The following is a 68,379-nucleotide window of genomic DNA, read 5'->3' as shown; positions in this document are numbered from 1 at the left end:
ACTGACTAAGCCGCCTTTGAATATCAAGCTATTACTTGAACCAGTGCTTGGAATGTCTTGCAATGTGAGAAGAGTGACCACACACAAAATAGCACTTTCTTCTAGGAGTGCCAAAGAACTCATCTGAACTATAATGTGATTGGTGTGGTGGGAAAGGTGATCCTTGGAAAGGAACATAATTATAAAACGCATTTGTGTAATATGGATCAACAAAATTTTGTTGATAATGACCATAGTAGTTGTTATCACAGAAGTTGTATGACTGAGGATTTCTAAATTGATTGGTTGTTTGAGAAAATGATCGTTTATTTGGTGGAACATATTTACACGAAGTACTTGCTTTTTCATTTTCAAAAACTTTACTTTCACTTGAATTATCCTCAGTCTCACAACTTGATGATGAACAACTTGATATGTTCACCTCAATAGGCCTACTTTCATTGACACATTTTTCAACAAAAGTTTCATCACAAACGGTTTCATAATCGCAACTCGTGTCCGTTTCCACCGACCCACTTTCTTCTACACAACTAGCTTCAAAAGATACATTGATTTTAGATATATCAGATGATGGGACTGGAGCAGCAGTTTGAGAAACTAGAGGGACAAATTTCATAGGTTTTGGTATTCTACCACTCCCATATGACATTTCTTCCCCAGCCCCGCTTTCAGCTTAGTACTTCTCTGGGCTCCAATGATATCATCCAACTTCTCAGATGATGTTTCAAATCTTTCGACTATCTTTTCGTGTTTCTTTTTCTCAGAAGCATCAAGTTTCAAACTTTCTATTTCAGCTTTTAATTCATAAACTATGTTTTAATAAATTACTTCATGCTCCTTTTTAAAAATTTTAAGTTTCAGATTTGCCACATCATCACGATGAGTCTCAATTTTCTTAACGTAAATCTTGTCAGCTTTTACATATTTAGCATTTAACTGTCGAAGTTTTGCATTTTCTTTTAAGACTTCATTTTGATGATATCTATAACATGTAACCTTGTCAATGCAAGCCTGCGTGCATAAGTTGTGGTTTACCTCATCGCAAGGTGATGTGTCAGGAATGATAGGACATGCATGACTGCTTTCACATGCAGCACTTATCCCAACTTTATTTTCTTTGGACTGATTGTTATATCAAAAGACTTTATGGTAGAAGCCAACTCTGAGAGTGTTATGGTATACAGGTTTGTGGTTCTCTTTATGGTAACAACATTGACGCAGATGAGTAAGGCAATGAATTCAATAACTTCATATTGATCTCATACAAACCATTGATGATACCGACACTTCGCATTTTAGAAATGAGTAACTCAAATCTGTTGATGAGAGAGGCAACCGATTCTCCTTTAATATGTATAAACATGTCGAATTCTCCTTTTAGTATTTTCTTTCGGCTTTCTCCCATATCCAGATTTCCTCCAAGCTCAGGTTCGTAAGACATATGTATATATATATATTAACTCGGTTAGTTATTTTTTTTTAAATAGAAAAAAAATTTAAGGTTTTTTTTTTGCTACAGTGCCGAGTCGCTACAGTGTTTCGCATGAGTTGCTACAATACCCGATGTGAAGTGATTGCTACAGTACTCGTGCAAAGCGAAACGATTGCTACAGTACCCATGCGAAGCGAAACGATTTGCTACAGTACCCATGCGAAGCGATTTCTATAGTACCCCGATGCGATTGCTACATTACCTCGGAAGCAACTGCTACAGTACCCGAAGCGAATTATTTTTTTTATTTTTTATTTTTGAGAATATTACACCCAAACTTCCAAAAAGTCAAAAAGACTTTAGTCTAAAAATCAATAAGTCGGCCTAGATCTGAGTTTTAAACCGAATCTGAGCTCAGACACAAAAACTTAAAATCCTAAAAACTTAGATTTGGTGATTCTCGTGTATTTCTAAGGTGTAAGGGACTCCAAAAGTGGTGAGTAACACGAAATCAACCTCAAGTCTAACAAAAAAACTAAGATCAAAACCCGAAAAGTTTGACCCGAAAACCACAAAAAGTCGAGCCGAAAGCTCTTATACCACCTGTAGGTCCTCTAAATGGATCTCACAACTTGACTCGGATCAATCCGTGTTGTTGGTTAGCGGAAATCACCAACGACACTCGGATCTCGGATCTTAGTTTGTTATTACAAAAGAAAGAAGATGAGAGGAGAGAGTGAAAGAAACTTTATTTCCTTCAAGTTGTGTGAATGAGTTATGATTAGTTGTGGAGAAATGGGTTAAGTGGTCTTTATATAGGGTCCCAATTTCTCCAAAGTTTACATAATAAACCTACAAAATAAACGTACCGAGTACGTAATACACCGACTAAAAGCAAACTAGAACGACATATAAAATCTTAAAAATAATATATAATATTGACCCTACAGTTCCCCGCCTTCGTTAACTTATTTCAATTAAAAATGTTTTTTTTCATGGATAATGCTATTAGACTTAACGATGCGGTGCGAGACTCCATTGCATGACCCAATCTTCGTCTGTCATGACTCCTCCCTTGTTCTCGTGTAAACTCAAGTCCTGGATCGCTAATCAAACACAAATTAAACGACTAACTCCCGTCATATTAATATGAAAATATAACTCAAAAAATTGATTACAAACTCTCAAACCCTAACTCAGTTTGACTTTTGATGAACCCTAACTTGGTTGCGTCAACTTTATAACAATCCCTAACTTGATTGTCCCTATTTATAATGTTAACGTAACTTAGCTAACAAGAAACCTAATAACCATAATTTGATCATCCAGCAACCCATTAATAGTTCCTTTTAATTCTTGGCCTGTGCTCTACACTCGAGCAAAACAATTGAGCCAACAGAAACCTCTTATGCACGATTATTGAATTTAACAGTTTCCTTGAATTCTAATTCGGTTTGGTACGACTACTATTGGCACAAGAAATATCAAATTTTGAGTCAGCTAATCCGTTTTATTAAATAGGTTAATAGAGCACGATCCAATCTACCTATTCTAATAAAGTAAAATAAATGTTGACACTTGTCATGTTTTGGTTAGTTCTCAAAATTTTTTCTCTCCAAAACTAATATACCCTAATATATGTAACAAATCAATAATTATTCACTTTCTTTTTACACTATATTTATATAATATCTATATATTTTTATAAATATATATATATTAACATATTATTTTACTATATAGTTCAAAATACTTGGTGAATTCCAAAAATCAACAACAAATCATGTTTCTCAAATGAAAATTGTTTCGGGTTTTTGGTGAAACTTAAATTTGATTTTATGGGTCAAAAGTTGGTAAATAGATTGTTTGGTACAAGTTAACTACATCAAGGTCAAAATTTGTTACATGTCAAAAATAAAAATTTTGAGTATTTTTAAAAGTTTGAGAATGCAAAATAGATTTATCGTCAAATTTGTTATGGGCTCAAAGTGTTGACTTTAAAATGTCAAAAGTATGAAAGTTAGAATTTTAAACATGATTCGGGTTTCAAATTTATTTTTAATGGAATTTTTTGAAATAATCAAAAGGTTCGGAATTTGGTAAATTGACTATTTCCCTCAATTATTAAAATTTAAGAAAAGATTGCGAACACTTTCGACATGCCACTCCCATGCCTATCAATGCTTCTAAGTTTTATCAAATTTGAAATATTTTTGTCAACGTTAATTTTTTCCTTCAATGGTGATCAGAACGTTGTATGGGAAGCATGTCATGGAAAACTATGCTCAAAAGAAACAAAATATTCACAAAATTGAATAGGTTAACATGTTATTTTTTATGTTGTCATTATGACAAAGTTGAGAAGCTCTCTAAAACTTATCAAAATCTTTTTCATGGTGTAGCTCAAAAAAACATAGTTCTTAAAGAACATCCATTGTTACAACTTAATGTTCTACTTTCCTTTGATGGATGGTAAATTGATAAATATATCAATAAATGTAACGCCTCTTTTGTATTTAGGCTGAGTGGTTAGAATTACTATCGTGGGAGAAGTGTTATTTTCAAAATTGGTTAATAACCAAAATTCTTTCAATTATAAATATATGACACCGAGAATGAATTTTTCAATAGAAAGAAACATTCAAGGGTACGTTTTTGCACGGACATTTTTTTATTAAGTTTATTTAAAAAAATCATTTTGTGATATAAATAAAATCAATTTATGTGTACATTGTATAGATACAAGCATAGATGTAATATATATTTTTTTCATATACGCTATGTAATTATTTGTTTTACTTATAATTTTATAATTTGAATTATCTCATGTGTGACACGGGCTCTAAAACTAGCTAATAATAAATTGCTTAACATGTAAACCGCTTAGAATATTTTAAAAGTTCGTATTTAGATTCAAGTGCTAAAAGTTTTAAAGCTTAATACTTAATTTTTAATTTCCACTATAACTATTACTTTTCATAAGTGAATTAACTTTCTGTCTTCTAATTTTTAACACCTTTTAGTTTTGAACAGCTTTGGTTATTAAAGATTATACTACCCATTCTTTAATTGTTTAATTTGCTACATCTAATCACAAGCTAAATACATAAAACCAAGTTTGTTAATTGAGAATGACAAAAAAGAAACGTGAAATAAAAGAACACCGATTATTAAAAGATCCATTCGAAACAAGTAATTAGTTATTTAAAATTTTATTTAGTTACTAGTTATCCTCATATTCGCAAATGAACATTAGTCAACTCAAAACATGAACCGAACAAAACCTAATCTTAAGCGTGTCGGTGTCAAAAACAATATGAATATTAAGTCTGTTGTGATAGAGTTGAATGTTAATAACCCGAGAGTCAACACCAGCTAGTTTATATATGTAAATAACTATTGTAGCAGGCCTGAAGTTATGAACCATCTCTGGTCTGGATATACATCAGCTCTAGTTCAGATCCCGAGCATCGGTCTGGTTTGTTTTGGACGCATATGGTCAGAACGACTGTTCAGAACAACTGTCCACAAATTGGCAAATAGCCGTTCTGATCAATAATTCTCCAAGTTTGACCTCCAGTTGTCAGAATCGTCATCCAAATATTGTTCAAACGGCGGTTATAACCAATTGTTTTAATATTTGACTTCTTTTTTTTTTTTTGGCTAAAACGACCACCAGAGTGTTTTGTAGACGCATTCTTGTGGTGGTGTGAAATCAAATATGGAATTAGGGATGGTGTGGGTATACCTTATGATACAGCCCTATTACCAACTACCACTAATTAACAATCCAATAAAATTGACTGTTCATTCATTTGTAGGGAATGCGAAATACCCATGTGCCTGGTGTTCATTGTTAGCCTATAAAAAGTGTACATGTACATGTCACTTTAACCTGAAGTATTTTAGAGAGAGAGATGCATGGGTTCTTTGCAAGAGAATAAGCCACATGTAGTATGCATACCAGTCCCACTTCAAGGACACATTAACCCCATGCTAAAACTAGCCAAAATCCTCCATTCCAAAGATTTTCTTATCACCTTTGTCAACACCGAGTTTAACCACCAACGCCTACATAGAATGCATGGACTCGACGCCCTACACGGCCTCCCTTCCTTCCACTTTGAGACCATCCCCGACGGCCTTCCACCGCCCGAAAACACAAATGCCTCCCAAGATATCCCACCTCTAGCCAAGTCCCTTAATGAGACTTGTTCGGGTCCGTTTAAAAGTCTCATAACCAAAGTGAGTGCTTCTCATGGACCGGTGACTTGCATCGTATCCGACATGCTTATGTGCTTCACCCTAGATGTCGCAGCAGAACTCACTATCCCGGAGATACTCCTGTGGACCTGTGTTGCAGGATCTTTAGTATGTTACAATCAGTATCAGAATCTTTTGGATAACAAGTTGATGCCCCTCAAAGGTAATATGCTCTTATTATTGGCTTACATATATGTTTTTTTTTTACTACGAATTTCTTTTAATCCTTGTTGTCTGTGGGACTTGACTCAAAGACCTCTTCCGCCCAAACCAAGGGTTTAAAGGTTTTGCCTTTGCGAATTAACCACCACCCCAATGGTGGCTTACATATGTTTATATGATTTTTTTTTTCTTACAACAGTTAACATTTTTTAACTAATAAGAATGATGAACACTAAAATCATTAATTTTGAATCATATCATTTTCTGGATCTTTTGAGAACTGATAAGATGCTCTTATTTTCTTGTTAGGTTATATTTATATTCTCACAATGAATAGAACGAGATTCGATACTGTGTTAAGAGTAAATAAACAGTTTGTGTCATATTTGTATTTATTTAAAAATCTTTAAAAAATAAACTCTTAGTCTGGAATGCGTAGGAAAGTTGCGACGGAATAATTTTGTGGGAAATAACTAGGACAATGTGTCGGAAATGAGTTGGAAAGATTTTTCCAACGAAGGTTCCGACCATAGCGTTTTGTCATAAAACACTGTTTCCTACATATTTCGAACGAAAAGGGGCATAGAAAAGATATCCGTTTTATAGTAGTGAACACAGATGCTTATGTTATTGTTTAAGTATGATGCACATACCCCTCGTTGTCTATTTTATAAGTTGATTTTGAATTGTCAAACATTAAGCGTTTCACATTGTTCTCAGTTCACACTAATAAATTTGAAAGTAAAACTTAATTAAATTATGGGTTTAGCACCACAATACAAATGATTCAAAGAACTAACTTATTTTGTAACGACATGTCACCGGCTAGAGTTGAGATACATTTTCAGATCGCGCCAATAGTACTATTCCCCCTTCATGTCTAGATTACACAGACGATATGGCGTAGGGATATATTAAACAGAAAGCGAAATCTTCAGCCGACTATGCTTACGACTTGTTGTCGCTGCAGGTGATCTACACCGACGACATAGTGTACTCGCTATAGAATGGTGTGACTTTTGTCGTTGTGATAGGCTTGTAACCGTAGGGGAAAATCAAATGCGAATGGAAATATTATTTTACAATAAAATCAAAACGATTACAATAAAGTGGCAGACAAACGGGCAACAAGCTGCGCCACAACCCCCTTTTGAATAGCAAATCCAATTCTACTAAAAACAAATCGTTGGGTCGTAGGAGACGAAAAAGTACCATGTACGACACGCTGATCTCTGTTTAGAAAATTCAGAGCCTCCGGGGCCAGAAACCCAAATGTGTCAAAAGCAAAAGGGAGAAACACATGTTGATTTTCTAAATAGGCTTTCTCGTGTTTGACAACTTTGCTCGATTCGGCCTTCAACGCAGCCTGACCCACAACAAATCCGCGGTCCCTGAGCCCGACAAGAGAAGACACTCCTGTAAGGTCCACACAAGCGTGTTTCCCCCCTGCCCACCCAAACACAAGAATATCAGCTGGTCGTAACGTGGACCTCCCTTCGAGCGGATCTGTAAGAAAGTTAACAGGGGCCTCCTTTTTGGCAAAGATCCCTGCCCGTTTAAGAACATCGCACAGAACATCCCTAACCAAATCATGTCTGTATTTAAAACCAGGCAATTCTTTGCAATGCACCGCATGGTCTCCAAAGGAATCCAAACAGACTTTGCGACAAACTGGGCAAGGCTCATCAATCGGAAACATAGGGATCATTAGTCGGTACTTAAGGATAGCCCAGTACCCCGACATGTGTTGGCCTAATCCATCAATAGGGAATAGGGATGACCGTTAGAAAATCCTGAGCCCGAGGAGCTCGAAGGCATTCAAACACCGTTTTTTTGGCGAGAAGATAGATCAAACTTCGCTTCTAAACTCTGGACGATTCCACTAAATAAGGAACTTGCCAAAGCCTGTTGGGCTTAAGGGGGGTGTCCTTATTAGAGAACCCGCTAAGATCAAAATCGGGAAGTAAAGTACGTAAACGATCCATCGCACACCCATAATCAGTGTCCAACCCATCAATACCACATCCCGGAAGAATGTGATCCTGCAAACTCCATGATTGTGCTCTCGAAGCCACAAAAGCATATGTAGATGCATCCCTGGCCGAACATAAACCCAACCCCCCAAAACGGGTCGGAAGTGATGCCAACCTCCATTGGAAATCCCCGAAGAACGGCCCCCGACAAACCACGATGTCCTCAATCGCCCCTCGAAGGCTATTATCAAAAATAGAAACAGCTTCCTCCACATACATAGGTTGGCATGTTCTTAGGCAAAACAACAACTTTGCGACCCCCATACATGAACGAAGCAAAAGGAGCTCGCATTGAGGGTCCCGAAGCCTTGGGAGACAACTCATCAATTCCACATCACTAGATGCCCTTTTCACAGCCAAACTACTAATAAACCCCGCATCCTGACTTATAGCGCCACCAAGGAGTTTCACACCAAGCACTGGCCTTCCGATCCCGCAAGGGAACAACCCATCCTGCACCTTTTCCCCATTGCACGTTGGCCAAAATAATTCTGTTTTCTTAACGTTTAATTCAAGACCCAACCGAGGGCCCTCGGCCCTGATAATATCTAATGCATTAGCCACCTCTTTAGTGTCCATGATAATCGTACAATCATCCAAGTACCAAGCATGGAAAAGAAGCTTGCAACGATCTCTGATTCGGTGAACAAAAGGATGCAAAACTAAGGCAAAGAGAAGAGGCCCAAGAGGGCCCCCCTGCTGAACCCCGGTGATGGACCTAATGTAAGCATCCCCACATAAAACCGAGCTGCTTGCCCATATAAAAAATCCACCCATAAGAAAATAGAAGGACATCGACTACGTACCTCATGTAGAAGGGCCGTCCTATCGACTAAGTTGAAGGCATTAGAGAAATCAACAGTAAGCATAGCCAATGACCCATCCAAGTGAAACTGATTTAAAAACCTGTTCGCACTATGAAGCATGGCCTCTGCCCCACTAGGGACTCCCACCCCAAATTGAAAGTTACAGAGGTATTTAGCAATCTCCTTGCCGACATCCATCATAGCCACCTTAGAGACCAATCTCCTCCAAATGGCCCCTATGGCAATAGGTCTAATCCCGTTGTTCGGTTTAAGCAATGGCGTAATGGGGGTGGGGGTGGGGGCAGACGCAACAAATTATGCCAACACCCTAGGGCACCTTCCCCCCAAAAATAAATTAACAACCACAGAAATAGCCTTGAGCAAACTATCCTCAATAGGAGACCCCTCTCCACACAGCGCATCTAAAAAATGTTGGGCTCTCATTCCGTCTCGCCCACACGAAGTCCCATGAAAGATTTAATGCAACCGAGCACACTATCAACGTCCACAACAAGAGGAGGGTCAGAAAGCAAGGAAACATGCATACTCGGAGGGGGAGGATGGGATGCTTAGACACCAACGCGACCAAAGTATCCTTACCAAAAGGTGCAACCCCTGAAGAGCATAAAACTTTAACTGCAGCAGTGATTTGTCCATCCACAACTTTCCGTAAACATTGTTTAACATTGGCGCACAACCTAGAGCTGCCAGACTCAGGGACAAACATATCACCCCCCGAAGCACCTCCTAAGGGTTGGTAAAAAACGATAATATAAAGTCAAAGAAACCATCAACGCTGAATACTATGGCATTGCAGAGACTTCCTGTTGCCAGACCTGCGTTCCTGCCGACTAGACGGTTAGAAAACTCGCAAGGTGCAACGTGCTAACAACAAAAGTTTCACCCACTCCTCAACAGACTCTGGCATAACCGCCACTTTACCCAGAGCAGCACCTAAGGCTTAGGAAAAAGCCATACGACAACTATGAGGAATGCTTTTAACAGTTGTGATAGGGGGCGAATGCACGGTCAAGGAGGGCTACATCCAACCCCACCCTTCCCGCTACGATAGCTTCCCTCCTGACATGCGGCTTAGCAATCTATAAACTTCTCCACATCTCCCGCAACCCACTTGAACCAAACTGTCCCACCATCATGATGGCACCCCCGACGGAAAGCATGTAACTCCATGCACACCCCACACACCCATTGGCTCGAGACCTTTAAAGTCTCACCAACCGAAACAAACAAATCCAAATCTGTGGAGATTGCCTCCCGCAAGGTCTCTTTCTTGTCATCCGATGACAAATTGAGTCGCTTAATATGCATGACCAATCGCACCCCCTTGGACCCCGCTGACCCATCCGGGCAACAGTGGAAATCTCTAAATGGACACGGCCAAACACCATCATCAATAGCCCAGGATATACCACATCTTCCCAACAAAACACCCCGAAAACCACTAACCCTAATCGGGCCTCAAAACCCCATAAATCAAACCCCAATTAGATGACCAAGACGGTCAACGAACCATAAAAAAAACCAACTTCGGTTATATGACCAAGAAAGTCAAGGAACCAAATTGGGGAAGAGCACCCCAAATAATCACATAATGACGGATTCTAGAGAGGATAACTGATAAAGAAGAGAGAACAAGACATGAGGTAGAGAGTGAGAGTAATGGGTACGGGGAGGCAGGGCCGGTGGAATGGCTGAGGTGGGTGGAGTTAGGGCAGTTGCTGGGGATAGAGGTCAGGAGGTGGTCGGAGATGGTGGTGGTGGTGGTGGGGGTGATGATGAGGAAGGAGAGGTGGGTGTGGTCGGAGAGGGAGGAGGGAAGGAAGGGTGGTGGTGGTGGGAGCGGCGGAGGGTGAGGGAGGAGGCGGAGGGTGGGAGCGGTGGACGGTGAGGAAGGAGGGAAGGAAGGGTGGTGGTGGGAGCGATGGAGGGTGAGGGAAGGAAGGGAGGAAGTGGGTGTGAATCAAACGTAAACGAAGCCCAAAAGGGTGAGGGCCTTAAACAACGGCCCCAAGATACAAATTTTTTTGCTTTGTTTTTTTTTTTTTGGTATGGTTGAACCGCCCCGGAAACTAATAACCTCTTTCTTCTTTGATATGCATATTCAAGTTGTTTAGTAAATGGTTATTTGGACAAAGTTGTAGACTCTATCCCAATTATGTTGGGTATACGTCTAAAAGATCCCTCCATTCATTAGAATTATCTACCCTGGCGATGAGTATATGGTTCATTCTTTTATCTCACAACTGGAGAGAGCGAAACGAGCTTCGGCCATCATTTTCAACACTTTTGATGAACTTGAACATGATGTTTTGGATTCACTTGCTTTAATATATTCTCCTTGTTATGGGATTGGCCCTTTACATTTACTCGAGAAAAATATTGTTGATACATCTCTTGAATCCATCAAATCAAACCTTTGGAAAGAAGAATCTGAATGCCTAAAATGGCTAGACAACCGAGCGTCGTCCTCAGTTATTTATGTGAATTTTGGTAGCGTTTTAGTGATGAAACCTCAACAACTAGTTGAGTTTTGTTGGGGACTCGCAAAGAGCAATTATTCGTTCTTGTGGATAATACGACCCGACCTTGTCATTGGTGATTCTGCTAGGCTCCCACCAAAGTATGTGACGGAAACAAGTGATAGAGGGATGCTAGTCGGATGGTGCCCCCAGGAAGAAGTTCTAAATCACCCATCAATTGGAGGGTTTTTAACACATAGTGGATGGAATTCATCACTCGAAAGCATCTCTAGTGGTATGCCAATGATTAGTTGGCCGTTTTTTGCGGACCAACAAACGAATTGCTGGTGGAGTTGTAACAAATGGGGTGTTGCAACGGAGATTGACAATAATGTAAAGAGTGATGAAGTTTCCAAGCTAGTAATTGAGTTAATGAGTGGAGAAAAAGGAAAGGAAATGAGGAAGAATGCTATTGACTTTGAAGAGGTATGTACCCGCCTCAACACCGAGCAAGGCGGGTCAACCCACAAGATAAAGACATTATGAAGGCACAAAGCCAAAACCTATGCGCATGGCGCATACAAAACATGCTCAGGCATCATATGCCCAGGCACACATATGCTCGCGCATCACATATGCGCGCGGCGCATCAGCGCGTGGCGCATATCACATGCTCGTGCATATCACATCTGCCCAGGCACACATGTGCTAGCGCATCACATATGCGCGCAGCGCATCAGCGCGCGGCGCATATCACATGCTCGTGCATATCACATCTGCGCATGAAATATCTGCGCGTGAGAATAAAGAGAAGACCTCGCGCATCCTCAGGATGGGCGCATATCACACGTGCACATAATCAACCTCGTCCTTATACAAATCAGGATTAGGGCAACCTTGATTGTGCACGTCAGACAACCTTCCAGAAGGCATCTTTTTAAGGAATAAAGATATGCTGATGTTGACAGCTGCTAAATGAAAGGTGGACAGCTCAGCATGACTAATGGGTTACCACGTGATTATAACCAATGAAAAAGCACCAGGTGTCTCCGAGGACACGTGGCGCAAATCGATTAGAGGAGGCCAACAAAACCCTAATCTGATCTCAGCTCAATTAGTGGAAACCCTAGCACTATAAATACAGCATCAACTCCACTTTGATGGGGACATTCATACTCAATCATTGACAGTTACAGGCAGTGATATTCACATTCAATCATATTGAATTACATTCACTCACAGTCAGTTACATACAATCACACAGTCTCACAATCAGAGGGTATTCAGCTATTTAGCAATACTCTTGAGATTCCCTTTAGACACATTATCATCTTCTCCACAATATACTGATTCTCACGCCGGAGGGTTACCCCAAAGAGGACCCCTCTGTCCCTTTCTGAGGGGTAAGTAACGGCGCTGTTCATTTTGTAGGTGGAAGAACACAGATCCAGAAGAACCATCGGTGAAATAGTATAATCACACCCGAGGAAAGTAGATCTGCTACCAGTGAGTAGATCCACGTTTCTTCATTGGCGCCATCCACTGTTACATCGGCAATCAGATCTCATTAGATCTACATAAAAAAAAAAAAATCAATCACCATGGTTTCTGGCGTTCGTAACGTTGATCAAGCTCTGGAGGATATTGAACGTGAGGGTGTTAACGACGGACAACAGGTTCTGAGGGTTCCGCGTGATTCTACGCGTACCACCAGCAGCCGTCCCTTCGTCACAACCCCTCACGGCCAGACTGAAACTCCTCCAGACGATCTCACGTTACAAAATATGGCCGGCGCGAAATTGAAATGACCAATGGGTCCAGAAGAAGAAACAAATGATCCGAATGAATGGCTCATAAACGAGCAGCGGCGTCTGATGGAAAAGTACGAGGAAATGGTCAAACAGAAGAAGCTAGCCGACCAAACACAAAGGCAAGCGTTTGATAAGCAGACTACAAAAAGGCCGCGCGCGCCGGAAGAAGGACATTCTGTTCACACTGCACACACTGAGTTCAGTGATGAAGAAGTGCATAGCATGAGGAAGACGCGGGATACTCATGCAGGAGGCTCACAGCTCCGCGCGCCTGTGAACATGGCGCCTGGAGCCAGAGCCGATCTGGATCTGCACATGCCGTACAGCCCACCAGTCAGAGGGCAAGTGGACGTAACCACACCTTACAGACCAGCCATCTTGGTAAAACACTCAAAGTTCACTGCGCGCATCGCGCAGGCTCCCATCCAGCACAAGACCAAGATGCCAAGTGGTCTGGGTAAGTATGACGGCACGACAGATCCAGACGATTTCTTGCAAGGTTTTTACAACACGGGAAACCTGGAGAGCTGGACGATGCCAACATGGTGTCATATGTTTGCTCGCTGCCTAACGGGCGCGGCGCGAGTATGGTTCGAGAGCTTGCCGATAGGGCAAATTGATGGGTTCGAGGAACTATTAGAAAAGTTCCAAGCCCACTTCGTACAGCAGCGCAGGCACACGCGCGATCCTGATGACATCATGCACTGCGTACGCAGGAATGATGAGACGATTGAAGATTACATCACTCGGTTCAATCAGGAGTCTTTGGCAATCGGAGGTATAACCGAGCAACTCCTGCGCGTGGCCTTTATACAAGGCGCGCGCAGTGATCAATTACGACGATCTCTCGTAAGCAAAGATGGCATGCCCACCACGTGGGCAAAGTTAATGGAGGCATCGCGAGTTTTCGCGAGAAATGAAAAACAGATTGCCCAAGATAGGGCAAGAGAAAGAGCGCATCAGGCTGAATCACTGCGCAGCAAAGAGAAGAGGGCCAAACAGAACTCAGTATGGTCCAGGTTGCAGCCAACAAGTTTTTCTTCCGCAGAAAAGCAAGCGCAACCAAGCTCACCCCAGCCCCAAAAAGATGCTCGTAATCGCGGGGAGGGTGACAAGAGGGAGGGCGGCAAAGATCCTAGCAGACCTCTGCCAAGAATATGGACACCCCTCACTAAAACACCTTCACAGGTGTTAAGTACTGAGAATGTTCAATTCAAGCCCCCCAAGCAGCTACACTACAAGGGACCGCAAAACAGTGGCAAATATTGTGAATTTCACAGGTCCCCGGGCCACAACACCGACGCATGCCATCATTTAAAGGATGCGATCGAGAAGGATGTAAAATCAGGCAGGCTGGCTCACTTGGTGAAAAACCAAAGAATAGAAGATGAGCAACCGGAAGGAGCCTCTGCCAGTAAGAAATACAAAAGAATCTGTGTGGCTGAGGGGGGACGACAAGGGCAGACGTCAAAAAAGAGAAGCGCGCAAATACACGGAGATTGGTGCGAGCAGCAAGTCATCTTCCCAAGAATCAGGGGAGGCCCTTCAATAAGCAGTCCTCTCGTCATCACCACACACATTGCTCATTACGAAGTGTCAAAGGTCCTGGTGGACACTGGAAGCGAATCTGACATTATGTATGAGCAATGTTTCAGAAAGTTAGACCCGGCAGACCAAGCGCGGCTAGAAATTGTGAACGCACCAATCTGGGGTGTTTCAAATGAAATCATCCATCCCCTAGGCCAGATTCAGTTTGAACTAACTATGGGGGATGATGAGCACAAGCGAGCCGAAGTTGTCAACTTCTTGGTCTTGCCCACCACGTCATGCCACAATATGATCCTGGGTAGGGGAACGATTGCCCAATTTAATGCTGTACCGTCGCCAGCGCACGGCGCATTGGGGTTCCCTACACCAACAGGCGTAACATTTGTTTACCGCGATCATTTGTGCGCAGTGACAAGTACGCCGCGGGAAGGGAGAATGAAACTTCCAATGGCGGACAATGCGCCAGAGAAGTGGATTTTAAACCCAAAATTCCCAGAGCAAACGGTCACAATTGGCGCTACCATTTCAGACGAAACGAGATTGAGAATGAAAAGGTTGCTCACAAAATACATGTCGGTTTTCGCGTGGCAACACTCCGATATGACGGGGGTCCCGCGAGACTTGGCGCAACATTCTCTTAACACGTTCAAGTCGGTGGAGCCAATTGCTCAGAAAAAGAGAATCATGGGGGATGAAAAGGCGAAGGCCATGAATGAGCAAGTGGAGGACCTGTTGCGCGCAAACATCATCCGCCCGATCCGATACCAGACGTGGGTAGCCAATCCTGTGATGGTAAAGAAAAGCAACGGGTCATGGAGGATGTGTATTGACTTCAAGGACCTCAACAAAGCATGTCCGAAAGACTGTTACCCCCTCCCAAACATCGACGCAAAGGTGGACTCCGTGGCGCCATTCAAGCTCAAATGTTTCCTGGATGCCTACAAAGGCTATCACCAGATTCAAATGGCACCACAGGACGAAGACAAGACTGCCTTCAGAACCGACAAGGGTGTTTTTTGTTACACAAAAATGCCCTTTGGTTTAAAGAATGCGGGCGCAACCTATCAGAGACTTATGGATTCGGTTTTCAGTGAACAAATCGGAAGAAATCTAGAAGTCTACGTTGATGATTTGGTGATCAAGAGCAGGGAGGAGAGACAAATGCTCAAAGACATCGAGGAAACTCTTCAGCGCCTAACGGAAGTTAACATGAAGCTCAACCCGAGCAAATGTACTTTTGGCGCGGAAGAGGGGAAATTTCTTGGTGTAATGGTCACTAAGGATGGTTTCAAGGTGAACCCTGAAAAGGTGGAAGCCATCCTTGACATGCCTTCACCATCCACCATGAAAGAGGTTCAGAAGCTGAATGGTAGATTGGTGTCAATCAACAGGTTCCTAGCGAACCACGCCAGCAAATCTAAACACTTTGAGGAACTGCTTGAAGAAAAGCCAATTCAAGTGGACGCCTGAGGCTGAGCAAGCTTTCAGTGAGATAAAAGAATGTCTCATAAAGCTGCCCGCGCTCACAGCTCCACTTCCTGGCGAAACCCTTACATTGTACTTGTCAGCTGGAGACCGCGCCATCGGCGCAGTATTATTGGTGGATCGCAAGGGGATCCAAACGCCAATATACTATGTGAGTCGGGTGCTGACAGACCCTGAGACGCGCTATTCCATCATGGAAAAGTTAGTTTTGTCACTAACACACGCGTCGCGCAAGCTTCACAGATACTTCAATGGTCATCCGATTGAAGTTCTGACAGGTTTAACATCCAGCAAGTCTTGCGACGCCCCGCGCTCTCCGGAAGGCTGACAAAGTGGGCGCTGGAATTGGGTGAACACACGATCACTTATAAACCCCGTCCAGCAATAAAGGGTCAAGTTTTAGCGGATTTCATCACGGAAATCCCAGAGGGAAAGATTGAAGAAGCTCAGCGCGAGGTAGACCCTCCGCGAGCAAGTGATGAAGAAGATGTTTGGAGGCTATTCACTGATGGAGCCTCCAACAGCGAAGGGTCCGGCGCAGGCCTCAAACTGGTGGACCCTGATAATCATGAATATACTTATGCTATTAGGTTGGACTTCAATAGTACCAACAATGAGGCTGAGTATGAAGCCCTGCTGGCTGGTCTGCGCATTGCGCGCAAGTTTGGAGTTAAAAGGCTAGAGGCCCATGTTGATTCTTACTTGGTAGCTGCACAGGTCAATGGCCTTTATGATGCCAAGGAGAACACCATGCCTCTATATCTAGAGTAGGCAAAAAAGCTCGTTGAGCAGTTTGACTTCTTCAAAATCATACACATCTCGCGCAGCGAAAACAAGTCCGCTGACGCATTGAGTAAGATGGCATCAACTAATTTTGATCACTTTGGCAAAGATGTCAGGGTGGAAGTGATGAGCAACCCGTCAGTGCAAACGCAATCTGTCCTTGTAATTCAAACAACCCCTTCATCTTGGATAACTCCAATAATGGAATTCCTGAAGGAGGGGAAGTTACCGGACGAACGCGCACAGGCGAGAAAGATAAGACACAAGGCGCAGAACTATGAACTACTTGATGGTACATTATACCGACGCTCTTATCTTGGACCGCTCATGAAATGCCTGGATGCTGAAGAAGCAAGCTATGTGATTAGGGAGATTCACGAAGGAATCTGCGGAATACATGCTGGCCCGCGCATGGTGGTTGCCAAGGCAATGAGCTCAGGCTACTATTGGCCAGGCATGTACTTGGATGCGCTAAAAGAAATCCAAAAATGCAAGGCATGTCAGAGCTACGCGCCAAACACCATGCGGCCAAAGAACAACTTGATTCCGGTGACCTCTGCATGGCCTTTCCACAAATGAGCCATTGATATTGTGGGGCCCCTGCCGCAAGCGCAAGGGCGAGTGAAATTTTTGGTAGTGGCGATAGACTATTTCACAAAATGGGTTGAGGCCAAGCCACTAGCAAAAATCACAGCTGAGGCGATGAAGCAATTTATCTGGAGCCACATCATTTGCCGTTTTGGCCTTCCTATGGAAATTGTGAGCGACAATGGCAAACAATTCACTGACAGGAAGATATCCAGCTGGCTCAAAGAATTGCACATCAACCAAATCTTCACTTCGGTCTACCACCCTCAAGGGAATGGCCAAGTGGAGCGCGCGAATCAAAGTTTGTTAAATGGGCTGAAGAAAAGGTTGGAAGGAGAATCCCATTCTTGGGTCGAAGAGTTACCTAATGTCCTGTGGGCGCACAGGACATTAAGCAAAACTAGCAATGGCGAATCCCCGTTCAGCCTAACCTATGGGACAGAGGCTATGATCCTAGCAGAAATTGGATGCCCATCCCATAGGGTACTCATGATGAGCAAGACTGATAACGAGCGCGAAAGAAGATTGGACCTCAACTTGCTTGAAGGACGCAGAGAAGCGGCTATCATCAATGAAGCCAAATACAAGAAAAAGCTGGAAAAATATTATAATCAGCGCGTTAAAGAATGCCACTTCAAGAAAAATGATTTTGTCCTTCGAAACAATGAAGCTAGCCGCGCGATACCCCCAGGAAAAATGTCCCCCAATTGGGAGGGACCTTATCAAATTTCAGAAGATTTGGGGAAAGGCGCGTACACTTTAAAAGATTTGAATGGAAAGAAGATACCGCGCGCGTGGAACGCGGCACAACTTAGAAAATGCTTCATGTAAAAGTTCAAGTATGTAATCAAGGCTTTTAAGCCATCATGAATGATGATTCGCGCTATCTTTCAATATTTGTTCTATTAACTTTGCATACATGTTTCACACTTCCTTTATTAATTTGGAGCAATATGACAACACTATATTGACTTCAAAACAAAATAAAACGAAGTAAAACATACATGCGCGAGCCTTAGCTCAAACGCGTTAACGAGTCTTAACTCTAAAACGTCAGGGCCTTAGCCCAAACTTACGAGCCTTAGCTCAAACACGTTAATGAGTCTTAACTCTAAAAACGTCAGGGCCTTAGCCCAAAACAAACAGCCTTAGCTCAAAACACTCACAAACATCCATCTTACATCCCGCGCAGCTTGATCATAAAAATCCTTAAACACAACTAAGGCAAAGTACATGCCAAATCATAGTTGTTAAGGTCTCAGGTCGAGGTCGCGCGCGGAATCATAGTGGATATCTGAGTAACACATGCTGACATGTAATGGCTAAAACTCATACTTCCATGTAAAAACCGCGCGACAACGACGCGCGAAAAAGGAATTGTGAAAGTTATCGCGCATGTCAGCATAAACTAGATACTGCGAAAACACTTACAAAATAGGACTATGGTTAAGTGAATAATTTCCTTACAACCTTGCTCTTATTTTAACGTGCAAACATATCTTATATTTATGCAAGCAAACATGAAGAGATGAATGGAAATGCGCAAGATGAGAAAAAGAGAAAACAAGTTTCATTCCATAGCATTGAAATTTACAAGTATGATGAGTTACAAATTACAAGTATAAAAAAAATATATATAAAATTTGATGAAGGGCTTCTCATGTCTCCACGTCGACGTCAGCCGCTTCATCACCCTCATCATCTCCTTTAGCATCTGGCGCGGCCCGCTCCTCATCTCCGAACTGACCATAGTCAAGTTCTTCCTCCTCATTGGAGTCTTCTATTACGACGGTGTCAGGAGCAGGTTCTTTCGCAGCGCCAGAGCCGCTGGCAGGGGCAACATCCCCCGCGCCACCATCATCGCCACCAGCCCTCTAGCATTCATCGAGCAACTTCTTTAGCGCGCCGAGGTCGGGCTGGTCAGCAAGCGCAGCTATCTGCAAATCATTAGAAAGGTATTGAGTACAAAACACTTGGAAAATTAGTCAAGTAAAACTCATTAAGGTCAAGGTACCTGCATAAGGATGGGGATGGGAGTATTCATATACTTCTCCCCCACCGCGGCCATGTCCGCGCAGGCCGCGTCGCTCTTGTAAGGGTACTCGGATGGGTTCTTCTTCAACATGCCGTATTCATACCCATCCGTAAACCCTTCAGCTCGGCCCACCAAGCGCGCGGCAGCATTGCAGTCCATCACAAGGGCCTGAAACTCGGCGGAATATTTCATCGCCAAAGCGCAACGAGTCATGCCCTGTGACACCAGCCATTGGCGATCCTGCGCGATGCCAGCAACAGACGTCTCGAGGGCGGGAACCTGGGAGTTTAATAACTCAACAGTTTCCTTGGTCTTTTTTAGCTCCTCCTTATCAGACGCTGCTGCCGCCAAAATTTTTTCTTTTTCCGCCTGCGCAGCATCAAGTGCTTCCTGACTGGACGCTGCCGTCGCCAAGGCCTCATCTCTATCGGCCTGCGCGGCCGCCAACTCCTTCTTCAGGCGCGCAACCTCGCTCTCCAGTGATGATTTCTCAGTGATACTCTGGACGATAGCTTGGTCACGCGCCTCCGCCTGCTGTTCCAAGACACGCACTCTCCTCGCGTACTTGGCAACTTCGGCCTCCGCCGCCTGCTGCTTCTCCCGCGCAGCTTGGAGCTCATGCCCGCGCTTAATAAAGGCGGTGTTGGCACTTGCTCGGTTTTCGCTGAGCTCCGCCTGGAGTTTCTCAGCTCGCGCGCGAGCATCAGAAAGGTTCCAGGCGGCCACCTTAGCCTCTCGCTGGGCTTCCACAAGAGCATCGCGTACTTTAATATAATCACGACGAAGCTCCTGGGAGGCAGCAAAGAAAGCCGACCCAGCGAAAATATGGTCATTCAGCAAGTCCGCGCGGGTGCGCTCCTCCTGATACCTCCTTTCAGTAGGAGGCACGGCATGAGCCCAGAAGTCCTCGCATACGCCCATGGATTGGAAGGAACTGTCTTCATTAATATTCCATCTCGGGCGGTAAACGTGGTCACTTCCCTGCAAAACACAAGAAATGTTCTAAGTCATAAAACATACTTATATGGAGGTACGCGCAGCGGAGCAACAAATTAAAACATACCTGCGGGGATGAAGCAGAAAAGTCAGCGCCAGCCCCACCAGAAGTTTGCGCTGCGAACTCTTGTGGCATCGCAGGGCTGGCGCGGTCTCCCAAGGAGTCTTCAGCTTGAGCCCCCTCATCCTCCTCATCTTCTTCAATAGGCCTCTTCTCCTGCGACCTGGAGGGCTCCAAACCAGTCTCGCGGGGAGGGCTGCGCGTAGGAGGAGGCGAGGGAGGTCTCGACGCCGCCAGTTCGGCGCGCAATACGGTTTCCTGCTCCTTGGTAATCCCAATAAGGGGAGACTCAGCACTAGCAGGAGCAGGAGCAGAACCAGCGACGCCGGCAACGGCGCCAGGAGTGTCACCAGCAACTTGTGCGCCAGCTACAACTCCTATGAACAAATCAACAAGGAAAAATGGTTTATGACTGAATCCAAAAGAAAAATTCAGAAGACAAATGTGCAAAACATACCTTGGCGCAATTCTGTTCGCGCGGCGAACATCGCCATAAAGTTCATTCTACCCTTTTCAGAGGGTAGAACAGGGGACTTCGAAGCAGCCCCCGGCGCAGCCTCAGCACCTTGTGGCGCCTGCGGCTGATCTGCGACCGTCGCCGCTTCTGCAAACATTCAAAGGAGCAAAGGTTTAATAACAATTCAATCAGATGAAGACAAGCAAAGTATACCTGTTGCAGGCGCGGCACTGCTTCTCTCTTCAGCCGCGCGAACGGAGGAGGTGACGCCACCATACCTCAAGTGGACAGGAGGTCTGCTCACTCTCACAGGCAGGGAAGCTAAAGAAACCTTGGTGGTAAACACCTGGGTTTCCTTAGGTCCCTTCGTTTGAGCATGGGGATGAGCGACAGGGGTGTCATCTTTCTTCTGTTTCTTACTGGCCCCTGCGCCAGATTTCCCCTTAGCTTTGCGCTTTAGTAGGGGCGCCTCCTCTTCCTCCTCCTCCTCCTCTTCCGCGAGCTCCAGCTCGTAGTTTTCAAGCGCATCTGCAAAAACAAGCAACAGAACTGTTAATAAACTTGGGTATTCTAAAGGAATGAGCATAAGTGCAAAGGCTTACCAGGCGCGTCACTGTCAAAGTCAAAATCCAGATCCACTGGGATGAACATGTCATCGAAGCGATCTGGGAAACCAACCTCCCCAGCGCCAAGCGCGACGGAGCCACCCTCCACTTGATCATCATAAGCGGCAAGGATATAAACCTTGGTGACTGCGCAAAAACAAGTCAAGTGATATCAGCAAAAGAATTATGTTCGCACAGAAAAATAAATAAAGCAATGAAATAAACTTACACAACCCGTCGACTTGGATAACGGGCTCAAGCGCGCTGTCGGCCCATAGCTTACTCATGCCGACCCCCACCAGCGCCTCCTCGCAAATTTTCTTCGCGGGGGATGGTTCGGCGGTCAGTTTCTTAACCCATGCGCCGGTTGGGTTTTTAATAACATCCGCATCCGCGGGCGCAGAATCGATCGCGCTCATCGTCATGCGGATGGGGATTACACCAGCCCTTATGTAAAAAAACCTCTCAGACCAGTCATGAAGGCTCTTGAATGAAACAGTAGAGCACTTCACCTTCTGACTGCGAGGAATAAAGGAGATCCAAGAATCTTGGATCTTGGGCTTGTAAAAAAATTGAAAGCACCGAGGGGTGGGCTCCTCGCGCTGTGATTTGCACATGAACTCGAAATGAGTCATGCGCACAAGTCCAAACGGATGGACTTGGGATATATGAATCCCGAAAAAACGTAACACCGCGCCTACAAACCTTGTCATCGGAAGACGAAGGTTGCAGTGGGTGAAAAAATGGGTGTACAATGAAATATAGCCGGCAGGCGGGTCCGCCGCCGTTTGCCCGGCCCCAGGCAACATGCAGCCAAACAGGGTGGGAAAACCCTGAGAGGCGATGAGGCTGTCGAGATCGGCCTGCCTCAATTTGCAGGGGATTTCATTCCACCTTTTGGTGGCCTTGGTCCTCCCTACTTCCTCCGATGTGGTCTCAACAACCCTCTTCCCCTTCCCCTTTTGCTTCAATGTCGACATCACCACAGATTTCACACGGCGTCTTCGAGAGGCAATAGAGGTAATTGAGGGGTTAGACGAGTCTGAACTATCAGACATACAACTGCAGCAGCAAATAATAGAAGTTTCGAAACGATGAAAATACTCAATTCAGAATATGAAAGGCAGAAACTCGAAAATTAGCAACAATGAAGATGAAGATAAAAAATTTCCTAAGGGCCTGCTTTTATAGGCCCAGGGGAGAGAAATGTGGCAACTGATCGGATTTCACGCGCCCCCACTCGCAGGTGCAAGCCAACGAGGGCGCGGCACGTGTCCCTAACACTGTTGAGGGGACATAAAAATGTAACCGACCTGCCACGGAGCAGAGACGCGCCCCCACTCGCAGGTGCTAACCAATGCGAGCGCGACACGTGTTCAAGACAGCTGTGTGAGGGGACATGAAAGGCAACTGTAGCACCTCGAGCACACGAAAGACACACATTAGACTGGGGGGGCTTGAAGAGGTATGTACCCGCCTCAACACCGAGCAAGGCGGGTCAACCCACAAGATAAAGACATTATGAAGGCACAAAGCCAAAACCTATGCCCATGGCGCATACAAAACATGCTCAGGCATCATATGCCCAGGCACACATATGCTCGCGCATCACATATGCGCGCGGCGCATCAGCGCGTGGCGCATATCACATGCTCGTGCATATCACATCTGCCCAGGCACACATGTGCTAGCGCATCACATATGCGCGCAGCGCATCAGCGCGCGGCGCATATCACATGCTCGTGCATATCACATCTGCGCATGAAATATCTGCGCGTGAGAATAAAGAGAAGACCTCGCGCATCCTCAGGATGGGCGCATATCACACGTGCACATAATCAACCTCGTCCTTATACAAATCAGGATTAGGGCAACCTTGATTGTGCACGTCAGACAACCTTCCAGAAGGCATCTTTTTAAGGAATAAGGATATGCTGATGTTGACAGCTGCTAAATGAAAGGTGGACAGCTCAGCATGACTCATGGGTTATCACGTGATTATAACCAATGAAAAAGCACCAGGTGTCTCCGAGGACACGTGGCGCAAATCGATTAGAGGAGGCCAACAAAACCCTAATCTGATCTCAGCTCAATTAGTGGAAACCCTAGCACTATAAATACAGCATCAACTCCACTTTGATGGGGACATTCATACTCAATCATTGACAGTTACAGGCAGTGATATTCACATTCAATCATATTGAATTACATTCACTCACAGTCAGTTACATACAATCACACAGTCTCACAATCAGAGGGTATTCAGCTATTCAGCAATACTCTTGAGATTCCCTTTAGACACATTATCATCTTCTCCACAATATACTGATTCTCACGCCGGAGGGTTACCCCAAAGAGGACCCCTCTGTCCCTTTCTGAGGGGTAAGTAACGGCGCTATTCATTTTGTAGGTGGAAGAACACAGATCCAGAAGAACCATCGGTGAAATACTATAATCACACCCGAGGAAAGTAGATCTGCTACCAGTGAGTAGATCCACGTTTCTTCAGACTTGAAGAACAAAGCTGAGAAGGCATGTACTTCTCCTTCAGGTTCATCCATGGCTAATTTAGAGAAACTAGTTCAATTGATTCATTCATTTTCAAAATGATTTGTAATTTGTTCATTTTATGCATGTGTGCCTATGCTACTGCTATAATAATTGAGATATAGGCAATGTATTTCTATTTTAGTTTGTATCACATGATATGAAACTACTTTTCATGCATCAATATAAGATCCCTTCACCAAATTCCTACTTATTTAAGTTATTCATCATAGTATACTGGAAACCAAAAGTACTTTCAACTAGTTATAGGCAAAATCTCTTTTAATATAAACTAACAAAGTGGCAAGCAATATTTGTACTATTGTAATGGTTCAACTCAAGATCTTCTATGAAAAAAATTTACACTTTATATTTTAGAGTGTTGTGTTGTGTTAAAATAGCAGGCACAACTTAAAACTAACTGTTCCAATGAAGAAGATAACCAAATCAACAAGAGTATCCTGGCTCTCGTAGATTATATGGGATTTCTATCTAATCAACAGCAAGACACTGATGATTATACTCTGGTTATATAGCAATATGATTTGGTCAAATTAATCCCACAATCACACGAAACAGTAGTCTACATTTTTTTTAACAACATTTAATTTGAAACTGCCTCCAATACGCAAGTAAACCTTCATGAGATCATAAGATCCCAAGCACCATTAAAAATATTGCATGTCGCGACACGACGGATTAAAATTGATGTGTCGGCGGCTAACATCTTGCTAATATTTTTTTCACTTTTTCTGCAATTACAAATTTATATTAAAAAAGTTATTAATTCAATATGTAAGACGTTAAGAGAGGGGGATATTTTAATTTATTTTTTTTAACAGCCAATTTAAATCACTGACGAGCTGCTGATCCCACCGGATATAAGGAATTAGGAAAAAACCATATACTATTTTATTCAATTTAACAAGATAAGATAATATAACTAATTTCAGATATTATAAACAAATTCTAAATCAAAAATAATTGTTACTTGTCAGCACCTAATATTGGATATTAGGTTTTTTTTTTGGGAGTCTACGGACTTATTAGGTATCCTGATCTGTTTACATGTGATTTTCAATGTATAGTTATTCATTATTCAGTATTAATCAATTCAGTCTATCATTTAACAGCTATTAGGTGTAAGTTTGTGAAAATTAAATATTATCGTAAAAAGTTACTGCCTTCATATAATTAAAACCGAAAAGTATATTATTAAATATGAAAGAATAACTACCGGGATATGTTTGTGTGTTGTAACGGCTGGATGTTAAATAACTTTATTAAAACATAGATGTTGTTTTACCAATAACGGTTCGATTCGGTTCAGTAATACAATTTATATTGAAGTGCAGATGAAAATAAGCATGTTAAATAGTATAAAAGATTAAACTTTGAAAGTCAAGAATGAAAAAGAAGTTATATATATATATCTATATATATATATATATCAAAATGTTGTAAAACTCCCGACTAGGTGGCCGAGTACTCCCCGATTACTCCCCGCCTCGGCCTAGTACTCAGGTATTTTCCGAGTAATCCCCGAATACTCCCGAGTATTCGCAACTCCCAAGTCGACCGCCTAACGACTTTTACAACCTTGATATATATATATATATATATATATATATATATATATATATATATATATATATATATATATATCAAGGTTGTAAATGAAAACCCGCGAAAACCCTATGTAACATCATATTTTTTTTTGTTACATGTAATATATATTGTAACATTTAATACAAAACATCGAAACATCAAAAAAAAATATGTTTTGCTATTTTTTAACATTTTTTTACTAATTTTTATATATGTTTTCAGAAGAGAGAAAAAGTTATATTTATATTTATATTTTTTATTCATTTTAATTGTGGACCACAAGATTTAAATATTAATTAAAAACATGTGATTGAGAATAAATTTCTAGAGTTTTCACAACTTAAGTGGGTTTTAATTATATACTTAGCATATATATATATACATATATATATATATATGGGAGATTTCAAATGATAACCCATTTGAGTTTTAAGAACTCGAAAGAACTCAGTGTAACAATTTTTTTTTCCGAATTTTTTTTACAAATGCGTAATATATGTAGGTTACATATACATAAAAAAATTACAGAATTTTTTACGCACCGAGTCGACTTTTTACACATGTGTAACGGACGTAAAAGTTATTGTAACCACTTACATCTTTATTCTCTCTCCTACTTTGATTTTTTGGTCAGATTTAATCTCAACCACATATTCAAATCCATTTAATCAAATGTGTGGCCAAGAATTGAGTTCTTAAGTTCTTAAAACTCAACATGGTTCTCAAAATATCTCTCCCCTATGAGTTAAGAAAACCCTATGTAACATCGTTTTTTTTTGTTACATGTAACATATGTTGTTACATTTAATACAAAACATCGAAAACATAAAAAAAAATATTTTGCTATTTTTTTTACATTATTTTAGTAATTTTTATATATGTTTTCAAGAGAGAAAAAATGTAAATAATTTTTACATTTTTTATTAACTTTAATTGTGGACCACAAGATTTAATCTTTAATTAAAAACATGTGGTTGAGAATGAGTTTCTAGAGTTTTCACAACTCAACTGGGTTTTATTCTAATCTAACCCTATATATATATATATATATATATATATAAATATATATAGTGGTAAGATCAAATAGAAAACATACTTTTTGTGAGAGTTGTAAGAACCAATCAGAATTTAGTTAATATATTAATTAAAAAGGGTATTATGGTAATTGTGATTCAAATTCTATTTTCATGGAATCAAATTTAATTCCTTGTTATCTTAATTCCTAATTCTTCAAGCTTTCTATTTGTTATTGTAATCGATTTTTTGAGTTTGTAACAACGGATGAAACATGTTATAACACCACCCAATTTCTAAGCAAAATGTTTCATAACAACACATTAGTAATTGGAAACGAAAGGAAGATAACAACACAGGGGATTGATATCAAAATAGCACAAACAAATGTTATCTGACCATCACATATGGCCCCAAAAATAACACCAAAAAGCCCAAACAACACAAAAAAACCAGCACGTAAAGGTTTAATACAAACACATTTAAATATAGCACCAAGAGTGATGGATTTAGCCAAACCAGTATCGATAGCAACACACACACACAAAATTCAAAACATAAAATAAGAACATTTTGGCCTTAAAAGCACAAATTTGTTGATTTTACATGAACCAGGTGCTACCATCACATTTCACCTTTCTCGGGTGTTAATCGTCGACTCTTAGAAACGTGGAGAACAGGGTATTTTTCAATCGAACAATGGAATACCAATTAATCGAGAAGTCGTACATGTAATGATCCGTCCAATTTCTTCAAAGATTTCATGTTAATCTTGATTTTGGAAGTCCAATTATTTTTCAATTGTTTGTACTGTGATAAACATAAAATTCGGACAATTAGATGGAGGTTACTGAAATTAAAAAACACATTTTGACAATTATGCCCTTTTTAAGAAGGGAAAGACACAAATAATCAATAATGCTTACGTGACACATTTTTAACTATTAGATTAAAATATGTGTGGTGTAGATTTGCTCCTATCATTTTTACCAAAAACTTGTTTTCTACCGGATCCATATCATATATATATATATCTCATAAAGGTGTATGTTACAAATAACACAACTTAATATATATGTATATTGGGACGCCTAAGACCAATCACACTTTACACCAGCCACGATCTTTATTAGTTATTATTGTTTCGCATATATATATATATATATATATATATATATATATATATATACCTATTCTAATAAAGTAAAATAAATGAGGACACTTGTAATGTTTTGGTTAATTCTCACAATTTTTTCCCTCCAAAACTAATATACCCTAATATATGTAATAAATCAATAATTATTCACTTTCCTTTTACACTATATTTATATAATATCTATATATTTTTATAAATATTATCATATTATTTTACTATATATTTCAAAATACTTGTTGAATTCCAAAAATAAACAACAAATCATGTTTCTTAAATGAAAATTGTTTCGGGTTTTTTGTGAAAGTTAAATTTGATTTTATGGGTTAAAAGTTGGTAAATAGATTGTTTGATACAAGTTAAGTACATTTAGGTCAAAATTTGTTACGGGTCAAAAATGAAAATTTTGAGTATTTTTAAAAGTTTGATAATGCAAAATAGATTTATCGTCAAATTTATTATGGGTTCAAAGTGTTTACTTTAAAATGTCAAAAGTATGAAAGTTAGAATTTTAAACATGATTCGGGTTTCAAGTTTATTTTTAAGGGCATTTTTTGAAATAATCAAAAGGTTCGGGATTTGGCAAATTGACTATTTGTCCCTCAATTATTAAAACTTAAGAAAAGATTGCGACACTTTCGACATACCACCCCCATGTCTATCAATGTTTCTAACTTTTATCAAATTTCAAATATTTATATATGTCAACATTAATTTTTCATTCAATGGTGATCAGAACGTTGTATGAGAAGCATGTCATGCAAAACTACGTTCAAATGAAACAAAATATTCACAAAATTGAATGGGTTAACATGTTATTTTTATGTTGTTATTATGACAAAGTCGAGAAGCCCTCTGAAACTTATCAACATCTTTTTTATGGTGTAGCTCAGAAAAACATAGTTTTTGAAGAACATCCATTGTTACAATTTAATATCCTACTTTCCTTTGATGGGTGGTAAATTGATAAATATATCAATAAAGATAACGCCTCTGTTGTATTTAGGCTGAGTGATTAGAACTACTATCGTATGAGAAGTCTTATTTTCGAAATTGGTTCATAACCAAAATTTTTTCAATTATACATATATGACACCGAAAATGATTTTTCAATAGAAAGAAGCATTATCGGGTGCGATTTTGCATGGACATTTTTTTATTAAGTTCATTTAAAAAAACCATTTTGTGATATAAATAAAATCAATTTATGTACACATTGTATAGATACAAGCATAGATGTAATATATTTTTTTCTATATACGCTATGTAATTATTTGCTTACTTATAATTTTATAATTTGAATTATCCCGTGTGTAACACTGGCTCTAAACTAATATATATATATATATATATATATATATATATATATATATATATATATATATATATATATATATGAACACTTTCATTGAAATAAATAAAGTTAACTAACCTATGCAACACTACAACATGTCATATGACACTATCCATACCGACTTGTAATTACAATTCATATGTATCCTCCTCAAGGCATTATGAATTGTCGAGTTTTGTGTTTTTCTTTTTCTTTTTTCAATGAATCCATAGACAACTTTATACTTTATACGCATAACTACATCATAAAAGTTAAAATCCTCATCATATTCCAATCAATACTAGACCTAAGTTTCATAAAAAACAAAAAGAGAACAAGTCTTCCTTAAGGCTCCACATTATGGGGTGCGGAGGGGGCGTGGAGGGTGCGGAACACTGCCGAGGGGCGCAGTAGATGGGGGCACGGAAGCGGGGGGCTTGGAACGGCCGGCACGGAAGAGGGGAAAAGTGGGCCCTCTCTCTCCATCTCTCACACACACATACATATATATGTATATTGGGGTGCCCAAGGGACTTTAAACCATAACGAAGCGGGCTTCGAAGCCCCGTGACGATGACGTGATACTGTGGAGGGGTTTCGGTACCCCCAATATAGAGCACCGCCTAAATAGTTTGTTTGAACTTTTTCTGATCTAGTGAACCACCAAGATCTTTTCCAAAATTAATCATATTAGACTGAAAAAGGTTTTTTTCTAAATACTTTATGTCTCCATATCTAACCCACCCTACCTTTGGTATTTTTGTTTGCCATTAATAGCTTCTTTATAACTTCTAGCTACGCAATTGAAATGCCTTTGACTCAAACCAGGATTCGTTTGAGCCTGGTTTTGGATGGAACATGTTAGGGTCAGAACGGGTTCGGTTGGTTAAAGGTCAGAAAATCTATTTGCATGCAAGTATCATTCTATCTTGTGTGGATTTAACAGGAGTTTCCTTTCTGGTAGGCTTAGGGAGTAGTGGGTTCACAGCCAGTCAAGCTGCTTCAGGGAAGGTGATCAAACATGAGAAGGCGTGTCTTGACAACCAATATGTGTTTATTCCTTTTGCTCCTGAAGCTGTGGAGCTACTTACCCGTGTTCAACAGGTCATGCATAGTAATGTTATGACTCTAAGATCCACAAATATAGTTTTTAAAAGATTGGGTTTTGCAATTCAAACGGGGTAGCGACGCAGCTTGTCGCCCGCTTGCCTTCTGTTTCGATGTAATTTAATTCAACAATTGAATTGGGATTCTATCTTTATAACTATAACTACTGCGATGGTTCTTTATAAACTTAGATTTAAACCCACCAACACTCCGATTAATAGGTACATCAGTTTAGCACCGAGATTTATTATTTTAAACGATGGCTATTTATAAAACGAAAAGAGGACTCAACAAGCAGCTCGGACAACCACACAATCATTGCATAATTACATCCAAAATGTTAAAATCCATCACATGTATATTCCAATCAATACTATGAAAAACTTAGATGTAGGTGTCATCAAAAAAAATAAAAATAAAAAAAAATAACATGTTTGAACCAGAGGTGGCTCGTATGACAGCGAAAACAAGTTAGGGCTTAGGCCCATACTTGATTAAGACTTCCAAATCCAAAAAAGCATTACATATAGATATGTTATAATGGGTAAAGTAAAATCAAGGTAATGTATTATTGTGGTAGTAGGCTTGATTATTACTAAAGTATAGGTTATGACTTATGAGTTCAAAACTTGATTTATTATTAAGCAAAAACTTTTTTCTTAATAATTGTGATAAAAAGGCCGTAAAATCTTATTTTGATTTAGGCCTTCACATTCGTTGATCTAGCCCTGGTTTGAACTTTTTCTGATATAGTGAACCACCTAGATCTTTTCCAAAATTAATTATTTGTCTATCATGTTAGACTGATAAAGAAATTGGTATTCTCAACTACCATGCAAGTTACTACCACCATATAGACATGAGTTTTGTACTTTAGTTAAATATTTTTATGGTCTAGATTAATTGTTGTGGGCCAATAGCTGACATCAAGATCTCGTGGTCGTAGCGAATATGATATGTTGACAAACACCTTCCAGAACCGAATCCAGAATCTACAAGCACTAATGAACTGTGAGGCCTCTGAAAACGCTAATCTGAGAGCAGACCATTCAAGACTTGGAGATAGGCTGACTACACTTGAAAGAGACTTACCAAGTGCTAGTGCTCTCTGATCTAGTGTAAACAAGAAGATTGAAGATGCGACGAGAAGGTGGGATGTTGAAAAGGAAGCCACAAACTCAAGAGATACAAATTTGGAAAATCAGCTTGCTTCCTCCGCCTCTCTCGATTCGCTCAGAGCAGAAATGGAGGCCATACAAGAAAAGATAAAGGAAGAAGATCGTCTGAATGAGCTACAGCTCAAGACGAATGAAGACATGGTGAGTAAGTACCAGGCGGCCTTAGACCTTATGGGCATTCAAGAAGATGAATTTCATGGTTTGGAGGATATGATGGATGCAGTGTTTGGGACTTGGAGAAGGTCTGGTGAGACTTCTCAAGTCGGTGGTTCACAGCCTACCGCAGGTCCATCTGTGACCATGCCAGGAGTTCAGGCTGTAGTATCTGAAGGTGAGGCGACCGTTGGTTGGTTAGTACAACAGGGTGGCCAGTCTAGCGGTGTTGGTGGCGGAAATGATGGTGATGACGAAGACGAAAAAGAGGATGATGATGAGGAAGAAGATGATGACGATGATGACGATGATGAAGTTCATGACACCTTTGATGAAGATGATGATAGTGATGATGATGGCGGAGACGGTGGAGTTGGAGGAGCCGGGGCAGTAGGAGGTGGAGGTGGAGATAACACTCAAACACCTCCTCCAGCTCAACATGACGTCCAAGACCTTGCTGCTCACGACTCGGCTGGCAAAGTCAGGGAGCATGATACACAAATCACTGACATGTATAAAGATTTGTTTCCTGATGACTTTGCGGGTGTTATGGATGATTTTATCGAAGCAGGAATAAACTTGGAGCATCTTATTGATCAGAATACAGAGGCGAGGGTTGAAGACGACTACATCAACTACTCCAATCCCGACACTCCGCTTGCTCAAGTTCAGGGTTCAGAAGCTCCTGGTGCCAACCCAGTCTCCATTCCAACTGATGACTTGACACAGGAACCACCAAAGAGGAAGAGAAAGAATCATATTGTGTCAAGTCGTGCACGTGCCCGTGATCTCATATATCCTTACCACGATGACTCGCTGATTGTATGTGCAAAGTACAATAAGGAGAACGCGTGTTGGGCGATTAGACGATATAGTGGTGATCTGATTTATCTCAACCACCATGAGCTGAAGTCACTACCAGAGCTTCACCTCAATTATCTTCGAAAAGCTCTAGGTCATGGTGCAGTTGGGAGCACTTTGGATAATTGGATCCCCGATTATCTTCATCATCGAGGGTCGATTACAAAGATTTTGAGCCGACTAAGGGTCGGAAGTACAAGAACCCAAGAGAAATAGACCCAGCCACCGGAGAGCCACGAACAATGTGGAGATACAGGGCACCAAAGAATTGTCATATCATCTACCATGGAGAGCCCTTTATTCCGAACATCCTCCGAGACTTCACAGGCTGGGAATTTGACAACACGACAGGGGAGGCCGTCATACGCTGCAAAGATCTGCCTGAAATTCGCGTATTTGACGAGCACGAGCTAATGGGGCTGCATATAGAAGATATCAAGAAGCTCTACAATTCACCCCTGGGAACCGTCGAGGACATCGGTCGTCAAAACACTGACCGGATAGTGGAAGCCTTCAACAAATTTGTTAGAAGATTTGTTGAACTTCCACTACCCGAGGATGGCTGGCTGGATTACGACACCGACGGGTTCCAATGTTAAAGGCTAGAGGGAGATTGTTAGGTCCCTTTTTAATTATATTAGTCTTTTGTATTGATGTTTATGTAATGGGCCATTTTGTTTACTTTGTGTATTTTAGGCCCAAGAGAAATAATTTTGTAAAGCCCATTGGGCAATTGATGTGACTTACTTCTCATGCATGCTTCCCTATAAATAGGAAGCATGCCATGAGAAGTAAAAGGGGGTTGCAAGTGCATGTAATTGTAGTTGTTGATATTCAAAAAGAAAAACCTTTTGTTATAACTCTCTCTTTCTCTCGGCTCTCTCTCTTTCTCTCAAACCTTCGAAAATAATATCTCAAGATCCAAGACTGCTTAGGTGGCTTTGTGTGATTTCCGCTAGCACTAAGCTCGGTTGATCCATGACTATTGTTAGATCCACCCACCTAAGGACCTTCAATTGGTATTAGAGCTTCGGCTCACTAGTTGAGGGTTTTTGGATCACAACCTTGGGTTTTGATCTTGAGAAGAAGAAAACAAGTGTTCTTGCAAGAAAAGTTCACAAACACCACAAAAACAAGAAAAATACAAAAAGAATCGGCAAAATCTTCATATAAATGTCTTAGAAGGTGTTCTTGGTAAAGATAGCTCATGTTCAAGTTCTAGATCCAAAAGAAGCATTAAAGTTAGCGCTTACGGGTTTGAAAAGTGTTGAAATTACAAGTGAAATTTTTCGCTTCTCATGGCATGAAAATCGGTGTACCAACCTTTGACCTAGAACTGACAGTTAGGTGGAACATATCCCAAGAAAGATTACTTCTGGAAAACTGAACTTTTTCGCTTCAAAGAGTTTTTCACTTCGCTTGGAAAACTTTTTCGCTTCTCATAGAACTTTTTCGCTTCGCTTCACTATTCACATTTCGCTTCGCATCGCACTTTTTCGCTTCGCATTACTGTTCATCAGAAGTTTTTCGCTTCGCTTAGCTGAACTTTTTCGCTTCACTTAGCTGAACTTTTTCGCTTCGCTTGTCTTCACTTTTTCGCTTCGCTTGAAAAAGTGTTTCGCGCGTAAAACTTGCCTGTGTTGAATTTCAAGCTGTTTGAAGGTTGCTAAGTGTTTGAGACTTCTGAAATCATGACAAGCACGGATTCTGAGCTGTTGAAGGGGTATTTGTTGTTGGAAAACCAAGTGGGAACACCTACAAAGCCACCAAAGTATATGACCTTGGATGATAACTTTGCAGACTTCAAATGGAGATTCATGAACTATATCTCATTGACTTAGACTGATCTGATGAGATGTTTTGAACAAGGTCCTCATGTTCCCGTGACTCGCACTGATGCTGGGGAACAACTTAAGGCTCTAGAAAACTATGATCAAGCAGACAGGGACCTGTTAGCACAAGACAAGAAAGCCTATCTCATTTTGACTATTTTCCTTTCAAATGAGATCACTGAAACTCTTCGTGAACACACAAGTGCCAAGGGTCTGTGGGAAGCACTTGTTGAGAAAGTTGAGGGCAATGCCGAAATTAGGGAAAACAAGAAAAAGGAAGCATTCAATATGTTTAATCATCGTCAGGGTGAAGCTGTTTTGGACTTGGTCAAGAGATTTGAGAAGTTGATGGTAAGAATTAGGGCTGCAAGTATCAACATTGCAAATGCTGAGGTCAATCACAAGTTGATGAATTCACTACCATACAGCTGGAGCACCAATACGATTACAATCAAAAGAACTACAAATCTGAATGCCATGACAAACAGTGATTTGATCTCCACAATCAAGTCATTTGAGATGGATGAACAAATGAGAATGAATAATCATTTAAGTTCCATAAATCAAGATGGAGTGAGTTCTGCTTCCTCAATGCTGACTGCTTTCTTAAGCAAGACTCAACAGAATGTGTATCCTGTGACCACTCCTAAGTACTCCCCAAGTGTGCCTTCACAACCAACTGCATTCATCTCAACAAGTAATCAATCAGATTCTTCCGGTACAAGTTCGTTTCAAAAGGCAGTCGACAGTGCAGTTGCCCAAGCCTTAAAAGCTCAAGGGATTTCCTCAACTTCAAAACCTCAACCAAGCAAACCTTCAAGTTTCTTTGAAGCACTACCCATTTTGAATGACTCCAACATCGCAATAGTTCACGCTTTTCTGTCAAGCCATGAAGAGTTGATGCAAGAAAATCTATTGCCACCACAGTTTGAGGATGGGGATTTAAGAGATATCAATCAAAAGGATCTTGAAAAGATGGATATCAAGTACCAAATGGCAATGGCGGTGCAAAGAGCTACAAACTTCATGAAGACGTACGGGAAAGATAGCTTCAATGATTCTGACAGAAAAAGGATTGGGTTTGACAAGTCGAAGCTGCGATGTTACAACTGTGGTGAAATGGTTCATTTTTCTCGAGAATGCACGAATCCATCAAAACCTGTAAATGATATTCGTGTGACTGAGGTGTCAGAGGAGGAGAACAGCAAGGCTGCAGGAAAAAGGCATGAGGTGCAGAAGCCAAGCAGCTCATCTCAAAGAATTGGAGGTCATCCACACAAGGGCAACTCAAGCTCAAAGGCCCTTGTCTCCCAATCAGAGGTCCAAGTTGGTGTGGATTGGGATGATCAATTCCAAGAGCTGCAAAATCCTCTCAACATGGCTGGCATGGCTTTCACAAACAATGAAGCGTCACCATCTGATGAGGTAAAAAGAAATTTATGCACTCAAGCTTGCATAAATAAGGTTACATATTATAGATATCTTCAAAACAAAGTTTTGAAAGAAAATGCAAAACTTCGTCAACTAAATGCTGAGTATGTAAAGGCTGACAAGATATATGTTGAAAAGATTAAAACACATCACGATGATGTTGTAAATCTTAAACTTAAAATCTTTTAAGGAGAGCACAATGTCATCTATTACAAAGACATAATAAATAAATTAAAAGATGAGATTGAAAAGTTGAAACATGATCTTTCTGATAAACAAGAAAAGGAAAAACAAGTTGAAAGATTTGAAGCATCATCTGAATAATTAGATGATTTTATCGGAGCTCAGAGAAGTACTAAAGTTAAATCGGGACTAGGTTATTATTATTCAGAGGTGCCTCCACCAATGAATGATAATTACACTTGCCTACCCCATTTTAGCTATAATACTTCTCCTGATGAAGAGATGGCCTATGGTATTGGTAAACTACCAAAACCAGTGAAATTTGTTTCAGCTTCCTCTCCATCAACAGCTCAAATTTCATAATCTGGTAAGTCTAACGTCAACGTGTCTTGTGTAGCTGGTGATGTAAGTGGTGATTATGGGAAGGTTAACCAGGGTTGTAAACCAAAGGGAGAGTTAGAACCTCGTTTTGAATCCTGTGTGGGTCTAACAAAATCAATTAACAATCCTGTTTGTAACAAATTGTGTGAATCAATGATAGGAAGTTTAATATCTAGATCAAAGGATGTATTTTGTGAATCATCAAGTGATGACAGTTGTATAAATATTTGCAATGAAAGTGAATGTTCCTCTTTTGATTCAGAATGTGAAACTGTTTTTGATAAAACCATTGAAGTCAAGGTTAATGAACAGACTAGTCAAGGCTGCTCATCAACTGATAATAAGGTTGAGAACTTGATAAAAGAAAAAATTAGTTTTGTGAATGAAGAACCAAGCACTTCCTGTAAATACATACCACATAAGAAAACTTCATTTTCTCAAAATACAAATTATAACAATAGTTCTCAATATTATGATCAATTTGATAGTGCCTATTACTACTCTCGACAAAAACCAACGCAAGCAAATCATTCTGCCACTCATCATTCAAATGCTTACAATTATCAGTAGAGGTCATCAACATGTTAACCCAACTACATCACCATATCCCTCATATCTCAGTGAGCAAGATGCCTATAAATGCAACCAAAGAAAGTGCTGCTTTGTCTGTGGAAATCCGTCTCATCTTGCAAGACATTGCAAAAACTGGCACAAACACAAAAAGATTTAAACAGTAAGTTTGGTTAGACATTTCTTAAGAGTCATCCTAAGAAAATGTCTAACCAAACTCACTCCACTGCCAGTAAGCCGGATTTCAAGACCAAAAGAAGTGAGAAACCAAATAAACCATTTTGGCTAACCCAAAGAGAAAGAAAAAGATTAGCAAAGGGGTCTGAAGCTGAAAAGCCCAAGAACCCTTCAAAGGTTTTCACCATGACTGATCAAAAGGATTTTGTGGTTAAGCCAAAACAAAAATGAAGGCGATCCAGAAAACCTTTCCAAAACCGAGGAAATCATAATTCAAGTTCCTTGAGGGATTGCTCTTCAGATTCTGATTCACCAAAGGATTATATTTTCAGAAATCGTAAAATAAAACTTGGTGATTTTGTGTTTAACTTTCCCGAGACAAGTGCGTCTCAGGAAACCCTCCACTAACTGGTTGTTCGTGTGTGCAGCGTCAGCCTGGATGGCCTGCCAACAGTATTTGGTACTTAGACAGTGGCTGCACCCGACACATGACAGGAGACGAATCGCTGTTATTCGACATCAAACCATTCAACGGTGGTCACGTTTCTTTTGTCGGTGACATTGGAGGATAGATAACGAAACAAGGGAAGGTCTCGAATGGTACTTTGACATTCGATGAAGTCAATCTGGTGGAACAGCTGAACCACAACCTGCTTAGCGTCTCTCAGATCTGTAATAAGAAATTCTCAACCCTTTTTACTGAAAATGAGTGTCTCATTTTGAAACCAGGTTTTAAAGTCCCTGAGGAGTGGATTATGATGCGTACTCCGAGGCACAACGATGCCTACATTCTGGACATGAGAAGCAATTACTCCATGAGGTCTGCTTCTTGTTTAATGTCCAAGGCCTCGGAGAATGATTCATCTTTATGCCATCGACGTTTGGGTCACGTCAACTTTAAGAACTTAAATAAGTTGGTTAAAGGTGACCATGTGAGGGGTTTACCAATAAAATCTTTTCACTATGCTAAAAAATGTTTATCTTGCTCTAAATGCAACCAACACAAACTCCCACATAGACCCAAAACTGTTAATTCAGTAAATTCCACTCTTCAGTTGTTGCACATGGATCTTTTCGGTCCAATTCAACCAATGGCAATAGGTCGAAAAGCCTATTGTCTGGTTATTACTGATGACTTTTCACGTTTCAGTTGGACATTTCTTTTAAGGCACAAGGACGAGACGTCGCAGTTTTTGCTAAGGTTTATTGTGTTGGTTGAGAATCAAACTGACAAGAAGGTGAAGTGTATCAGAAGTGACAACGGCACAGAGTTCTGCAACAAGGTGGTGAATGACTTCTGTCACAACAAAGGAATCATTCATCAACTCAGCGCACCTTACACTCCGGAACAAAATGGGGTGGCTGAGAGAATAAACCATACTTTGGTGGAAGCCGCTAGAACAATGCTTTCATATTCCAAACTACCATTGATTTTCTGGGGTGAAGCTATCAACGCTGCTTTCTTTACCCAGAATCGTGTGCTTCTGAACAAAAGATTGAGTAAGACTCTGTATGAAGTCTTTTGTGGAACTAAGCCAAGGGTTAACTACTTCAGAACGTTTGGATGCCCCTGCACCGTGCTTCAAACAAATGTTGCCACAACCTCCAAGTTTGCTAAGAAGGCGGATGAGTGCTACTTTGTTGGTTATTTTGCTGATAAAAGTGCTTATCGTGTATACAACAAGAAATCAAGAGTGATCTTGGTGTCCTTCAACATTGATTGGCAGGAGTTAAACCCTACTGATGCACACAATGGTCCGGACTGGATGTTTGATTATGAAGGATTGTTCAAGCAGTTTCATGGAATGTACATGACACCAGCCGTACCAATGGTTTTCCTTGTTGTTTCTCAAACTGTTCAACCCGCTGATGATCAGTCTATCCTTCTATCCTGATGCATGCTGTTTTGAAAGATCTTGGACATGTTGACATAGCTGCTGCTGCTGCACCCATACTTAATGTACAACCAATGGCTAACCAACAAGCCCCGGTTAATGATGAGCAGCCCTCTGCCGACACCACTGAAATGCCAGTTGTTGAAGACACGACTGATTCAGATTCTGATTCATATTTGTCAGCCGACAACAATCAAAATGTTCAAGTCGATCACACTGAGCCACCCCCTGCAGAACCAAGTGTGGTGGAATCGGTCCCCACACCTCCCTCAGAAAAAGACAATCAAGGTCCTGCAATGGAGGTTGATGCATCAAGCAATGGAGGTTGAACCAAGTCCGAATGAGCCTTTTGATAACACCAACACAACTTCTGTTCCAACTGTTGCTGACCAATTCTATGACAACCTATGGGAAGGTCCCATTGCTCCAGAACATTTGGTTGAACCACAAGAAGATGAAACTGATCCGCAACCAAGTGCCTATGTCCCTGTGACCACTGTCTTCCATCCCATAGAGAGCCTGACAATTCAACTCGAGGCAACAGCAGTCGAGCATGTAGAGCAAATTCCACAGCTATCAATTCATCGTCGACATCCGACTGAGAACATCATCGGAGATCCGTTTGCTGGCATCCAAATACGCAGTACTTCCGGTAACACTAGCAGATGTCTTTTTGCTTGTTTTATTTCACAGGTGGAGCCCAAGGACTACAAAGTCGCTCTGAAAGAAAACTCGTGGGTAGAGGCCATGCAAGAAGAGCTGTTACAGTTTAAGAAGCTAAATGTTTGGAGGCTAGTAAAGAAACCAGAAAATAAAAGGCCGATCGGAACGAAATGGGTGTTCCGAAATAAAAAGGATGACAAGGGAGTGATCATTAGAAATAAAGCCCGGCTTGTTGTACAAGGTTTTTGGCAACATGAAGGTCTTGATTAGGATGAAGTCTATGCACCGGTAGCCAGACTAGAAGCAATTCGCATCTTTCTGGCATACGCTTCGTATATGAACTTCAAAGTGTATCAAATGGACGTGAAGACTGTTTTCTTGTACGGGAAAGTAAAAGAAGAAATCTATGTCAGTCAACCACCCAGCTTTGAAGATCCATCTCATCCTGATCATGTTTACCGCCTTGACAAAGCACTTTATGGTCTTCACCAAGCACCTCGTGCATGGTATGCCACACTGGCTGATCATTTAGTGAAGAATGGTTACAAGAGAGGAATCGTCGATCAAACCCTCTTTGTCAAGAAGGTCAACGGTGATTTGATTTTGGTACAAGTTTATGTTGACGACATCATCTTTGGGTCCACGAATGAGGATCTGTGCAACGAGTTCTCTGAGGTTATGCAACAGCGATTTGAGATGAGTTCCTTAGGGGAGATGACTTTCTTCCTGGGCTTACAAGTTGAGCAAAAGGAGGACGGAACCTTGATTCATCAAGAGAAGTACGTTCAAGACATTGTTCAGAAATTTGGTTTCAAGGACTCATCATCTTTCATGACACCAATCGCCACGCGACCCGTTCTAGCTCCTGATCCATCGGGAAAACCAGTTGATCAACACCTCTACAGGTCAATGATTGGTTCTCTGATGTATCTCACTGCAAGCAGACCGGACATCATGTTCCCTGTTTGTCAGTGTGCAAGATATCAGTCCGACCCAAAAGAATCCCACATGACGGCTGTCAAGCGTATTTTCAGATACTTGAAGGGTAGACCACGTTTGGGTCTTTGGTATCTAAAGAAATCTCCCTTAGAACTTCATGCTTACACCGACAGTGATTATAGGGGATGCAACTTGGACAGAAAGTCAACATCGGGTGGATGTCAATTCTTAGGAGATCGGTCGATCTCGTGGCAGTGCAAGAAACAAGTCACCGTGTCCACCTCCACAGCAGAAGCCAAGTACATTACTGCATCCAGCTGCTGCTCTCAAGTGATTTGGATCCAACATCAGCTGCTGGATTACGGTTTGAATTTCTATGGATTTACGATCAAATGTGATAATGAGGCGGCCGTTGCCATTGTTAAAAACCCGGTCCAGCACTCAAAGACTAAGCACATTGACATCCGAATACACTTTATTCGTGATTGTTATGATCGTAAGCTTGTCGACATAAAAAGGGTCCATACTGACTATAACTTTGCAGATCTCTTTACCAAATCTTTCAGTCGTGCCCGATTCTTGTTTCTCGTTGAGTCATTGGGCATGATTTCTTTTGAGTAAATCTTATCTTTTAGTTTTTACAAGTGTAAATATTTTTCAAATATATTACAATTTTAGAGGGAAAAAATTGAGTTAAGTTTAACCCACCAAAAAGATTTTCAGTTTGCTTTCAAGAAAAACTAAAACGAGTCATTTGACTTACCAAAAATATTTTACTCCTATTAAAGAAAAAATTAAAAAATTCAAAAGGTATTATCCCGTTTAGAGGGAGCTTCTTCATAGAGGGAGTTGGTTATTTTAAAATTTTCAATTAAGAATTTGATCCGAACCTTTGGAAAGTTATAGTATGTTGGTATATAATGATTCTAGCGCGTTAAAAGATTAGAACAAAAGGCTACAAGATCACTCATAGATGTGCAGGTAGGCTTGACAAACAAGTAAGTGTCAGGTGATATAAACTTAAATTAATGCCGTTGCCAGTGGATACACGTTTAAGAAGCAGTTGCATGATTCAGTGAAGTCATATTCATGAAGGCAAAAATGTAATTATACAAGTCATACCCAAGCCTCTCTTTACCTGATCACAGTTGTCTTATGAAAGTCAGTGTCAATTTTAAATTTTCATTGAGTCAAGTAAAAAGCCAAGAAAAAGAAAATCAAAAGAGTCAGAAAAACAAAAGAGAAAGAGTCAGAAAAGGAGTCAGTCCTAGGAATTTTAACTTCTGCTTTATTTCTTCATTTATTTTCGACTCAAGCCTTGGACTCTCTACGTTTGTAGTCATACAAGATCTGATTGTTAAGGCCCTAAGTCTTCTGCTTTGTTTTATCTTCTTTCTTTTGTTCAAACCTTGGACTATCTCTGCGCGATAATATGGTATTATCCGACCTGATTGTTATGGCCTGAACTTCTGCTTTATTTTAATATTTCTAGATCGAGTCAAGTGTGCAAAGCACAAAGTGTCTTGTGTACAGTGTACAATAAGTCAAGTATGTTAATAAGAGTACTGTGATCAACTAAGAAAGGTTTAAGTCAAGTTGAGGTGATATGTTAACACAAAGTAAGCCCGAGATATGATGGAATCAGTAACACATCTGATTAAGTGGGGACCACATAAGTATCGTGCCTAATCGAACCTAAAATGTATCACTAAAATGTATCACTCTAGCATCAAAACACTTGTCAAGTTACAAAGAAGGACAATATCTACAGTCAATGATGAACTTGTCTCATAATAATTTCAAAATGGAAACGCGATCTAGGGCTTTGCAAATCAATATGATTCCATGTCGCAATCATTCTTTGTAAATTAGATAAAGATAGATCTGTGTAAATTAATTCAATATTATTTCTAACCTCAAAATGTTTTAAATTTTCTTTTATTTTATTTTGTTTTGTTTTTGTTTTCTAAAATATTAAGTACCTGTACAGTGTAATATTTTAAGTTTTATTTTTATTTTATTTTACTTTCATTTCATTTTATTTTATTTTAATTTTTTTTTGTTTTAAATCAAATTTTACTTTATTTTATTTTGTTTTGTAAAATAGATCAATTCTGCAAATGTTTAACAAGTAACGGACCGACAAAAGAAAATCATAAAAATTAAACAAGTGCTCGGATTCGGTGAGTAAATGTTTTTCGGGTTTGAAAATGCAAATATTTTAAATGTCCGAGGATTGAGAGTGTATTTTCGGTGAATACTCGCGATGTTTTGACCTTATCTCGAGATAGGCTGACCTTATATATATGGGAAACCTAAAATATCTTTCACTATTCACCAACACTTTTAATTTTCACTCGCTGTCTTCTCTCTCATATTCAAACTTTCAAACCCTAAGATCTCTTAAATTCTTCAAAGATCCGGCCTTCATTATCAAACATGCCTCTGAATCCTGATTATCCTCCTTCGGTATAACATCATACACATCTCAGTTCATCTTTTCTTCTTGTTTCTGGGCTCTCATGGATCAAGATGGAGGTTCTCATGAACCATCGGCTAGATCTAAAACAGATCATATGATCTTTGGCGTTCTCTTGGTCATAATATGTTCTTAGAACCTTGGATCTATGTTTATCATCATTATTTGTTAGTTTTAGATTTGGTCTTGTACAGTTTATAGTTATAGGGTTTGTTTATGAGTTCTAAGGTTAAATTGACCAAGTAAACCAAGGAGGTTCAGGCTCAAACTTTCCATAAACTTAATTCGCATCTAGACGACCATATGGAAAGAAAAAGGGAATCAAAAGGGGCTAAGTACAAGTTTTCACATGGATGAGTTTTTCGCTTCGCTTGGTGATGCGAAGCGAAACATATTTCTGTTTCGCTTCGCTTGACCTCATGCGAAGCGAAACATATCTTCTGTTTCGCTTCGCTTGTGCTCATGCGCGAATGGATTGTCTGTTTCGCTTCGCATGACTCCATGCGAAGCGAAATAAGACCTCATGCGAAAAACCAACACTTAGCAAAATTTTCAGAATTATGAACCTAAGGCTACTGGACTATTTTTGGACCAATGCACTGTTTGGACTATTGGACTGTTTTGGACTTAATCTTTGTACTTTATGGACTAATTGACTTGTGAATATGCTAAAATTGATTTATCACCTTATTAAAACTAAAATGTACATAATTTTTATTATCTAAAATTAAATATTTAAATTATATAATATGTAAATACTTAATGCTTATGTATATATCTTATTTGTTTTGGTTATTTCTTAATGATGATTCTTATGATCATATGGCTTAATTTCAGGGTTATAATAACTTCTGTGCTCTCGGGTTGCCAAAGGCAAAACGGGAAAAAGTGTTCACATCTATGGTCAAGGGGCTTAAGCAATCACCCCTTGTACATGCTATTACAGCCAACCCGGCTATTTATTATATATGGGTCCTCGACTTCTGGGCTTTTGCTGAAGTAGCTGATGATGCTCTATCTTTCTCCACCAAAGTTGCAGGGAAGAAGTTAACTATTACCGAATCAGATATCAGAAGAGCCTTAAAGATCAAAGACGAACCAACCTATGCTTATGAAAGAGGTGATAGGACTAAGTTGGAAGATTTTGTGAGAAGTATGGGGTATGACACGGAATGGAAGAGTCTGGAGAAGAAGCACCTACCACCTTACTGGAGATTTCTCTTCTATATTGTGACTTATTGCTTTGCTGACATACATGGGGGTTTTGACAGTATGAGAGTGGATTGGGTTTGTATAATGTTTGCATTGACGAGACGGGAAGAGTTCAACTATTCAAGGAGGATATTTTTGTGCATGTATGCTAATGCTAAGAACGACTCCACGTGGCTTATGTACCCAAGATTTGTATAGATGCTACTTGATGATTTGATCCCAGACGTTCCAAAACCGGGGACAAAGAAAGCCAAGGACAAGAAATCCCTTCCAGAGCCCTTTCACGTCAATGAGATCAAGACTTCTATTTTCAGTGTATTGTTGAGCACCAAGACCAAGGGACATAAATATGAGGGACCACGACCAGGTCCTAAATTTGGGTTATTTGAGGAAACGGAGCCTGCTGGGGATGAGGCGTCCGTTGAAAGTGAAGAGGTTGATGAGCCAGAGGCTGAGGTGGAACAAGATTCATCTGACGAGCCAATTGAGGTCCGAACCAAGACCAAACATGATCTAAAGAGGAAGAAGGCTGAAAAAGGCAAGGTAATAGAGCTTGAGGAGGAAGAAGAAGACCAGCCACCCCTGAAGCGTTTGAGGAAACTTGGGGACTCCCAGAAGTCAACCTAGTTTCTTGTCAAGACTTCCTCACAAAACAAACCACCTGACCAACCAAAAATCACCAAAGATGCCCTGGCCCAAGCCCTCAAGACACTAGACGTAACCAAGATACAAATCCCCGCCTACAAGACACCAAAAACCAGAAAGAAAACCAAAGCCAAGAAAACCAAAACCCTACTCCAGAACTCACCAGAATCCTCACCCGAACCTTCACCAATAGACCAACCCATTTCAACATTCCTACCTCAAATACCATCCTTACCACCCTCACCACCACAACAACAAACCCAACCCGAACCTTCTCAAATCTCAACACCACCTACCCAACCAACCTCATCCATATTCACCTCATCAGTTTTTAGCTCACCAATACAAACAACAAGCTTGTGGAGCAAAACGGTTATAACTTCTCCAACCCAAACCGTCATACCATCTAAACACAACCAACACCACCCATCACTACAACTTCACCAATACTTACCCAAGCCATCACCCTACCTTTGCCAACAACCTCACCACCCATAATGTCCACCACCCCACCATCCACCATTATCTCACCCAAACCTATTTCCCGAGGAATGTCTTCGACACCTCTAGTGTACGACGATCCTATCCTCGATAGGATCGTCGCACTGGAGGAATCCAACGCTAAGAGGGCGGAACGAGAGATTGTGCTCCTCAAATTCATTAAGGAGATGAAACAGAAGGCGTTGGAGGATGAGGAAGAGAAGGTGGCTCTGAGGGAAAGGATAAGGGTGTTGGAAGAGCAGAAGGAAGCAAGTGACGCACTTGCGGAAATCAAAGATTGTTGACAAACACCTTCCATAACCGAATCCAGAATCTACAAGCACTAATGAATCGTGAGGCCTCTGAAAATGCTAATCTGAGAGCAAACCATTCAAGACTTGGAGATAGGCTGACTACATTTGAAAGAGACTTACCAAGTGCTAGTGCTCTTAGATCTAGTGTAAACAAGAAGATCGAAGATGAGACGAGAAGGTGGGATGTTGAAAAGGAAGCCACAAACTCAAGAGTTACAAATTTGGAAAATCAACTTGTTTCCTCCGCCTCTCTCGATTCACTCAGAGCAGAAATGGAGGCCATACAAGAAAAGATAAAGGATCAAGATCGTCTGAATGAGCTACAGCTCAAGACGAATGAAGACATGGTGAGTAAGTACCAGGCGGCCTCAGACCTTATGGGCATTCAAGAAGATGAATTTCATGGTCTGGAGGATAGGATGGATGCAGTGTTTGGAACTTGGAGAAGGTCTGGTGAGACTTCTCAATTCGGTGGTTCACAGCCTACCGCAAGTCCATCTGTGACCATGCCAGGAGTTCAGGCTGTAGTATCTAAAGGTGAGGCGACCGTTGGTTGGTTAGTACAACAGGGTGGCCAGTCTACGGTGTTGGTGTCGGAAATGATGGTGATGACGAAGATGAGAAAGAGGATGATGATGAGGAAGAAGATGATGACGATGATGAAGTTCATGACAGCTTTGATGAAGATGATGATAGTGATGATGATGGCGGAGACGGTGGAGTTGGAGGAGCCGGGGCAGTAGGAGGTGGAGGTGGAGATAACACTCAAACACCTCTCCAGCTCAACATGACGTCCAAGACCTTGCTGCTCACGACTCGGCTGGCAAAGTCAGGGAGCATGATACACAAGTCACTGACATGTATAAAGATTTGTTTCCTGATGACTTTGCGGGTGTTATGGATGATTTTATCGAAGCAGGAATAAACTTGGAGCATCTTATTGATCAGAATACAGAGGCGAGGGTTGAAGACGACTACATCAACTACTCCAATCCCGACACTCCGCTTGCTCAAGTTCAGGGTTCAGAAGCACCTGGTGCCAACCCAGTCTCCATTCCAACTGATGACTTGACACAGGAACCACCAAAGAGGAAGAGAAAGAATCATATTGTGTCAAGTCGTGCACGTGCCCGTGATCTCATCTATCCTTACCACGATGACTCGCTGATTGTATGTGCAAAGTACAATAAGGAGAACGCGTGTTGGGCGATTAGACGATATAGTGGTGATCTGATTTATCTCAACCACCATGAGCTGAAGTCACTACCAGAGCTTCACCTCAATTATCTTCGAAAAGCTCTAGGTCATGGTGCAGTTGGGAGCACTTTGGATAATTGGATCCCCGATTATCTTCATCGTCAATCAAGGGTCGATTACAAAGATTTTGAGCCGAATAAGGGTCCGAAGTACAAGAACCCAAGAGAAATAGACCCAGCCACCGGAGAGCCACGAACAATGTGGAGACACATGGCACCAAAGAATTGTCATATCATCTACCATGGAGAGCCCTTTATTCCCAACATCCTCCGAGACTTCACAGGATGGGAATTTGACAACACGACAGGGGAGGCCGTCATACGCTGCAAAGATCTGCCTGAAATTCGCGTATTTGACGAGCACGAGCTAATGGGGCTGCATATAGAAGATATCAAGAAGCTCTACAATTCACCCCTGGGAATCGTCAAGGACATTGGTCGTTAAAACACTGACCGGATAGTGGAAGCCTTCAACAAATTTGTTAGAAGATTTGTTGAACTCCCACTACCCGAGGACGGCTGGCTGGATTACGACACCGACGGGTTCCAATGTTAAAGACTAGAGGGAGATTGTTAGGTCCCTTTTTAATTATATTAGTCTTTTGTATTGATGTTTATGTAATGGGCCATTTTGTTTACTTTGTGTATTTTAGGCCCAAGAGAAATAATTTTGTAAAGTCCATTGGGCAATTGATGTGACTTACTTCTCATGCATGCTTCCCTATAAATAGGAAGCATGCCATGAGAAGTAAAAGGGGGTTGCAAGTGCATGTAATTGTAGTTGTTGATATTCAAAAAGAAAAACCTTTTGTTATAACTCTCTCTTTCTCTCGGCTCTCTCTCTCTCTTTCTCTCAAACCTTCGAAAATAACATCTCAAGATCCGAGACCGCTTAGGTGGCTTAGTGTGATTTCCGCTAGCACTAAGCTCGGTTGATCCAAGACTATTGTTAGATCCACCCACCTAGGGACCTGCAGTTTTGTTGGTCGACAACACAGATTTGTTTCAGTCATTGTTGTTGATAAACATAGAATGTTTGTGAGGTGGAAACAAGATTTACGTATGTGGTGTGATGTAGTGGCTTTACTGGTTTGAAACAATTTAATTATGTTCGAGTGAACATTTTTAATTCAAACTGGTTATGCTTGGGTTATATCACGTTAACAGTTGTCGGTCCCTGCAACAACGTCAAAATTTGTTAGTGTCAAAGAACGGTCAAAGATAAGAGATTTACGAAATAAGTAGGATGTCGAACTATGAGAGTATATCGTTAGTTTTGTAACTAATTAATTATTTAATTAATTGGTTGATTCTAAAGAATTATGTTTGTAGTGTTAATCATACTAACAAATTTATATTTGAAAACAAGATAAAGAGTAAACACTTAAACGAGCTATAACAATTAATAAAAGAGAATCGTACCCAGGTTTCAAGCAAGTAATCATTCTTACTATTCATGTGACTAAACAATATATGATAAATAATTCATGGTTTCTAAAACATCCTAATCAAGAACACCAATAGTTGTCCATTAACCGTGACTGGCATAGAAATTCTTTCACTGGTGAACTAACAAAAGTATGCAATATAACCTTTGAATATAATATTAAGCCCTACACAAACAAGTATTACAGCAGCTGCCAAACTAAACGTCAATAGTGTCAATTAACCTTCAACTGAATGATTGAAAGAACATTACTAAACGTAAAGTTTGAATAGATTATCAATCATTCAATACATATCATAAATAGAATATGAAATTATACAAACTTTACACCCCGAGAATGATTCGGTATGGTTTAGCATCTCATAATAGTCATCTAATCTTCAATGGATTATTGGAAGTCCTTAACCATTGATTGAATATGATTCCTAGCTTCCAAAGGCCGTTCAAAATCACCTCCCGAAGGCATAATTTGCTGAAATTGCACCTCTCTGATGACATGATGTCACACCCCGATCTAGGGCCTAGGAGTATGACCATCAGTTGGTACCAGTTTTGTAAATATATATCAGAGTAGCGGGTTCATTTTAGCGGAAGACTTTAAATATTAAAATATTTATTTACATTATCAAAATTACTCGGGAATTAAACACCCGAGTTTCAGTTTTACAAAATCATAATATTAATTATACAAGGATTTATATTTATCAAAAACGAGCCATCTGTAGCGATCTTCTAATGACTCCCATCCTTGTATATCATCTATAGTCATCTAGTTACCTGCATAGGTGGGAAAAACACGTCAGCTATATGCTGGTGAAACGTTGACTCGATAAAACATTTATAACAGTCGTTAAATACAAACATAGTTTTCTATTTCACAAACTCAGCAGGAACGCCTGTCAATTCCCGGGATTTGTACCACTGCCCTACACACACAATTCAAAGGTTCCCCAAGTATATAGCCCCTGTTCGGAGACAACCTTCCCCTAGGCTATATAACCCTGTTGGAGAACCGGTTATGACTGACTTGGTTTTTTCTGCCAATTTATCAGTTATGTTTTGTGACAACCGCCAAAAATTAGACTAATCTGGTAATTATATTAACCGTAATCGCGTATTAATTAGTAAGGTAAATATATAGGAATAATATTTTCACTCAAAGTTTTTGATTTTAGTTGAATATTAATATATGGAACCCGAAAAAGTTCAATTTTTGGCGTGTAGCTGACACTGTGTAAATTGACACCGGGTAATATCACAAAACGGATAAATTCATAAACGTGTCAAGATGACCTCGAAAAATAAAATTTTATGTTAGGATATTAGAGATAGTGTATAAACTTAATTTTAGAAGGTTCGAATCGCGAAAATTAGAAAATAAGTAACCGAAAGCCAGTAGAGGACACCGTAAGAGCCCGACATTAAGTTTTTCAGAAAAATTATGTTTTAGGCAGACATTGACTGTAATCTAATTTCGCTCAAAGTCTGGTAAAAATTATTAGAAACGGAAGTCGTTTGGCTAAATAAATTACGAGATACGTTAAACATTAATACCTAGTTATTAGCACATGTTATTATTCAAACCACCTCTTCCTCTCCCTCTCCCATCTCTCTCGGCCTACACACACACAACCCAACCCCACCTCCCAAACCCACCAATGAGAAGCTTGCATGTATGCATCAAATGATTACCTAGATATTTGGATGGACACATACACCTATCCTACCATACAACTCACCACTCTACCCCTCTCTTCCTTCCTCCATATAACCGGCCACCCCCTTCACCTCCCTACCATCTCACATTTTCAAATTTTTACACATACAACACTTGTTTAGGAAATCTTTGGGTGGAAGTTTAAGCAAAATACAAGAAGTAGGATGCCAAAGGAAGGATTATAGCCAACCCAAGGTCACACTATCACCACCATAAGCACCAAATCCGAAACCCAAGGTAACCCACTTCAAAGATTTGTGTATACTAGTTGTTATTTGATGTTTAAGGTTTGATTCTAGTATGTTTGGTAGTACACATGCAAGCATGATAGGGATATATGCATGTATATATGTAGCCGTGAGTTTACATAGGAATGCATAAGATGGGTTTTGTTGATTATAGGACTTGATATGGTTGCATTTAAGCTTGTATAGATTGTCCATATGGATGTTACTTGAGTTTGTTTTACAAATGAGTTTAAGTATTGTTTTAATATTGGAAGTAAATGTGAAAATGGTCAAAAGATTGGAAATGGATTATGGATAAAAACACTCATTAGAACCATGGATTTTGATTTTGGTAATGGATTGGAGTTGTAAGTTTGTTAAATGGTAAAATGGTTAAAGAAAAGTGATAATCTTGAAAACCCACATACTTGATTACTTGAAAAAGGTGTAAGTAATAATAATAAATGGTGTTGAAAGAATCTTGGAAAAGGGTTGACAAAAGTGTAGGGATTTGACTTTGATGGAAAGTCACTTACACATGCAAGTAATACAAAATTTGATTTTTATCATAAAGCTCATACTTGTTTTATATGGATTGAAAATGACAAACTAAGTGATTGAATGGGACATATGGAAAGGAATGAAATCTACTAGAAGTACTAGGATGCATGAAACATAATAACTTAGATAAACAAGAGTTTGTGTTAAACTTACTAATAAAGGAAACTTTATAAATTGTACAAAATGTTTTGCAAAATGATTTGATAAGTGAACATAGTCTTGAGTGGATGATTAAAGACTTGTGGTTAGGATTACTTTAGTAAACTCCATTGTAAAGATTGTTAGTATGATAATAAGGTTATGAAAAATTGCTACTTACTAATAATAGAAACTTTATTGTTAAAGAAATCAAGAATGTGTTTGTTAAAGGATAATTATGGGATGAAATAAGATGTTACTATGGATTAGTAAGATCTGGAAATTTTGGTACATAAACACCTTGTAGAGATTGAAGAAATAACATGTATATTGTATAGTTGAAAACTTAAGCTAAGGCTTGAACATGTGTAGTTAAAAATTTGTTTTATGTGCATACTTGATGCTAGATGATCAAACATGTATATGATAATATATTATTTGTTATTATGTGTATATTTGCTGTACCAAATGGTTTGGTTTTGACATTGTGACTTAAATAGCTTGTCGGTGACTTTAACGATCGGAAAATTCGACTTTTAAGGTGAACCGACATGAGCTTTTGGAACTGAATTAAAACAGCTCCTAAAGTCATAATATTCTTATATTTAACATAAGTTAAAGTATAAGAAAAGTCAAGAATAGCAAAACTTAAACCAACACGGTTCGTGTCGCGAAAACCGACACGAAAACGTTAAAAATTGGCATTTTTAAGAAATTGGCAATAAAATAAAAACCAAAACATTTTTATTGAAAAACCAATAAAACTTGACTAAAAACCATATAAAAAGTGTTTAGATAATTTAAAACTAAAAGTTTCATAAAAAGGACAACCGGTTCGTTTTTAAGCTCAAAACCGACGAAACCGGCAAAACCGACAAAACCGATTATAATAGAGTCAAAATTTTAAATAAAATGATAACTTGAATTTTTCCAAACACTCCAGCAACTAAAGGTAATAAATTTTATAAATTTTAATAATTAAATTAAATTATTAAATAAAACAATTATTAGTTGATTATTACTTGTTTATATTTTAAGTATAGAATTATAAGATTATAAGTAGTAAACTTTGTGCGTTATGTGCTTGTGTGGATTTTTAGAATAAGAATATATATATTTAACGAACGTGTACTAATATAGGAACAAGCGTTTAATCGAAACCCCGAAATCAAAGGTGAGTTCTTCCTCCGAAAAGCATATTGTATATCTATATTCGTATTTATATATATATATGTTTTGAAAACGCATTATACTACAAATTGTCGTTATTGTGGGATGAATCAATTTGGTTAAATAACTATTAACCGGACGGCGGGCACAGAAATGTTGGTAGATCTATCGAGGTGACGCCCCCCACTTCCATTCGCGTTGGGTTAAAAGTGGGAATATTTTGAGTATGGTACGTTTCGAGTTATCAAATTGGTAGTCATACACGCGTTGTATTCGTAGCTAGTCTACAACTAACGCTTTTTGTGCTTAAAGGTAAAATGCGGGTTTCGTTATTGTGTGTACCGTGTTTGATCGGTCTTTAATTGGGAGTATAATGGCCGTACACCATTATATTCATGTGTTGTTTATATATAAATTGTTTATATTTATGTAATAAGTTTTTCTTCTCAGGAATAACTCACCAACATTCGTGTTGACCCAAAAATTATTTAAATATGCTTTGCAGGAAAGTGAAGGTTTCGAGGTGGCATGGAAATAAGAGCGTGGGGTGTTTGAACAAAAGTGATGTGTTGTAAACCGTGCATTAGCACGTGTAGTAAACTCTGATGTTGTAAAATATTTCCTTATAATAAAAGGTGATGCTTTTATTATTAATTGTTTATTATTGTTGACTATCGGCGTCTGTCATAACCCGATGAATTAAAGTTAAGACTTCCGCTATGTTAAGTTAAGGTTTTCGGGGTGTGACAGAAGTTGGTACCAGAGCCAACAGTTATAGAGAATTAGAAAATATAAAGTTTTCTAAACAATAACGGTATGTTCAAACACGCGCTCCTTTCCCGCCTCTCGAAACGAAAAGGTAACAAGGAATTATATATATAATTGAGTATTACTAACTTAAATTGATATGTTTATTCAGATGACGAACTCTGTGGCGATTGTATCTGATTCCGACTATAGTAGCAGTGGTACTTCACTATCACCGGTAGAGTGGCGTCCGGTAGTTGCATCAGGAGATGTCGGGTCTAATTCGAGAGCTACACCCTTGAAGGTGTACACTCGAAGAAGGACCAGGGCAAACCGTGATGCATCGGCCCCTGTCATTGCACTCCCTTTAGCTGTGATCCCATCCTCTCCACCACCGCCTCCCGCACCAGAGCCTGTGGTCGAGGAACCCTCTGATCACGAGCTACTTATGGTTCTTCTTGCCAAGTTCTCAGCCTACGAGAACATCATTCATAACATGGTGAACCATGTGCTTGCTATCGAGCATAAACAGGGTCTTGATGACCAAACTCGTGATGCGATGCACCAGTTTGTGAACGAACTGAAGAACCAGGGACTGATGACAAAAGCCAGGGTAGGAGTTCTTGAGATGAAGAATGAGATGATTGAGCCATGCGTAGGCTATTTGATGAGCCTTCACTAGATGTAGTAGGGCGTTTTGGGTAATATGTTTGTTATGGTAGTGGTGATGTAACCTAACCTTGGAACATGTTGTTATTTTTGTGTGGTTGTGGTAAGAACTAGAATTAAGGTGGGTGATCAAGGTGTAGGTAAGTACACCTAATTTTGGTATTTTTGGTATATTATAAAATCCCACTATTTGATGATTATATTTATGTTGTATTATTAATGATGCTATTTGATTCTTTACAACCTAGAAAAATATCATTTTTCCAAAACTAACCAAAATTATATTTTTCTAAAAAGAACATGGCGCCAAAAACAAGACGATCCACTAATAATCAAGCAACCGGATTACCTTCCTCTCAAGACGAGTTAGCTCAGCTAATCGCTCAACATGTAAATACGGCACTCGAGCAACATGAGGCTAATCGCAACGCAAGCCAAAACCCCATAAATACAACTAATACTTCGAATGGAGAAACACCTAGAACCAAAAATCTAAGCGAAAACCCCTCGGGTAGCACGGTACGCGGGTGCTCATACAAAATTTTCCAAGGTTGCGGACCGAAAGAATTTACCGGTGCCGAAGGACCTTTGGAAATTATCCGGTGGATCGAGAAAATGGAGTCTGTAATGAAAATCAGTGATTGCACTCCTCTCGAACGGATAAAATACGGAGTATGTTCATTCCGTGATGAGGCACTCGAGTGGTGGAACTCCATAATTCAAAATCTTGGAGAAGATACCGCTTACCGTCTAACCTGGGAAGAACTAAAAGAAATGTTGATAAAAGAATACTGTCCCCGAAACGAACTTCATAAAATCGAATACGAATTCTGGCAGTTAAAGATGGAAAGTGCTGACATTGGAGGATATACTTCCCGATTCAACGCTTTGGCACGGCTAGTACCCCGACTGGTTACGCCTGAATATGCAAGAATCGAGAGGTATATTTGGGGCTTAGCTCCCGAGATCCGAGGATTGGTTACCTCCTCCAAACCAACCACTATCCAGTCAGCCCGAGAGCTGGCAAAATCTTTAACTGATAATGCAATTCGTATGGGAACTCTGAAAGACTTCGGTAAGAAAGCGGCTACCGCCGAACATGAACGAAAAACAGTTACCGAAAATCAAAGAACCGGAGAACTCAAACGAAAATGGAATGGTAACTCAGGAGGACAGTTCAAGCGAAACCAAGGAGCACGAAGAATGTTTGCAGCAAACGCAAGAGGATCAGGACAAGGATCCATTTGTAACAGGTGTGGAAAGAGTCATTATGGGGAATGTTGGAAATGTCTGAAGTGCAATCGATTTGGACACCAAACTCAGTACTGTAGGGACTTCCAGTCCGGTTCAGGAAACCGAACTTTCGAATGTTTCGAATGCAGTGTCATCGGGCATTTCAGAAATGATTGCCCCAAACTCAGGGTACAAAATGCTAAGAGCAAGGCATTTGAGATGAACGCGAAAAAGGCCCGGAAAGACTCATCCGTAGTCACCGGTACGTTTCTCGTTAATAATCATTATGCTTATGTACTATTTGATACTGGAGCAGATTTAAGCTTTGTTTCTGACCAATTTGAACCCCTTCTCAGTATTGAACCAAGCAAGTTAGACAATAATTACTCAATAGAATTAGCCAACGGAAAGCTAATTGAAACCAGTAAAATTGTCCGAAACTGCAATATTCTGTTAGAAAACCTTAGGTTTTCAATCGATCTTTTACCAGTAGAGTTAGGCAGTTTTGATATAGTAGTAGGAATGGATTGGTTATCCAAAAATGGTGCCGAAATCATATGCTCCGAAAAGCTAGTTCGTTTACCAACCCCAACCGGTCAATTTCTGAGCATTCAAGGTGATCAGAGTAACACCGAGTTAAAACTCTCTAGTATCACAAAAACTCGCAAAATGTTAAGGAAAGGATGTCCCGCTTTTCTTGTCAATGTAGTTGACACAAAGGCTAAAGAGCGAAAGATAGAGGATATTCCTGTAGTACGGGATTTTCCAGAAGTTTTCCCTGAAAACTTGCCTGGATTACCTCCTCAGCGTCAAATCGAATTCAGAATCGATCTGGTTCAAGATGCTGTTCCGATAGCTCGATCTCCGTACAGATTAGTACCATCGGAAATGCAGGAGTTATCTAATCAGCTCCAGGAATTACTAGACAAAGGATTCATAAGACCAAGTTTCTCACCTTGGGGAGCTCCAGTCTTATTTGTGAAAAAGAAGGACAGTTCTTTTCAAATGTGTATCGATTACAGAGAACTGAACAAACTTACTATTAAGAATCGGTACCCACTACCGAGAATTGATGATTTGTTTGATCAGTTGCAAGGATCAAGCTGTTACTCAAAAATCGACTTGCGATCCGGGTATCATCAGTTACGTGTTGCAGAAGGGGATGTTCCTAAAACCGCTTTCAGAACTCGTTATGGCCATTATGAATTCCTGGTCATGCCTTTTGGCCTAACGAATGCTCCGGCTGTGTTCATGGATCTTATGAACAAAGTTTGTAAGCCATACTTGGATAAATTCGTGATAGTATTCATCGATGACATACTTATCTACTCACGAACCAAGAAAGAACATGAACAACACTTAAAACTGATTCTAGAATTGCTAAAAGAAGAGAAGTTATATGCCAAATTTTCCAAATGTGATTTCTGGCTTCGAGAAGTTCACTTTTTAGGGCATGTAATCAATGAGAATGGTATCCTAGTTGATCCAACAAAAATTGAAGCAATTAAGAATTGGGAGACACCAAGATCCCCCATTGAAGTGCGACAATTTTTAGGATTAGCTGGCTACTATCGTAGATTCATTGAAAATTTTTCTTCTATAGCTCAACCCTTAACCCAATTAACCCAAAAAGACAAGAAATATGAGTGGACAGAAAAACAAGAAGGAGCCTTCCAATTGCTTAAACAAAAGTTGTGTAGTGCACCAATCTTATCCTTACCAGAAGATACCAATGGATTTGTAGTATATTGTGATGCGTCTCGCTTAGGTCTTGGCTGTGTGCTTATGCAACAAGACAAGGTGATAGCATACGCGTCCAGACAACTCAAGGTGCATGAAAAGAACTACGCGACGCACGATTTGGAATTGGGAGCTGTTGTGTTTGCTCTTAAGATTTGGAGGCATTATCTGTATGGAACCAAATGTACAATATATACTGATCACAAGAGTCTCCAGCATATCTTTGATCAGAAGGAGCTAAATATGAGGCAACGTCGATGGGTAGAACTACTCAATGATTACGACTGTGAGATTCGTTACCACAAGGGTAAAGCGAATGTTGTGGCTGATGCGTTGAGTCGAAAGGAAAGAGAAAAGCCTCTGCGTGTTCGTGCATTAGGATTGATGATTCACACGAGTCTTACTACTCGAATTCGTGATGCACAGCGTGAAGCTTTGAAACCGTAAAATGTAAGGTTTGAGAAATTGCGAGGACTTGAAAATGAATTTGTCACAAAGTCTGATGGAACACTATACCTACTTGATCGAGTTTGGGTACCACTCTATGGAAATCTGCGTAATCTTGTTCTAGACGAAGCGCATAAGTCTGGATATTCGATCCACCCAGGATCAACCAAGATGTATAAAGATCTCCAAGAACATTATTGGTGGCCTAACTTGAAAAGAGACATAGCTGTGTATGTCAGCAAGTGCCTGACATGTTCCAAAGTGAAAGCTGAACATAGAAGACCGCCTGGTCTACTGCAACAACCAGAGATCCCTCAGTGGAAATGGGATAATATTACCATGGACTTCATAACCAAACTGCCAGTTACTCCGCGAAGTTATGATGCGATTTGGGTAATTGTGGATAGACTAACTAAATCCGCTCATTTTATACCCATTAGAGAAAAAGACAGAATAGAGAAGTTAACTCAGCTGTATCTAAAAGAGATCGTAGCCAAACATGGAATACCGGTCTCAATCATTTCTGATAGAGATGGTCGATTTGTTTCTCGTTTTTGGCAATCTCTTCACGAATCCCTAGGAACTCGCTTAGATATGAGCACCGCCTATCACCCCCAGACAGACGGTCAAAGCGAAAGAACTATTCAAACATTGGAGGACATGCTGCGAGCCTGTATCATTGACTTTGGAAGTAGTTGGGATACTTATCTGCATTTAGCTGAATTCTCTTATAATAACAACTACCATTCCGGTATTAAGGCTGCACCGTTTGAAGCCTTGTACGGAAGAAAATGTCGATCTCCCCTTTGTTGGGCAGAAGTCAGAGAAAAGCAACTTACAGGTCCTGAAATTGTCCAAGAGACCACCGACAGGGTCTTTCAAATCAAGGATAGGTTAAAAGCTGCAGCCGACAGACAGAAAAGTTATGCGGATAATCGCAGGAGACCGTTGGAATTCCAGGTAGGAGACCAAGTGTTACTAAAGGTATCACCTTGGAAAGGCATAGTCAGATTCGGTAAAAGAGGAAAACTTAGCCCACGTTACGTTGGACCGTTCAAAATTACCGAACGAGTAGGGTCGGTAGCCTATCGACTCGACCTACCTTAAGAACTCAGTGGAATACACGACGTGTTTCACATATCCAATCTGAAGAAATGTCTATCTGACGAATCGCTGATTGTTCCTATTGAAGATATAAGGGTTGATGATAAGCTTCGATTTGTAGAAGAACCTGTTGAAGTCATGGACTGGAAAATCCAGAAGCTAAGGCATAACAGGATTAAGCTTATCAAGGTTCGCTAGAATTCAAGACTTGGTCCCGAGTTCACGTGGGAACGTCAGGATCAAATGAAAGCGAAATACCCTCACCTCTTCCCAGAAGAAACCGAAACCAGCACTACATCCTAAATTTCGGGACGAAATTTCTAAAAGGATGGGTGAATGTGACAACCGCCAAAAATTAGACTAATCTGGTATTTATATTAACCGTAATCGCGTATTAATTAGTAAGGTAAATATATAGGAATAATATTTTCACTCAAAGTTTTTGATTTTAGTTGAATATTAATATATGGAACCCGAAAAAGTTCAATTTTTGTCGTGTAGCTGACACTGTGTAAATTGACACGGGTAATATCACAAAACGGATAAATTCATAAACGTGTCAAGATGACCTCGAAAAATAAAATTTTATGTTAGGATATTAGAGATAGTGTATAAACTTAATTTTAGAAGGTTCGAATCGCGAAAATTAGAAAATAAGTAACCGAAAGCCAGTAGAGGACACCGTAAGAGCCCGACATTAAGTTTTTCAGAAAAATTATGTTTTAGGCAGACATTGACTGTAATCTAATTTCGCTCAAAGTCTGGTAAAAATTATTAGAAACGGAAGTCGTTTGGCTAGATAAATTACGAGATACGTTAAACATTAATACCTAGTTATTAGCACATGTTATTATTCAAACCACCTCTTCCTCTCCCTCTCCCATCTCTCTCGGCCTACACACACACAACCAACCCCACCTCCCAAACCCACCAATGAGAAGCTTGCATGTATGCATCAAATGATTACCTAGATATTTGGATGGACACATACACCTATCCTACCATACAACTCACCACTCTACCCCTCTCTTCCTTCCTCCATATAACCGGCCACCCCCTTCACCTCCCTACCATCTCACATTTTCAAATTTTTACACATACAACACTTGTTTAGGAAATCTTTGGGTGGAAGTTTAAGCAAAATACAAGAAGTAGGAAGCCAAATGAAGGATTATAGCCAACCCAAGGTCACACTATCACCACCATAAGCACCAAATCCGAAACCCAAGGTAACCCACTTCAAAGATTTGTGTATACTAGTTGTTATTTGATGTTTAAGGTTTGATTCTAGTATGTTTGGTAGTACACATGCAAGCATGATAGGGATATATGCATGTATATATGTAGCCGTGAGTTTACATAGGAATGCATAAGATGGGTTTTGTTGATTATAGGACTTGATATGATTGCATTTAAGCTTGTATAGATTGTCCATATGGATGTTACTTGAGTTTGTTTTACAAATGAGTTTAAGTATTGTTTTAATATTGGAAGTAAATGTGAAAATGGTCAAAAGATTGGAAATGGATTATGGATAAAAACACTCATTAGAACCATGGATTTTGATTTTGGTAATGGATTGGAGTTGTAAGTTTGTTAAATGATAAAATGGTTAAAGAAAAGTGATAATCTTGAAAACCCACATACTTGATTACTTGAAAAAGGTGTAAGTAATAATAATAAATGGTGTTGAAAGAATCTTGGAAAAGGGTTGACAAAAGTGTAGGGATTTAACTTTGATGGAAAGTCACTTACACATGCAAGTAATACAAAATTTGATTTTTATCATAAAGCTCATATTTATTTTATATGGATTGAAAATGACAAACTAAGTGATTGAATAGGACATATGGAAAGGAATGAAATCTACTAGAAGTACTAGGATGCATGAAACATAATAACTTAGATAAACAAGAGTTTGTGTTAAACTTACTAATAAAGAAAACTTTATAAATTGTACAAGATGTTTTGCAAAATGATTTGATAAGTGAACATAGTCTTGTGTGGATGATTAAAGACTTGTGGTTAGGATTACTTTAGTAAACTCCATTGTAAAGATTGTTAGTATGATAATAAGGTTATGAAAAATTGCTACTTACTAATAATAGAAACTTTATTGTTAAAGAAATCAAGAATGTGTTTGTTAAAGGATAATTATGGGATGAAATAAGATGTTACTATGGATTAGTAAGATCTGGAAATTTTGGTACATAAACACCTTGTAGAGATTGAAGAAATAACATGTATATTGTATAGTTGAAAACTTAAGCTAAGGCTTGAACATGTGTAGTTAAAAATTTGTTTTATGTGCATACTTGATGCTAGATGATCAAACATGTATATGATAATATATTATTTGTTATTATGTGTATATTTGCTGTACCAAATGGTTTGGTTTTGACATTGTGATTTAAATAGCTTGTCGGTGACTTTAACGATCGGAAAATTCGACTTTTAAGGTGAACCGACATGAGCTTTTGGAACTGAATTAAAACAGCTCCTAAAGTCATAATATTCTTATATTTAACATAAGTTAAAGTATAAGAAAAGTCAAGAATAGCAAAACTTAAACCAACACGGTTCGTGTCGCGAAAACCGACACGAAAACGTTAAAAATTGGCATTTTTAAGAAATTGGCAATAAAATAAAAACCAAAACATTTTTATTGAAAAACCAATAAAACTTGACTAAAAACCATATAAAAAGTGTTTAGATAATTTAAAACTAAAAGTTTCATAAAAAGGACAACCGGTTCGTTTTTAAGCTCAAAACCGACGAAACCGGCAAAACCGAAAAAACCGATTATAATAGAGTCAAAATTTTAAATAAAATGATAACTTGAATTTTTCCAAAACACTCCAGCAACTAAAGGTAATAAATTTTATAAATTTTAATAATTAAATTAAATTATTAAATAAAACAATTATTAGTTGATTATTACTTGTTTATATTTTTAAGTATAGAATTATAAGATTATAAGTAGTAAACTTTGTGCGTTATGTGCTTGTGTGGATTTTTAGAATAAGAATATATATATTTAACGATCGTGTACTAATATAGGAACAAGCGTTTAATCGAAACCCCGAAATCAAAGGTGAGTTCTTCCTCCGAAAAGCATATTGTATATCTATATTCGTATTTATATATATATATATATATGTTTTGAAAACGCATTATACTACAAATCGTCGTTATTGTGGGATGAATCAATTTGGTTAAATAACTGTTAACCGGACGGCGGGCACAGAAATGTTGGTAGATCTATCGGGGTGACGCCCCCCACTTCCATTCGCGTTGGGTTAAAAGTGGGAATATTTTGAGTATGGTACGTTTCGAGTTATCAAATTGGTAGTCATACACGCGTTGTATTCGTAGCTAGTCTACAACTAACGCTTTTTGTGCTTAAAGGTAAAATGCGGGTTTCGTTATTGTGTGTACCGTGTTTGATCGGTCTTTAATTGGGAGTATAATGGCCGTACACCATTATATTCATGTGTTGTTTATATATAAATTGTTTATATTTATATAATAAGTTTTTCTTCTCAGGAATAACTCACCAACATTCGTGTTGACCCAAAAATTATTTAAATATGCTTTGCAGGAAAGTGAAGGTTTCGAGGTGGCATGGAAATAAGAGCGTGGGGTGTTTGAACAAAAGTGATGTGTTGTAAACCGTGCATTAGCACGTGTAGTAAACTCTGATGTTGTAAAATATTTCCTTATAATAAAAGATGATGCTTTTATTATTAATTGTTTATTATTGTTGACTATCGGCGTCTGTCATAACCCGACGAATTAAAGTTAAGACTTCCGCTGTGTTAAGTTAAGGTTTTCGGGGTGTGACATGTTTGGATCCAGACACATGTGTATTCGGTCTGAGTTGCTTTTTATTTTCTATTTTGTATTATAACGACTTTAGAGATTATATCTCATGCAAACATTTATCAGACTCTTTGTAATAAATAACCTGTCTATTACAAGAGTAAAATCAGTTCAGACAGTAAAAGGTTAACGTGTTCACCTCGTATATCAGTAAGAAATATCAACCTCCTTGACTTTAGTATGCTATTAACCTATATTCATAATAGGTATGCATAAGTACCTAGTTGGTATAATTCAGCAGACTTTGTCTGTTACAGTTTCAGCAGACACGAGGTCTGATCAGCAGACTTGAAGTCTGATTCAGTTCAGCAGACTCGAGGTCTGATCAGCTGACTTGAAGTCTGATTCAGTCAGCAGACTCGAGGTCTGATCAGTAGACTTAATGTCTGATTCAGTTCAACAGACTCGAGGTCTGATCAGCAGACTTAATGTCTGACCTAACCTTAGTATAGTTATAGTCGTTTTATGAAGATACTTTGATTTACATATGACGTTTGGGATAGCACGCTTTGGCCTAATAAAGGATATCACGTTGGCAAACTTCTCCAGGTAAGCAAACGGGTCCCTCGGTTGATTGGGATTTGTACGAATTGCTTTCCTTAGGCAAGAAGAGTCTACTAATGATACCCCCCTTCCAGTTACTACATGCTCGTCAAAATAATAGTTTTGATAACATTACTTCACGTGGAAGCAACGTCTTTGCTTTATAAAACATTACTTGAAAAATAATTACAGTTTAACGACTATAACCAAAACCAGGTATTAATAACTATACATAGCAGGCTTACTTAACCCTAATCCTACCTTATCCGGCTAGGCGAGAACAAAAGATGAGAAATTCAGCAGCAGTTCAGCTCGTATCTTGATTACGAGATCAGCAGTTCATTAAACAGCGTAACGACACCCCGGTTCTTCACGAAAACAGCCCTCGACACCCTAGAACACCCTTAGCACGATTACCCAGGTTATGTGTGTGAAAATGAGTGTGAAAATGGGATGAATGGGCTGTGTTCGTGGCTGCCCTATTTATAGCCGTTTTTGTGCATCTTCGCGATATGCGAAGATGTTTGCCAGAGCATCTTCGCGATACGCGAAGTTGCTTAAGTCGGCGCCGCAATTCTGCATGTCAACACCAGGCTGCCACATGTCACCACGTCACTGGATAACGTTGAAATGTGTGCCAGCATCTTCGCGATACGCGAAGATGTCCTTCTTTGCATCTTCGCGATACGCGAAGATGTATAAGTTTCAGAAATTTCATTTTAGTCCTTCTTTCAGGTTTGGTATTTTTAGCCCTTTAACTTCTAATCTTGACATTTTTGACCCAAAACTAGATGGGGTATTTTCACGGTGTTACACATGATCCAAGATAATAGTTCATGGAGATATAGAATTAAGGTTAAAGATTTTTAGGGGTTAGCACCTTTGTGTGCTAGCTTTATCTAAATGGCTTAGATTCTTCTATATTTTAGATGAACTTTGAAATCGATTGTCTTTATGTTTATGCCTATTTGTGTTTTATGTTGTCATATATTTTTGTAGTTTACTATGTAACTTGTTCACAAGTTGTGTTATTGGTACATGTATATGTGTGTGTTGTTTGCTTTGGAGCCGAAGGTCTCTCTAGAGATAGATTCTCTATGTTTATGAATAGAGGTAAGGTTTTCCTACATCACACCTTCCCCATACCCTACCAATAGACCTTGTTATTTGAGGGATTTACTAGAAACGCTTATTGTTTTAATTGATGGATATGAACTTAATCAGATGCTTTTATTCCTTGTTTACATGTCTCTATATGTCTATTTGTGTTTTATGTTGTCATATGTGTTTGTATTTTACTATGTAACTTGTTCACAAGTTGTTGGGTTATTGGTACATGCATATTTGTATGTTGTTTGCTTTGGAGCTGAAGGTCTCTCTAGAGATGGATTCTCTATGTTCATGAATAAAGGTAAGGCTTGCCTACATTACACCCTCTCCATACCCTATCAGTAGACTATGATATTTTAAGGATTTACTAGATACACTTATAGTTGTAATTGATGCATATGACCTTAATGATAACATGCTTTTATTCCTTGTTTAGATACTATAGCATACGTAAATCAATATAAATATATCATGTCATAAAGTCTCCTTATCTTGTGTTAACCTTATCCGACCACACTTCCAATTCCTTTTCCATTGTATTGCTTCCAAAAAACGATCGATTCCGATATTTAAAAAGGGGTAGTGGCGCATCTTGTTGTCCACTTGCCTTCAGTTTTGATATAATCACTATCTTGCTTATTTATTAATAAAATTAAAATTGGGTTACCATTTAGGGATTTTAGGTTTTCGGTGCATACCGCTATCAACATATTAATTAAAGCCGGTCCATTCCAGTATTCAATTGCCTAATTATTTAGGGATTTAGGCTTCTGGTACATACCGCTATCAACATATTAATTAAGACCGACTTGAAATTAGTTGGCAAAGCCGGCTCTCAAGGGTTATTATAAACAACCTAAGGTTTTAGGCTCACACTTAAAATAACGCCTCATTTTTAAAAATATTTAAATAGGATAGGCGTATAATAAGTTCACTCTGAGAGTTAAAAACTAAAACACAACACTAGTATAGTGGCCGGTAAGACTCTACTTTTGCTTTTGGGGTGCAGATTTGAATCTCATAGAATTATTTTTCTGTGTTATTTACATCTCATGAATATGGATACCGAAGGTACGAACTAACCATTTTTTAGAGCCTAGGAATTTTTATTTTGTATTTTGTTTTTTAAAAAAGTTGAGCCGACCCTTCAAATTGTTTGTTACTTTAAACATGTGTCTTTGCTTCCAAATCATAAAGACCTATGGCCAATATATAAACTACTAAAACCCACGTGGTGGTGGAGTTCATTGTTAGCCTATAAAAAGGGTATACTCCACACTAATCCAACCCATTCTAAAGCTATAGAGTAAAAGAGAAAGTGTTCCATACTTCCATCATTCAATGGGTTCACGTCAAGTAAAAAAGCCTCATGTAGTTGCATACCGGTCCCCCTTCAAGGTCACATTAACCCAATGCTAAAACTAGCAAAAATCCTCCATTCCAAGGGCTTTCTTATCACCTTTGTCAACACCGAGTTTAACCACCAACGGCTACTTCGATCACAAGGGCTCGACGCGCTACATGGCATCCCTTCTTTCCGCTTTGAGACCATCCCGGACGGCCTTCCACCGCCCGAAAACACAAACGCCTCCCAAGATATCCCACCTCTAGCCAAGTCCATTAATGAGACTTGTTTGGTGTAAGGCCCCGTTCCCGGTAACCCTACTTTGGTGTTGGATTTACTCATAAACACAGTTCTAAAATCAGAGTTAATTAAAACTTTCGCGGAATAATTTAAAGCTTCATACATCACATTACAAAACATTCATTCTTGTCTTAACATACAAATCGTGATTAATTAAAACAATCTTGACACTTCTTTGTAGATGCCAATCTCTTCTGTCCATGCCATGTGTCCCTCCTCAAGCCAGCTGCCTCAATCTATTTGCCTGCGTGCATACTAAAAGTCAGCTACGCTGAGTGAGTTCTAGTTAATCATTTAACATACAATACATTCATATCCTTACTCATATGCATCCAAAGATACGTATTCATACCTTATTTACTCTTACTTCTTTCATACAAACTTTATATACATGCACACGCGCTTACATACTTTCTTTCATAAGGCTTTGTGATTTACCATAGGCTATTCTATCTCTACCATCACAGATATTATTAGGGTCTGGTCCATTCTGTCTCAGATATTATTAAGGTCTGGTCCCTTCTGTCACAGATATTATTAGGGTATGGTCCATTTGTCTCCAATAACCATACTTGTCACGTCACTCAATCATACATTCATTTTCATTCATGCATACTTTACATATCTTCTGGTCATGTATATACGTATATGTACATATTCATTCGTATAAACATTCCATAATAACATTCAATACTTAGTCATACATATATCATACACATATCATACACTTACCACTTAAGTTAAGTGTATTAACAACTATCACAAAGGAGTATGCACACAGCCCCAAAAACATAACGGATAAAGGGGCTAGAAAATCACCTGAAGTCGGTTTCTCTCGCCGTTAATAGTAATGCCCTTCTTTAGCTGTGCACGGCTAACTGTATAACGTATTACGAGTGTCAAATATCCATTACTACTACTTCTTATATATAAGTCAATGACACCGTCAACTAACGGGGGTCCGAAGGCAGCGCCCCTGGTAGCGGGGTCTAGGGACGGCAGCGTCCCTGGCTGGGGTTGATCTGCCAGGTTAGCTCGGAAAAATTTTATTTTCATTAACAGTCCTTTAACAAAAATGCATCAGAAAATGAATTTTATAAAATTTCGCATGGAAGAATTTCGCTTCACATGCATGGAATTTCGCTTCGCATGAAACTGTGCGATGCGAAATTTCCTTTTTCGCATCGCATGGTCATGCGATGCGAAATAGCCTTTTTCGCTTCACATGGCTTATGCGATGCGAAATTCTTCTTTTTCTTCGTTTTTTCCATTTAATGGTCATTTTACTTCGTGACTCTTCCTTAGGACCCGATTTTACCCTTTTTAAGGGTTTTGGGTTGCACCAACTTTGTATACTTGCGTTTTATAAGGCCCGAACATCACATTTTTACCATATAACATCCTCGTGGGGTTATAACTTATCAAGTTCATGTTTTTCTTCCATCATATACCCTGATCTATCCTTCTATCGGTTTGCATGTGAATCTGACCTAAAACTTAACCTTTAAAACCAAAACTCACCTTTTGCTGGTCTCGGGTTCGAATTTGGACAGATCCGTGGAGCATGGTGGTGTTTCTTGTTGTTTTATGGTGTTTACACTCAAGTTTCTTCCTTCCTTTTGCTTAGATCCGAATCCGAATTGCTAGAGAGAGAGTGTGTGTGTTTTCTAGTGTGTGTGTTGTGTAAAGAAATGGTGAAAGGATGGGGAATGGCCTTATATAGGGAGCCATGGGCCCCACCATCCACCTCCATTCCAATCTTATCCAAATACAAACACGTACACAACCAAACTAACGACACACCGATAATAATAAAACTTTCCATTATTTATAAATTCTCAAAATATGGATGTTACATTTGGGTCCGTTTAAAAGTCTTATGGCCAAAGTTAATGAATCTTATGCACTAGTGACTTGCATCTTGGCTGACGTGCTTATGGGCTTCACCTTCGCTGCCGCCACATAACTCGGTATCCCGGAGATAGTCCATCGGACCAGTGGAGCAGCTTCTTTAATATGTTATAATCAATACCCTAAGCTTTTGGAAAACAAGTTGATGCCTCTCAAAGGTAAAAATAACATGCTCTTATTTTTTTGTTTTTAAGTATACATGCTAATTTATTCTTACAATAGTTTTAGCATTTTTTTATAAGAATGATAGTCATCACTTTCTGGATGTTTTGAAAAAGGATTTAAGGCTTCTGACCTTAATCATATAATGCTACTTTTTTTTATTTGCATATCAATAGATTCTTACAACAAACAAAATACTGAATGGTTCAGCAACATTCAATAGCTTAGGCGTTTATTATCAGTTTTAAATTGAACCATATAATTACATGAATGATTCAGAAGCACGCTCCGAAACAGACAAAAGACTGCTTCTAAACGGTCTTTTTTTCCTACTAGCTTAGGCATTTATTATCAGTTGTTTAAATGCAACACATAAGAGGGTTTTTAATTACTCTTTTTTCTCACAAATAAATTTGAAAGTAAATATGAAATTGAAAGTCAGGTACTATCTAGACCACGAAAATTGAAATTGATAAGAGTTACAGATCAAAACAGATGAGGTTTATATGGTTACCAACGGAACATAGCATCCTTTTAATTCAAAAGAGAATAAACATAATCCATTAAAATATTACTGTTCAAAACCATAAAACTGACATTATTTGGTTTGTATCAAATACAAATGAGTTTAATCATAAAAAATGTACAAATAAACTAGAGTAAATAAGTTAACGCTAGAGTAATTATTATTACACTATAATTTTTGAACTAAATTAACTATTATTACATGTCGCGCCCCCCACCCTATACTCCGGAGGGGAGCCGTGAACGCAAGTGGTGGTATCAGTGTTTATTAAAAATATTTGGCAACGAAATAATTCATCAGGATCGTAGTTAGAAAAATCGTCAGGATCGTAGTTAGAAAAAATCGTCAGACTGTAAAAACACAATGATTCTTATTTCATAAACTGAGGATAAAACCCATTTTATACAAACATAAGTTTAATAGGGGTAAACCCTAATTTATAAC

At 39.5% G+C, this 68,379-nt stretch overlaps 1 pseudogene; it reads left to right on the top strand.

The window, feature by feature from the left end:
- The first annotated feature begins 10,404 nt into the window (after positions 1-10,404).
- On the top strand, positions 10,405-31,419 carry LOC143600053 (7-deoxyloganetin glucosyltransferase pseudogene; annotated as a pseudogene).
- Positions 31,420-68,379: the final 36,960 nt, after the last annotated feature.

Source organism: Bidens hawaiensis, unplaced genomic scaffold, assembly GCF_021521415.1.
Source record: "Bidens hawaiensis isolate Kalapana, Puna unplaced genomic scaffold, B.hawaiensis_p1.1 tig00053254_1, whole genome shotgun sequence".
NCBI classification, from domain to species: Eukaryota; Viridiplantae; Streptophyta; class Magnoliopsida; order Asterales; family Asteraceae; genus Bidens; species Bidens hawaiensis.
The sequence above is the reverse complement of the archived record's forward strand: the minus strand, read 5'-3'. Positions and strand labels throughout refer to the sequence as shown.